The following is a 60,948-nucleotide window of genomic DNA, read 5'->3' as shown; positions in this document are numbered from 1 at the left end:
CATAATATTAAGCATCAATTAGCCTACAAGACAACCACCCACATATTCCCTAGTGTGTCCTGCCTCATAATCCAATGTCATGTAGTAGACAGACAAATGCCTTTGTGCACACACAACCCAAATACTAAAGGCCATAGAAAATCTGCAACGGAGTGAAAAGGTGATAGAGAGGGCAGGCAGTAGTTTGCTCAGTGAATAATGGACTCCAGTGTGGACCAGGTAATTGGTCCACAGTTTAGGACCTCATTATAACACCATTGCATACATCACAATTCTGCTTTTCACTGAAAATGTTCCTCTATATCTTCCCAGAATGAAAAGTATTGGGGCACAGCAACTTTGCATTAAACCCCTATGATTAACATTATCTGTCTGTCGTTTTAAGGGTGAGTGCCGATTACCATTATTTTCAATACTTCAAAACACATTCTGTAATGGTACGTAATCGAGGAAAACAAGTAATACCATAACACAATGATACTTTAAAGCAACACTTTTGCAAAAAGAAACCTGGCGGCTACAATAGTCTGAAAACCTCATGTTTAAAAGCAGAATAACACTTTCTTCTCACAGTTATGTGGAGGAATTACAGCACAGTATGCGACTTCAAATGTATACAATCATATCTGGCTAAAGCCAGTGCTCGTTAACATTTTGCCTTACAGTATTGAAAGAGGTTTCTTTTTTTTCTCTTTTTTTTTTTCACCAGACCACCACAGCATAGAGCAAGGCACTTATAATCAGTCCAAACCCACTTCCTTGAGCTAGAGGATTTCTTTATGAAATTTTCAGCCATGGTAAACAAGAAAAAAAATATACAAAACCTCCTGCGCGTTCGCATTTCTGTTTGCTAAACGGTAGCGCAGGAGGACAAACGTTGCATCTGCTCAAAGCAATAACGAAAAGTTAAGTGCTCTGTCTCAGAGATGAAAGAAATTAGAAAGAACCATGCACCATCCAGTGACTCTCACCTTGCTTGTTATAAATGGAGGGGCCTTAAAATGACACCAGTACAACATACAAAAACGATAAAAGAAAATAAGTGCAACTTTTCTGTCTTTTCTTTTTTCATCAACAAAACCGAACGGTGGGACAGAGCAAAGGCACTGTGAAGTTGAGTCTCTTGCGCGATCGTGGAGGGCTTGGGGGGGGGGGGGGCGATGAAGGGGCGGGGGGGTCATCCTCACTCTCCCTCCTCCTTGATGCGCTGCTGCTTGTTGCGGCGGGAGTCCATGTCGAAGGAGAAGTCGCTCCAGTCGTCGCGCGGGGGGAAGGAGATGGTCTGGCGGAGCGTGAAGCGCACGGCGTCGATGACGCGCTCGCCCCGCGCCTCCGAGGAGCCCACGCTCACCGTGGACGAGCCGCTGGTGGCCCGCAGGATGTGCGGCGGGGGCGAGAACTCCATGGTCTGCCGGTGCTCCAGGATCCCCTTCCAGATGACGGCCTGGAACTCGCTGGGGATCTTCAGCCTGGACAGGTCCTGCAGACACCACACAGCATGTTAAGTCCCCCGGTCTCTGAGGCCCGCTAGCTCGCGGCGGCGGCTGCTCTTCCTAATGACACTGCGGATTTGTGTGAGCTAGGCAGGGCCTCACCTCCATGTTATAATTCTCAATCTGGTAGATATTGGTCAGGCCTTGAGCTGTGAAGTAATCCAGGCAGGCTGAGCAGCCCAGCCTCAACAGGAAACTACAAAGAACAACAACACGCACATGTCACAAAAGGCCCTCTCCTACAGCCGAACTGCATCACAACAAACAGATCACTTTGCTGAACAATAAAATAAAAACGAGTCAGAAAAACAATTCCCCTCTTAATATTTTTTATAATAGCTCTTTATTTGTTTTTTTTTTGCTTGGTCCTGTACATCCAATTTCCCTAGGGTTCTAACTCAAACACTTGCAAATGACTTTATCCAAAGAATTCAAGCTCAAACTGGCACGTTTCGTGAGAAACTGAAACCGCTCGATACCTAGTTATTATTTACAGATTAATACACCCCTCGCGGGCCTTTGCGAAGCTTGTCGTGCTGGGGGGTGGGGGAATGTACAGAGGCGTCTGGAAAGGCGTACCTGGAGATACTGCTGTCCATAGGGTAGGGTGGCGGGGGCGTGCAGTGGGAGGAGGGCACCATGGGTAACTGTGTCTGCAGGGCGTGGGTGGGGCTGAGCGTGCTCATATCGCCACCCATGGGGATGTGGGTGCCCATCATCGGAGTCACTGCGAAGACACACCCCAGCCGTCAGCACTGTGGGAAACGGGTTCTTATGTGCACAAACCATATAGGGGATGGTGGGGGGGCAGGGGACTCATTGATGCAATGTGCAAGAATGTACAGTTTAATGCAAAACAGTTGTATTGTTCTTGTTTGACAATGTCATTTTAGTATGTGCTAGAGCATATTAAGGCCTTGATTTCAACTAAAGGTTCTGTATCTTTTATATACATACGGGAATGTACCAGTGTCTGCTAGCATGAGGGAGAGAATTTTGTAGATACTTTTATTTTTTTAATTTAAAGTGTTAACCCTTAAAGGTGTAAGACCACAAATCCATGATTAGAATGTTCCTAACTGAACATTCTAATGCTGATCTAGCAATCACTACTGTTAATTGAATGCAATGGATTTCTAGAACACTGACACAGGATTTTGAAAAAACTTTCCAAAAAAGACAACTCTTCAAAGTGTTAAATATTTAGCTTTATATAATAAAACAATGAATAAGGCCTGCAGTGCATAATGAAGGAACTCATTTACACAGATAGAGTGCCATTTATACACGTTGCAGGTTCCAAGGTCGACTACAGTACCCCCTGCATGCCCAGACAGGCAGTCTGTCATGTGATAGCCCCCCGAGGGGGGTTCGGTGGGTGGCGGGGGAGGGTGTCGGGCTCGCGGGGTGGGGGGGGGGGGGCACACTTACTGTCAGTCAGGCCTCCAGACATGCTGGAGGGGGTGAGGGAGTTGCGCTGCTGGGGGTTGATGAGCTGGCTCACTGAGGGGAGTTTGTTCACCTTACTGTGGGGGGGGGAGCTGGAGCCGAAGCCCGGCTGAGAGGACATGGGACTCCTGGGGCACGGAAAAGCACACATGCCGTTACTCTGATCGTCCCAGACATCCCATCTTTAACAACACAGAGCCCTGGGGTTAGTGGGAGAAAGACGTCCGCTGAGATCATCAGCACACCTCAAGAGCCACGGTAGCCATTTTGGGCCGAGACAAATCACGTTCTATTCACACGGTCAGCAAATGGTATGTTATTATGACTCTTTCCATTACTTAGGTAAAATAAAATAGATTGCGGTCAGGTCAATTCTCACAAAGGAGGCATTTTTTTGTTTTTAATACAGAATGCAACATTACCATCTGATATACAAAAGGTTGTATAACTAGCTGTCCTTGAGGTACCTTTAGAAGAAACTAGCTGAAATGTATTCCACAGTTTTTTTAATACGATCGTTTTAATTTTTGGACCTCAATAGATTTATCTGAAATGTGCCAAGGAAAGCCAGAAGTAGTATGCTTCCCTTTTTCACAAATTGAATCTGTATTCTTTATCGAACGAAGGCATGTAAGCCAATATATTCTTAACCATTGGATCTTGTACAAACGTGTGAACAAAATTTCATTTGGGTCATTTTCGAATCTTGAGCAACTAATGTCTTTACTTTTAAACAATTGTGTTTAGGCGTTAAAATTTATCACAGGTTAATGCACTTAGTATATGCATACTGAATATAAAAACACGAAGTGATTTACTTGCACCTTCAGCTCAAAGACAGATGCATTTTCTGTTACTTTGAAGAACCCACATTAAAGGTTTTTCTTCAACAATGAACCTAGAAAATAGCATGATAAAACACCATTGCCTCCAGCTTTCCTATTTTAAACAGTTACAGTGGCTCTTGAATGCATACAGTACAAATGTCTATAAATATATTTTATATATAAATGTATTTAAACAGTTTTTCAGTGCTTCTGAGAATTGGAACTACTGATTTATTAAATATTTCAAAAGTGCAATACATTTATGAAATCCAAGCATGCAAAAATCTTTCACATACATTATTCAAAATGTGGAAAAGTTTTGTTAAGCTCAACTGGAATTGCAGCCATTTTAATTTTGCCATCTAAGACACACACGTAAGTGTGGCCGCGCCCTCATAAAAACCAGAACTGCTGCAGTTACCAGATGGGTGCTTTGCCAAAACTTCCACAAAAGCATTTACATTTCAAAGAGAAAAGGAGCCAAAATGGCTGTAAGTTCTGTGTGTTTATCACTGACAGAAAAACACTGAGTCAATGTTTGTCTTTTATTAATTTATTTGTTATGTTTGAAATATATAATTTATATTTATGTGTAGATTATTTAGAAATGTTATCTTAATTCTCTATATGTTTTATTTTGCTGTGGTTCCTTGTTAACAAATGAACAGGCATATCTTAGAGACAAACAAAAAGAGGAAAGGGATGAAATGAAAGGACCCACAGAAGGAAAGAAAGAAAAGAAGGAAACGGCGGAAAACATATTTATTGAGAAATGACTGATAAAGGTGCAGGAGTCATTTGATCACAACAGTCTGTTTCAAACAGAATAAACACAAAAGCAAGTTCTTAATATATTCTGACCATCACTGTACATATCTCATTTTCTTTAAATCTTAAAAAGGTAAAATAAAGGTTTTTCTTAAGAAACTGCACAGATACTCAGAAACAATCAAAAAACAAACAGAAACTGTCCTGCAGTGATTTTTCTTTTATAAAACATGACCAGCATTATTAAGGCTATAATATTATATATTTATAATACCCCCCCCCCCCCCCCCACCCCCCACAACCCCTTGCACCTCCCAACACAAGAAAGCACCCAATAACCCCAATAACAACTGGGGTAATCTGAGTCCAGCTCCAAAAAACAAAGCAAAAAAAAAAAACACTGCAATAAAACCTGAAACTAAAAGCAAGCATTTGTAGAAGCTCATCAACGGCTAAAAATTAAACAGAAAGTACTAACGCTTGGTTCCTGACCAGCTAGGGGTACTCAGTGTTTGCAAAGACTTTCCTCCTCGTTTGAGGAAAGTGAAGAGGTCAACTGAGAGGCCTTCACTGTATATGTGCAATGAAGTTTGTGCAATACAAACAGGTCTCACTATCCAACCACACTGTTCCTTTTCTGAGATACTAAACACTGAAGCAAAAACCTAACTCATGCATTAACGAGGGGATATTTTTTTTAAAACGGCTCTTCTGAACCAAAAGAAAATTGTAAATTGCAGAATTCACTTTGTCCTTTTGGCTTGCCACTGAAATTTTGACACTCGCTTATGTAGAAAATACCTTTTCTTTTCATTAAACATGCAAAGAAGAAAACAAGAACCTAAATTGATTTTAGAATACAAACGGGTACAGCTAAAAAAATTAATTGGCCTGAAACAACGATTGGCCTGGTGGCACTCGCTAAAATTTGAGTTGAACTTCGGCACTGAAGCCAGAAGTGTAAAGATTCTAGAAATAAAATGCAGCACCTTCGGTGCGACAGAACACGATCCATTGATTTACGCCCTACGTCTACTGCAATATCCCTGTTGAGAAAACAAGAGCGTGATGCAACAAGAAGCACTTCTTGAAACAACAGACACCCAGGAGAGACGTGGAGGAGGTGAGGCGGTGGGGGGAAAGGGGGGGGGGGATTTGGAAGGGGGGGGGGGGTGTAGTGCCCGGCCTCGGACTAAACCTCTGACACGCGCAGAATGTGACTAGAGGAGGAATGTGTGGCGGGCTCTCAGGTGGAACCAGAGTGCTTCTTCTGGTCACTTATTGGCTCCAGAAGCTCAGTGCGGAGGCGGGCTTTAAGCAGACTGTAGAGAGGAACCAGAGAGAGAAGAGAGGGAGAAATAAGGCCACAGGTCTGGAGGAGAGGAAGAGGAGAAAGAGGAGGAGGAGGAGGAGAAGGGGGGCTGTGCTTTTATGACCGTGGGTCCTTGCTGGAATGGCAGGGCTGGAATGGGGACCTGCTCTCTGCAGAGGGTGACCAAGACTAGACCAGGCCCTGCTGCATTTTAAATCAGGCAACATGTATCAGACCTATAAACTCTATTCTGACCCACTTAAGTCAAATATCAATATTACTGTAGTCAGGTAAATGCTTTGTGCTTTCTTACGTTTCCAAACAAATCTGAAAAGAACCTTACCATTGTTTAAGTGAACAGAGACTGTTTTTTTAAATATTGCCATATTAACAGTATTAATGTATTGCCATTATTATAATATCATTAACATGGAAATGACATTACTATGTTGTCAAGTATGTTTTGTAATCTTGTGTCTTCTGGCTGTCTTTTCCACAGCGACTATAGGTGTGTTGCAGTTACTTTAATCGCCAGAAGGTGGCACTAGTTGACAACACTGGGGTTGTTTGTTCAGTGCATCCAACTCAGATGACACGGTAAAGTGGGATTAAAGGAAACAATTATTCCGGTCTTAAAACTCCTACGGAAAAATACAATAAAACAAAATAAAAAGACTGACACGCTTTTATCCTAGGTAATGAGGGCTTTTATTTCACGAAATGAAAGGAGCACCTTCCCGGAAGCAAGAGTTACAGGGACCGTGGTCATGAAGAGAGGAGGAAGGGAAGCACGTTATAAAACAAGGGACAGCGATGGAAAGGGATTCCGAGGACATGCAAGTAGAGAGAGACAAACCCGGCACCAGCCAGACGGGTTCTTTTCTCACACCAGAAGAGTCAAGTCAACAGCTACACACACCAGACTTAGGTAATCCAGATACTAGATCCAGAACTAGCCGCTAAAGTTTTTTTTTTGGAGTTCTTTTTTTTTTTTTTTTGAATTCTGTTGTGCTGAATGGCTTTGCAAAAGTCATCGAAATACAATGACCAAACTTCCCCTTCCGAAATCAGAGATGCGTCGCCCCTTCTTTCTCTTTATTACAGTGTGAAATAGGATGTGGCTTTCGGGACAAAAGAAGCGTGGGGCAGGCTCCTGGAAATAATAGCCACCCGACCCGTTCTCACCCCGTCATCTGCACAAGCCTAGACACTGATGCAATGAAAGCAGGCTTTACGCTACGGCTGAGTAACAAAAAGCCAAGATAACCAGCTACTCCTACAAGCTCCCTGAAGCAGCCATTTTCATAATGCCTTCCACTGCAGACAGCGGAGGGGGGGGGGGGGGGGGGGGGGGGGGGGGGGAACGTTAATTATGAAGCGGTGGAAGAAGGAAAAAAGAAGTTGGAAAGCTTCTCTGACCGTGACCTCCCCAGCAAATGCGCACATTACCTCACTGCCAAGGCGTCTGTCAGTTTCCTTAATGAGGAACGATAACAAAAGCAGTAATTATCAAAGGGGCGTCGAGAGCCCCAGGTTCAAAGCTATAATTTGCAGCTATCTGGTTCCTTTTTTTAAATTTTCATTCAGCCTGCCCTGTGTGAGAGGTGTAGCGGGTCTCGAGCGTCTGGAAAAGTGAGAAGTGGCTTGTGTCGGACGACTGAGGACCGGGGAGTATTGTGTCATCGGAGTTGTTGTGTAAATCTGTTCTCCTCTGAGCAGCCAGGAGCTCCACCTGTCTGACTGAAAATAAAACTTTGTCTGTCTGCGTCAAGCAGCTTGCCAACTCCAAAAGGAGAGTACACACTATCCCGAAATAGGCAAGGTTCATCCTTCCCCCCCCCCCCCCCCCCCCCCCGTGTAAATCGATTGAGCAAACGCGTTATTATTGTTGGCTGAATTCATGCTCCTGTCAAAAAGCTTGGCTGCCCACAGTGTGATCAATTTCCACAGCCGTGCAGCAGCCAATCACAGCACTCCAACCCAGACCGTTTCCATGCTAGCTCAAAGGAAAAAACAAAAAAAACATGCTTGTGCTCGGGGTGTGTTACTGAGCTCTTAAAACACCAACTCAAAACTACTGTCAAGTCATGCTCATGCTCCAAACTAAATTTTTCCATCCGTTCTTAATGCGCTGAAACCATTCCACTCAACAAGTGACACACTCCGTTAAGATATGAAGCCAAACAACAGCTCTCTTATTTTTCAAGTGGGGAAAAGTCCCCACGGGGTAAAAAAACCTTCTTCACAAGCAAGCTGAAGCAACGCATTCTTAAAAATGTTACCGTGTTAAACGAGGCGGTCAAAAGGACAGACGAGCGAGGGGACAGGTTTAGAAAAGCAAACAAAGCAAAACAAGGAATCACAGCAAACGGGCTGAGGGTGGACCTTGCCAATGTCTCCTTTTCGAAATTTTTCGTCCTGACTGCGAGACGGACGGGCGAAGCGCGAAGGCTTTCTGGCGGTGAGATACTCACTGTTTCTGGACCAGATTCTGTTGCTGCTGTCTGTATGACTCGATAGTGTGCTGGGGCAGAAACTGCATGAGCTCCAGTGACTCTTTAATTTTCACCAAAATCTCATAGATTTCACGGCCTTTAATCTGTGGGGGGGGGAGAGACAAGAGGCGAGGATAAGTGGTGCGGGAAAGAAAGTGAAAAAAAGAGAGAAAAAAAACGACATGAGCGCAAATGACTGAATAACGCCGACGTGGCGGGCGGGGGCGAGATGAACTCACAGGCAGACAAAACACTTCCTCGTCCGTGGATCTTCTCTTCTTGATGGAGGACATCTGGATGCCGTGCGACGCCTGGCGGAAAGCTACGGGCGGGAAAGAGGCACGCGGTCAGTACCTGCCCCCGGCCCGGAGCGCGACACAGGCCAGCTCTGATTGGAGGAACAGCGGAAGCGGGGGATGGGGGGATGGGGCATTGCACCAGCTCTACACCAGCTTTACACCAGCTCTGCAATCACCCTTCACCAGCTCTACACCAGCATTACACGTGCTCTACACCCGCATTGCACCAGCTCTACACCTGCTTAATACCTGCTCTGCAATCGCCCTGCACCAGCTCTACACCCACCCTGCACCAGCTCTACACCCACCCTGTACCAGCTCTACCCCCGCATTGCACCAGGTCTACACCCACCCTGCACCAGCTCTACACCCACCCTGCACCAGCTCTACACCCACTCTACACCAGCTCTACACCCACTCTACACCAGCTCTACACCCACTCTACACCAGCTCTACACCCGCCCTGCACCAGCTCTACACCCACTCTACACCAGCTCTACACCCACTCTACACCAGCTCTACACCCACTCTACACCAACTCTACACCCGCCCTGCACCAGCCAGCCCCAGCAGCTACTTACGGCGCTTCGTACCCTCACTGCTCTTTGTCCCCTCGGTCACGTGCTGCTTGCGGATGCTGTCCTCGTCCGCCTTCCGGTCCCTTCCGGGGCAGGCGCAGATCCGGGCCTCGAAGCAGCGGCGTCCCAGGACCTGACCGCTGGGGGCCACAGGGGAGAGAGACGGCCTCAGTGTTAGACAGGGGGGCTCTTTCTCCGCTCAACTCGCCCAAACCCCCGACGCCAAAAAAACGGGCCGGCTCGGCCGGGCTCTTACTCTCTGCTCTCCAGCGTGACGATGATGAGGATGGGGCGCCGGTTCATGCCCCCGACGCAGCTGGAGTTGCACATGAAGTTGTACAGGATGGTGGTGAACTCGGTGCCAACCTGCCAAGGGGAAAACACAACTGTGACGCCACCGAAGACAGAAAGATGAAATGCTGACAAGTGTGCTGGTCAAACCAATTGCTGAGGGAAGCTTTAAGACTGACTGTTGGCCAGAGCAGAAGCACATATAATTACACTTTGTGAATATGTCAAATATGGCGTTCAGGGGCGGGTTATTACCACTAAATTTAAAACATGAAATACCTTCAAGCTCATGACCACTCGTTTAAAAACACGAAACGCCATCGAGCTCCGTTGCGGCCGTCAGGGACGGCAGCTGGTTGGGCGGTTTGAGTGACTGGGGCATGTGTGTGTGTTTGTGGGCTCGTGTGTGTCGCGTGATCCCCGCCGGCCTGGAACACATGGCGCTGTTGAAATGGAGCGATGACCTTGCCATGACATGAGGGTCATGTGACGGGGGGGGGGGGGTTTACCTGGGGCGGCTCGTATGGCACCAGCACGCTCTGGCGTCCCGTTATCGAGTCCTCCATGTACTGGGCGTGGCTGTTCCCCTCCACCCGAATCAGGTGGCTGGGTGGAGCCGTCTGACCTGTAGACGGAAAACGATATTTACAAACAAGCACTTTCACTTTTTCACATTTTAAAGAGTTTAAAACCTGGAATATGAGTTTACATTCTCCGTATTCTAAAATAGTATTGCCACTGAATTTAAACTCAATATACTTTCAAATAGACAAAAAAATGAACAATTACTGTGCTCGTAATATGTCAAGGACACCAAATCTCGAAATCTTTGTTGGTCTGGTGATTGCAGACTAGACGTGCGCAAAGGGCGGCTCACCGTCGTTGAACTCTCGACTCAGCTCGTGGTTGGGGCAGCGCTTGACCACCTCGGTCACGTGCTCGGCCTTTTTGTACACGGGCATGGCCCGGATGACGGCGCCTTGGGGCGGGTTGGTCAGGACCTTGATTTGAATGGGACACGTCTTGGCGATCTGGCAATATAACTTCTTCAACTCCGTGGAATACTGGAGGGGAGAAAGAAAGCGAAGGTCATGCCGCTTTAAGTAAACAAACTACACGGTGTAACGCTATACGCCGTATGACAAAGTACAATGCAAATCCGCACTGCTGTCAAGCGCTGACTCTTCGCAAGAGCTTGCGGCTGATTGGTTTGTTTTCACACCTTGTCAGATGAAGGCTTGCGCTGTGCCGTACGTCTATGTAGAGATTAACCAGTCCGCCCTGAGAGCTCTGTGTGTCAGTGTGCTGTTTGGGATGACATGTCCCCAGGGCGGTGCTGTTACTCTGGAATGTTCCGTGAGGGGTTGAGGATAGTCAGGCAGCTTGACCCACAGGTAAAGTATGACGAGACCGCTTGAGATTATTATCTGATTTTTGCTTGTTTCACCTCATCTAATATGAACCTCTGAACAGATGTGCATTGTGCGGAATCTGGTTTTTGTAATCACAGAAAATAGCAGCTTCTATCATAGCTGAGGAGTGTAGGTGCTAAATTTAAACAAACTTGCTCATTAGATCAGCCCAGTTCAGTATGGTTGCCTGATTTCTGCATACATTCAACCAGCATTCCAAATGAGTGGAATGACATTAGAGATTTTTATAGCTTCATAGCAAGCTACTATGTTGGCTTCCTATCAATAATACACAATAATTTTTACTAATCTTTTCTGCCACGACATAACAAATAACAGGCAAATTACTGAAATGCGGTTATCAAAAATCCTAAAAAACTGGTGAATGGCAGATGTTCTACTGGGGAACACTGATGACCTATCAGTCTACAATGTAGAGGGTGACTCAAAAGCACTCCTGCAACACCTGCAGCTCGTCCGTAGCATTCCTGTTCCCACCTGGAGCTGAAGGAGTTAAACCTTGTCCTGTGATTAGGGGTTCCACAAAAAAAAAAAAACATTGTCTGAAAGGCTCTGTGGACAGGGCGGGGGGTGGGGGTGGATGGGACACACCCAAAGCTGCTGACGTCTGCTGGCAGCCCCCCCACCTCCTCCCCTCCCCCCTCCCCCTGACCCTCCCTCACTTCCGCAGTGCGCCGTAAATCACCTCACCCAAGCCCGAGGTCCTGCATTCCCCACAGGTGCTCTGCTAGCCTCACTTCCATCATCAAAGCCGTGATTCAAAGCCGCGATTAAACCGCAAGCAGCTAGCACGCACTTAGCGACCGAGCGCTAACATTGGCTACCTGGTCAATTTAAAACGGGAGGGACTCAAGATCTCTCGACGCTTAGGTCTTTGCAGGGTGTGGACACGCAGGACGACGGGTCCGCTCGCCCCCCCGAGCGTTCCGCGTGTTACGCTCCGGTCGCTGTGTCACTGACCGCAGGGATCGGCGTCTCGTCACACGCCGCGGTCTGGTCACACAGGACGCCGCTGTCTGAGGCCTGGAACGCTACGGTCGTGCGTAGCTCAGGCGCGCTGCGCTGACGTACCCCCCCAGCCGGGCTCGTCTACGCTATTACAGCTAATGGGCGTGCTTTGCGCGCTGGCTCTGCGTTGATTACAGCCTTCAGCGAGCATTACATCCAAACAGGATTACGGACGATGACGGCAGCTCCGCCGGCCTCGGCTTAAATGCGATTTTTCTGGGAGTGCGATTTCGCTCCATCGCTCGGTGTTCACGCTCCCCTGCTCCTTTAAGAATGAAGTCCTCCTCTTTAAGTGAGCTCAGAGGTGGGGGGGGGTGGGGGGTGGGGGGGGGGGAGTTAAGAAAACTTTCCTTTCAGGTTCGTTTCGAAAAGAAAAAAAAGAAGAAGAGAAAAAAAAGTGTTCTCACGTGGCTGGGGGCTGTTTTTGTAGAACAATGGTACATTAAATTCCGTTTCTACTGGCTTTTGATATGAAGTGTTCCAATGAAAGGGGCCCATCCCAGCACCTGTCTGCGATGAGTTATAATGTTACACAAGGTTGGCAGTGATACTTCCACCAGGGCAGCCCCCCAACACCAACCCTCTGCTTTCCTCTAAACCAACACACGCACGGCCGCCAAAAATTCCTTTACCGGAACAGCTACCCAGTTCACCTAAAGGCCTTTACATTGATTAAAACCCTTCACGAGATTTAAAGGGCCACAAAACACCACCACTGGAGACAGAAAGTAAGAATGATATAAAATAAAATAACACAGAATGTAAAAGTATGCACAAGACGAAAATTATAATTGCTCTAAAATTTTTCAGAAGCCAGAAAATAAAATAGTCCAGCAACAGAAGAGGCTAGTCGAACTTAACAGTGGTGCAACCCTCTAGGGTAAATGCTTCCTCAATCATAGTCGCCTCCTTCTACCTTTCTTTAGACTGCAGGTGGAGATCTCCCCTGCCCAGTGTCCAAACAGAGTGCCCTCTAATTAGAGGAGGAGTCTCCAGAGTCTCAGTGCTAAGGGGAGAGAGCTCTGCGTTCTCCTCCCTGTCCTAAGGGGAAGGTGTGGGAACTGCACACAAGCCGTGGTCATTAAAGGTAGAGGAGCAGCTCCCCATCTCCCTCGCAGCCTTATTTCTGGTCTGATTTCCTTCACACCCCAACCCGTAGGCAGAGGCGCTAATAAGAAGTCTAGCGCTGTGACCTTTCGAGGCGTCCCCGATTTCACCATCGGGGGGCGCCGTCCGCGGCGTGATTTACCGTACGGAAAGGCGGGGACGATTTACGGGTCCCTTTCGCGAAATGAAAGGGGGGTGGGGGGTGTGGGAAACGTCTCATATGGAAAGGAAAGATGAATAATGAAAAATCGCCCCCGAGCTCTCAGAGCCTCGCACCCCAGAGAGCCGTCGTCAATCAGTCAGGGGAGAAAGGGGAAGGAGGGGGGGAAGAGGGAGGCTCAGGCAGGCCGGCGCTCACCTGACCCAAAAAACTATATGTAGAATCCCATATACCTTCATGATTTTCCTTAAAGATTATCTCTCCACCTATTATTCTCTCAACCTAAAGTTTCACGCCTAGATGCCTAGATTCCAGTCTTTGCTCACTGATTTAGCACACACACACACTCAAACACACACACACACACACAACATACACACACACGCACACACACACACCTCTACCTGCAACAGCACACACACACACACACACACACACACACACACACACACACACACACACACACACACCTCTCTACCTGCAACAGCACACACACACACACACACACCGCTCTACCTGCAACAGCACCATCCCAGCCCTGGAGCCACAAACTTTGAACAGGCAAATATGCATTCAGGCTCCTGTGTTTGCTCAGAAGCAGGAGCTGGCACTGACAGAGCCACAAGTCAAAGGCTAACAGTGGAGTGAGGAATAAAGCAGGTTGACAGATGGGATTTGGTGGCTATTAAGGGTGTGTCTTAGGGTCTAAGGTGTAATTACCAGGTATTCATCGGTCACAATGTCAATTATATGGTCAGGGAGTAAAAAGCATTCAGAAGTGAATATTTAAACACTTTCCTCTACAATTCAATGATTTGTTTGACCAATAATACCGATAATGGTGTATTGGTTTGGCTAGGTTAGCAATATGCCAATAATCCTTTGGCCATCAAATGTCTTATTGATAAAAATAAAGGAACAGTTGGAATTTTCACAGATTCAGTGTTCAGCTCGACATTCAGTGTTGAATAGGGACATTAGAAATCCCCTCAGTGTGAGCTGGAAACGAAGATCCACCCTGACGCTCAATCAAACAGATCTGGTTTAAGATTTTTCAGGGATTGAACAGTAGAGCAGAACTAACCAGAGAATGAACCAATGGGTGCTGCAATGGAATCATATGAAGTCATCCTAATCACTCTCTTTTCAAAGAGGGTTATGCGTTTTCTGGCACAGGTTATTGCACACAAGTTTCCGTTCTTTCGGGATTTGCAGTTCCTTCTCTTCTAAATCGCTCGTTTCTCGTAAGAGGAAAACCGCGTCGCGTCCTCGAGCGTTGAGCCTGACTGACGAACGTAGCGTCCGGGCGCCAATTCGCCTGCAGGTACGCGCATTCGATCGCCCGACGCTCGCGTCAACACGCTGGACGCGCTTCCCGGGCAACGCGGGCCGAGGCGGGCCCCCCCGTTTCCAGACAGCCGCTGCGGGCGCGCGGGGCCGGGCAAGTCCCGACAGCGGCCGGGCTTCAACCGAGCGCGCTCGGCGCCTCCGGTCTTGTCTCACTCATACCTCGCAAGTAGTGTCATGTCTACGGCTTCTCCCGAACCTGTTTAATCTGACAAAAATGCGTGCGTGTTTTTTTTTCTTTTTCTTTCTTTTTTTTCTTTTTTTCTTTCGGCTAGAAATCACACCTGCCCCTTGTCATGCGAAGAAAAAAGAAAAAAAAAAAGGCTGACTCCGTTCAATCGTTTGAAAAGACGAGCCCTGCTTTGCGCGTTTAAAGGATTTTTATTTATGTGCGTGTTTGCAAAGTCGGGTCTGTGAAGGACGACGACAATGAAAAAAACATTAAAAACACAGGAAAGTGGAAAATTAAATGTGGGGTAAAAAAAATATCTGATTCACTGCAGAAGCAGAACATGTGTGCTGGGCTTCTTTGGTTTTCAACACAAATTGAAGAGAACTATGGTTACTGGTAGGGTGTAGGCGGAGGTGACTACAGAGGTGCTGCTGCGACTTGAAGAGGAAGGTGGAGGCATGAATGACAGCTTCCTGTCATCTGGCTGTGCCAAACAGATGAGCTCAGAGATGAGCTCAGCTCTCATAACCAGCCAATAGGCTGTTAGCGAAATTCCACAGAAAAGCACTTCGAGTCAATCCGATGCCACATCCAAAAGTAAAAATTTACGCTTCGGGTGCGTTTTTCCAGTAACTGGAAAGAGAAACCAGATCAATTGAGTCATTGGGCATGGCAGTGGCAAATTATTTAAACATAAAACGATTAGTTTGCCATAAAACTCATCTTAAAAATATTTGCTCACCGTACAAAAATGCATGCTGACATATTGTTGGAGCTGGGGATGTTTAAATGGATAGGGCTTCTTTTTTTTTTTTTTTCAGGCAATGTTTTATGCCCTATCATTAAAATATCAAGTTCAGGAATGTGATCTCTCGCTGAGGGGACTCCACTCCAGGGGAGATGGGCTTTTGTGTAATTACAGCGGATTTCCCCTCACTTCTTGAAGGGTCGCCCTCAGCCGTGCCAAATCGTTTCCTGTTTAACAGTCTTCCTCTGTTTATTTCCCTGCAAGTATCGCATGCCCGACATCTTCGGGGCACTATTCTACTCGCGAAGATATTTATTTCATCAAATTAATATTTAAAAAAAGTAAGGTTGCGGAAGACGCGTTTTCCAAAGGGCTCATACTTGATGAGGAAGCCGACCGATTCTAACGCACGATTAGCATGTGCGGCGCATTCAGGATCCGAGAAGGCTGCTCAGAGTTCAAGTCTGGAGTGGCCCGTCTGTCTTGAACCAAGACGGATGACTTCCCTTTGAATCAGTCAAATCTTCCCTTTCTTGTATTCAAAGTGCCAAACGCGCTGCGTGGCACAGGTAATCTGGGCTCGTTTGAAAAGAGCTCTCTAGGCATAATAAGCCTGTTTGAAACCGGGCTTTTTTTCAAAAGCATTACCCAGAGAAGCGCTTCCCTATCGCTAAATCTTTTCAGCTTCGAGATTTCTTCCCTCGGCCGTTTCTCACAGTCTCGCGGCGTTCGTGGGGGCCGCCTGGCTGCGGAATGACAAGTCGGGACAGGCTCCTCGACGAAAACAAGTCTCGGCCCCATCTCGTGCGGCACGGGATGGGCCTGCAGATGTTTCCGGGCAAGCCGCGTCTTGTCGCCGCGCGGAGAGAACGCTCGTCTCCTCGCGCAGGTACCCGCCCTGTTAGCCCGCGGCGCTATGCGAGCTCAATGCGCTGATCACTACCCAGATCACCCTGGGAGCAGTGGGGGTCAGGGCAGAGAACACAGTATGTACACAGGCATTATCCATAGGCCCCCCGACCCATTATAGTAATCCCCTTCCAATCCTGAACTCCCATGGATAGTCTAAACAGAGTCGTTTTCAAACACTAACGTGGTAGGAGGTAAACTGAAGCAAACAACCAATACTTCTACTTCACGTGTGTATTACAGGTCATGTGGAAGTTAGCCTTTCCTTCATCAATCGCACTCTGTTGACACAGCCAACCGAGGTCCTTTCAGAGCCCGTCAGTGACACAAGCAATCAGCCATTTGCAAATAATACTTGTCGAAGGTTAAAGAAAAGTTTACGATTTTTCAACGGCTGTTCCTCTTGCTCTTCGCCGTACAAGCGAGTACCCGAGTGCGAGGAAAAACTAATTCGATGGCCGTCCCGGTCGCGGGGGGTTGAAGGCCACTGGAACTTTTCCAGGCGTGTCGCACCCTTCCAGACAGGAGAAGGTTAAGGTGTGGGCACGGATTAGGGTTGTCTTCTGAGAGGCCGGCCATCACACAAAGCGGGGGATAGCACGCTAATTCCCGCTGGTGATCCCACGGGCCTTCGCCGGGCGCAGGAAGAGAGCCGTCGGGCGGGGGGGGGGGGGGGGGCCTTTCACGGAGCTGGGGAGAACGGATTCGGAGCGGGCCTCCACCCGCAGGCGTATGCGCTGCATGGCAATTACGCTAACGGGATTACGGGCGCAGGCACGCCGTGCTTTTTGGACCACAGGGAAGTTAACAGAGGGAGGAAAGGTGTGGTTTTGTAAAGTGCGAGAGTTTGAATTTTAACAGGCTTAAAGATGGACTCAGCCTTGTGGTCATGTTAGCGACCTTTCCCAACCTTCAAATTCAAGCGTAAGACTAAAGTGCAAAATTGTTACGTGAAACTATTAGGTTCTAATGGATACAAGAATTATGTACACAAAAGTAAGGCAACAATTTAACTGAAATTAAAGGATGGCTTGGGCAAGGGCCCCAAAATCGTAAAGAGGAAATCAATTGGGTCCAATCACAGCTTTAATCAATCCTTGAGTTTTCCACTGTCAACATCAGTCGGCCAAATACTACGGTGTAAGATTTTAGCAACTATCATTAGCATTGTGTGGGGGTAATTCTGTTCATTACCATTTAGCGGTGTATAGAAGAATTTTTGTCCATTGTTATTAGCATTATTCACAGAGATGCTTGTCCATTATCATTAGCACAGTGCAGCCTGATTCATGAAGACAAACTCAACCGCTGTTTTTAAACACAAAAGTGCTCCTCCCTTCGAAGCCACTCAACCACATCAAAACCCAGTTGGCAGTTGCAATCATCTCAGAATCAAACACTATGAAAAGCACAATCACAAACCTGACCAGTGATTTCATACATGTGCAGACAGCTCAGGCATAGGCCTGTATTTATACCCAGAATGCATGTGTAGATTTATTTTTAGTCAAACCCTAAGAACGCACAGTATCTTGAAGAACAGACGAAACGCACAGCTCTGGCGTCTACGCGCGCTTTATGTGCGGAACTGGTTTTGTCCCGGGATTCGCCCTGAGCGCGACAGGATGACAGAGGCTTTGGGGCGTGCCGATCACACCCCGCGCGGCTCCCTTGAAAACAATCGCCGGTCTGACACTTGTTTTTTTGGAGGTGAAAATGAACGGATGAGAAAAGGGAGTGTGGGAATTGGGTAAATGCCACTATCCCACACTGCGCGCCACCCGCGGGTGCGAGGTCGCCCCAAAACTTCCTCTCCTCTGACCTTCTGATGAAAGGCAGTCAGATTAACCGTTGAGATGTGTGCAATAGGCCCTAACAGAGCAGTCCTTACGGCGAAATACGAGGACGGTTAATGACTCACCCGATAATAAAGGTTAAATAAAACTGATTAAATTGCGATTGTGATGGGCTATTTAACACCTTAATCCTCGTCCCTGTCTTTTTCCCCGCGATATTATAAGCATGATATGCTATGACAGTACTTCCCAAAGCGGGGGGTGCACCCCCTATGTGGGGTGCAGTTAGACAATGGGGGGGGGCTGTTGAAAAAAAAGAAAGTCCATTAAAAACCATTAATGGACCATTAAAGTCCATTAAAAAAAATAAAAAATGGCATCCAAGTGGAGCCAAAGTTGTCATGCGGGCCTAAAAAATTTCCTACTCCCAAAGGGGAGTTTGACTGAAAATGTTTGGGAAGCACTGTGCTATGACAATGGGGACCTGCCAAAAACCCAAAAAAAAAAGTAGAGATCATTTAGCTCTGATTGCTACAAAAATCATCTGCAGCAGGGCCCATTCTGACGAAGAACCCGCCAAAGGGGCGACGTCTCCACCTGCAGGCCGAAACCGCCAAGTTGGGTTAGTGGCGTCGGCCACAAGGGCGCGCTCCACCTCTGAAGCGCTGCGCTCCCGTCGTACGGGCGGCGCACGGCGCACAGAAGCCGCGGGAATGAGCAGCGCGAGGGCGTGGCCGTGACGCAAGAGAACGGCGGAGCAATGCCGCCCGGGCAGCCGGTTCTGTGGCTTTTCCTGCGCTGCTCTACGTCGCCACCTGTCCGCAAAACGCCACAATGCACCGCGGCGACCGCTCTACGAGGCTCTCCAGAGCCATCGGCAGTTTTAAGAAGGAAAAAAAAAAAGGGTCAGCGTTCGGCCAACGTTTTTTTGGGGTTTCGGAACATTCCGGGACATAAGGAAAATTGGGGTAAATGTCCCTGCTGCTTCCATTTGCCCAGTTTCCTGGGTGTTCTTCGAACGCTGTCTTTACGTCACGAGGTTCACTGCAGAAAAGGCCGGGGATGTTATTTGCAGCTTTGTTCTTTGAATTGTGGACAGTCGTTAGTGTTAATTTCACACAGGATGTTTGCAGTGCTAAATGAATCTGTCCCTTTAATACTTTCTTTTGGAACTTTCGTAAAATAGATTTTACACAGTGTTGTTTCATGAATTTCATCTTTCAAAATCATCACATTGCCTGTAAGTTTGTACGCAACATGCCTGAAACGTTACTTTTTCTGTTCAGCAAAACTGACAAAAAGTGGTTTTGGAACATTGAAATGTTCTCAGACTGTTTGGGGAACGTTCTCATCATAACGTTACCCCGCAACCAAAATGGGAACGTAACTGCAGTGCTCCCCAACATTCTGGAAACGTTCCGCGTGAGCTGGGGCGGCGAGCGGAGCGGGCCAGAGCAATGCGGCCCTTCGGAACCCCTCCCTCGCTCCCCGGGGGGGCGTGACAAGGCGCTCCCCAGCCTTCGAGGAACGCGCCCGTAACGAGCCCGCAGGACCGCCGCGGGGGAGGACGCTGGGCTACCCGAGACATCGCTGCTGACATGATCTCAGGGGGCGCTTGTCAGCCAGGCGTAGTTCCATAAAGACCGGTGAAGGCTTCCATAAAGATCACAAACTGGCCCGGGAGCGCAGATCTGCCTGATAAAACCTCCACGCCCCCCACCAGACAGAGCTAATCTCCTGCATCTGTATCGCATCGCAGTTTCTGGGAAGAAGGGGCCCTCGCAAAGAGATCCGGCTGGCTGACATATAAATACGTATATTTTCAAAATGAGAGAGGTCTATTACATGAAACACATACAGGTACCGTGCTCCCATGCGGTGAGGTGGCTTCTGCTTGACAAACAATGCGGTGGAAAATCACACTGTATGGTGGTTGGCTGGGTGGGTGAATGGGCGGGGTCTTACCGTCCATGTTGCAGACTTGGCAGTGCTGGACTGTTGGAAGGACACGTCGAAGGTGTGCGGCCCGGCGTAATCGGTGTTGGAGGGGATGGCGGGCGACGGGGAGAGGGCGTCGAAGGTGGAGCTGGGCTGAGCGTAGGGCGACGGGGCCGTCACGCTGTTCTGGGCGTGGTCGTTGTTGTAGGGGCTCGTGGAGGAGGAGCCGCCATTTTGTATCTGCTGGTCCATGCTGTTGAGGAGCCCCAGGTTTGTGTACTGAGACTGCGGGAAGAGAACAAAGACAACAGGGCCCTTTCAGCTACGGCTCAGGAGACGAGGGTGCCGCATTTCAAGCTGTTTGGCGAAAGCCTTTTTCATAAAACCATAAGAGACGCTGGCGGTGAATGAATAAAAGTAAATTATGGATTCCGGAATCTTAAAAGGATTCCTCGCTGTCTCGCAGGTGACACGGTGGCATTTGGCGAATGCGAAGAAGAAATGCAAAACAGCCACAAAGTCTTAAAGCTGGCATCACTCTTGGCTAGCATCAAACAATGCAAACCCAGAGTGTTGCTGTTCGGTATTACTCTCCAGAACAAACTATTTGTGGCTGCTAGCCACAAGAAAAAACAGGACCCTGTGTCTTGACTTCATGAACAAGTCCTTGTTTGTGTGAGATCATCTGTAACTAATATAGCTGCCCCTAGGATGCTGCATTTTTTAAACAAAGCCTTGCACAAGATGATAAATTGCACAATATATTTATATCACCTTAAAACAGCACCAAGAAAAGGTGATGGAGCCCCAGTCTTAGTGTGCAAGACCAAACTCAGAATGTTTCAGATAGGGGCATCTGAAAACACCGCATATTAGCAGATTAGGTTTTCAAAGTCATGGCCCAGACCCATATGTCACATGACACCAACCACTAGACCATGACAGAATGACCTGGTATCACATGCGTGTTTATACAGAAGGATAAAAAGTATGGTTGCTAAAAAAGATACATTTAAAATTGTTTCTGCTAAAATGTCTGCTAAATAACTAGAAATGTACATAGGTATTATATAGCATACAAATACCAACTCTAATACAGTAACTAGTCACTGGTAACAGCAGAAGGCATAAGGTTTAACCATGAAATAAACTGATATTGAGAAGCAGGGTTCAGATTTTGGTACCTGTGAAAGATGAAGGAACAATAAGAAGTATTTAGGTTAAGAGGAGTAGCACCACAGTAAAACTGCACGTGTTCTCACCGGATGCAACAATCTTAGGAACCGTAGCTTATGCCAGGGAAGAAAAAAAAACATGAATACATATCTCAGAGATAAAGAGGAATGAGGGCAAACATTGATGAGCAAAATAAAAGGAGAAATGTCGTGTGGTAGCACAATGTCGTGGTATCACAAACCAGCTAAATACACTGCATGTGCAACTTCTCTCTTATTATAGCATAGATGTGACACCTCAGCATTTCTAAGGCTCATTTAAATTAATTTAGAAATGTAAGTTGATAACCCATACATTTTACATGAAAAATGTAATTTTGTTTTTCATGGAACATAAATTTTAACATAACTATCATGTGTTCACATGCATGGTTAGCTCATTGATACAATTTTCCCATGCAATCACAGCCACTTTTAATTAATAAACTATCAAATAGCAGAAGATCGTCACCAAACACCCTTTGGTCCACTTCCATTACAGTCTGCAATGCCCAACCTGTCAAAAAAATCTCTGAGCCTAAAGAGATTTATTAATTGAACTCATTGTGTGATTTAATTACACTAGGGAAACCAGTTTTTTCCTCAAACCAATGTAGACGTTTATCACAGAACATTTCTCCCTAGCTATCTTTATACACTAAATGCATACCTCCACATTAGAAATTTTAATAGATAAAAACAATATTTCGCTAAAGACGACATGTTTCATTTTAGCTTAAGAAACGAGCCACAGCGTAGACGTCAACAAAGCGATGACGCAGTAGCGTTAGCGCTCATCGCGTGACATAAGCGGCCTCAGCCCTTCAGTGCTTCAGACAGGGTTTATGTCATCCCCTCTGACTGACCGCCTCCCGGGGCTACTCTGTAAGAAGTGGGGAGGCGGCTCCTTACCGCTCTTTTTAATCGGACGCCGTTGCCGTGAATCACCGGCCGCACGAGCGCACGAGCGGGTCCGCGACAAAAATAAAACCAGGTCGAGCGGGCTTAGCCAAGAAGCTTCCCCGAGAGAACCGTAGCGTGACCTCAGCCCACTTAAGGTTTACTCACCCGGCCTCACGGGCATCGACCGCAGGTCTCGGCGTGCCATTTTAGTGAAGGGAAAAGCCGAGGCAACGTAATATTTTGGTCTGAGGTTGAAACCCATTAGTTACCGTCCACCTGGTCTGGAGTCCGATTCAGCCATGCTCTAGAAAAGTGGAGCTAAAATGGCTGCCACTTGAGAAGAGTGGATACAGGCCTGGACCCCGGCCAGGCCCTGTCCTGCCCGCTCTGGTGACCATGCGCTCCATTCCGTTCCATTTATACCCGCGCATTCCTGGACTAGGTGCCGTGTCTCTGCGGCTCTCCGGGCGGCCATTAATCTCTTTAGGCCCCCTTTTTTTTGTATTTCAGGCACGACGGGGCTCAGCTGTCCGGCTCACACCCTCTGGCAGGTGCTGTCCGAGCCAGGTGACGCGCTTTAGGCAAGAAAACGCACGCGCGTACGCATTCACACGGGCCCGCGAGCACATCCAAAAACGCACATGTACATGTGTACACGCATACACACTCGCTCGCTCGCTCGCTCAGTCACGCGTGACGAGGGGCCGTCCCCACGGGGTCCCCAGCGGTTTCGCGGACGGGGGTCAGCGCACGCGTGTGCGGCACGGGCCGCCGCGGCCCCCGCGAGACAATGGCGTCCGGGCTTTTAGCGGGCCGCCCGTGAAACAATGGGCCGGGGAGGGGGGTAGGGGGTGAGGAGGGGGGGGCGTAAGCGGATGCGAGACGGCCGCACAAAGGGCCCGGCGGCGTTAGCTGACCCCCCCACGCCTCCGGCGGGGTGAAGCTTCCTCAGACACGCGCTGCTCCACAATGGAGCAATTAGAGGATAATGGAGCCCTTCAGACTGAGAGAGGCGGCAGAGCAGAGCCGACTCTGACTGCGGGGGCCATCCCCTGCCTGTTTGGGCCGGGGGCTTCTGAGTAAGATCCTCAGATTAGATCGGTCAGGCGTGTAAACGAGGCTCCCCTAATGTCTGCGTAATGGGCGAGTGGGAGACTCAGGTTTTTTCAGCAAAGTGTGAAAGTGTGAAAAAAAAGTGTGAATCTCAGGCACAACCTAAGAGAAGCGCTACTTTTTATAGGTCAACTCTGGTCTAAAATAAGTTCTTCTTCAGTTAAGCACAGTGGCACTGTGGGTAAGGAACCGGGCTTGGATTCAGTTGGAATAGCACGCCGTAACCTTGAGCTTCGCTGGAAAAGCAGCAGTATCAAATTGTAGCACGTCGAAATTGAGCGCTGCCAGTCGCCCTGAGGCTAGGGTGTCTGCAAAGTAAATCAATGATCATTTTACTCATAAAAAAACAAGGCGGGAAAAGGCCATCGGAGGGAGGGTGGGAGAGGTGAGCTGACTGAGCACTTTTCCCTAAACAACGCCGCAAAACCCGACTGCCCTTCCAAAATGGTGGTGGAATGACCGCGGGCCCCAAATTCAATTAGAAGAGTAGTGACGCAGCGTTTCTCTGTCGGTCAGACCGTTCCTACACCTGGTGGCTCGGAGCGACTGATGTCAGAGCTTGTGGGCTGTGGCGCAAGCAAAGCAGCTGCGCGGTGATGCTCCCCAGCCAATTAAAAGTGGCGTAACATCTCACCTGACGCACGCGGTTTCTGCGGAAATTGTGACAGGCTACGATAATTAGACGAAACAGATATTTACCAGCGGTGGTACAAAGCACGCTTCGGTCAAAACCTTTTTGCGAGAAAAAAAAAAAACATAATGTGCGTATGTTTTGAAACCAAAAATGTGAATATTCCCCCAAAAAAACGTTACAATTATTCACTTGATTTTTTTGTTTTCCAGCATGGGATGGCATTGCCTTTGTAATCTCTTCTTTCCTTCATCTGATCAGCACAACACATTTGCAAATGAATGGGCAGCAACAAAAAGACTACTCGTTTTACTACACTCGGATTACCAAACACTCTCTGCTTTCAATGACTATTTTCAATATTACAGGCAAGAGGAAAAGCCAAGATGGACATCATTTCCCAGTTATGGCCATTTTACATCACACCAAAACCATGTGGTCCTATCAGCGAAAAGCAATCTCAATTTTTGAAAATCTCAAAGTTTTTTTTACGTTTTTTTTTTTTTACATTTCAGTAACTGGCATTGGGCTATCAAACCTTAAAAGGCCTGGCGAGGGGACCGAGGCCCTTTTTCCTTCTCTTTCTTCATATCTTATTCCACTGTGATACACCAACAGTTTAATAACCACTTCAGGCCCTCTTAAAAATACCTTCCGTTTATAGCTGCCTCCGAGCACAGGCCCCCGAGATGTCAGGCTGCTAAGCAGAATTGCAGTAAATCAGTGGCCTTGACATCCGCGACAGCCTCTAATATAGCTGCCGAAAGGTTACGCAGTCTGTTCAAGACATTCAAACATTTCTTTGTCTAAAGTCCAGGCAGTAGTCGCACACAAAGTTTCACACACTGGGAAGCAAGGGGGGAAAAAAATGGTAACCTTCAAAGTGATCCCCTGTTGATTCCCTAACTATAATCTCCAAGATGCCAACACCATTGCAGAGATTTTCAAAATAACAATCCGTGGCCCCCATTAAAGGTCAGTATTAATGACCAGTATTTTCATTGGCTGCAGTTTTATTTGGACTTTGTCATGCATCGACGCACTAAAAACGGATTAATGGCAAATCCTGAAAGTAATTCATAAAATCCTGAACCCCCAGCTACAATAAAATCCCTTGAAAATGTGGCATGTAACTACGTCGCAGAAAGGAGTGAGAACAATTCCCACTTGTAACCAGCGACCATATTAGCTCTGGTAGCTATGGCATTTGGGATCCCTTTAAAAGCAGCACAGGTGAATTGCCATCCTGCTCTGCACATACCCCAGCGATTAGGAGCTACAGCCTTCTATCTACCTAAACTTCAAGAGCAAGGAGATGAGCTCCTTTTACAACCGATTCCGTGTGACGACTGTAAGGATTAGGAAAGTGTTCTTCGTAGTGCTGTTAGCTCGTCGACAATGGATTTCATGTCTTCTGTTGACAGATGACTCGTTATGCTGTTACCTGTTTAATTTAGGAGATTATTACAGAGGGCTACCGGAATATTCCACATTGGGAAGGGGCGCAGCACCTGAAACAGATTTTGCCGTCCCATTTGTCCTTTTCCGACTGGATGAAAGAAAATTCTAATTTTTGCAAGTACAAGTATCACAAACGTTGTAGGCCCCATATATAAGTACATATTCAAGCTGGGTTTCTGTTGACAATATCAACAGCAGAAAAAACGCAAAAAAAACAAACAAAAGGATTCCTTACAACAGATTCAACAACAAAAATTTTTTTAAGAATGATATTTCCCTGCATTAATGTTATGTGAAGAATTTGCTGGCTCCAGGATGGCAATGATTTAGAACTATAAAACAGTAACGCAGCTTCTTAAAAACACAAAGTAGCCAGGGCACTTAAAAAGCCACAGAAACAGCAGGAGGCCTGGCCCGAGGGTTAAAATAGCTGTCGTTGCTGGGTCTCCCGTGACCTGGCCGCCCTGGTCGGAGAGCGGTAAGTGCGTAGCTTTGAGTATGGTGAGTGACCGCGGGGGGGGACCGGGGTCTCTCAGCGCCTCAGACCAGTTAGGAAAACCAGAGCGAGTGATTATATCTGCATCAACACATCATTAAGGCAATTACAGCCGGGGGGCAGGGCAACGGTGCCTAGGAGGCCCCGTCACAATAGCACAGATGGGTCCCGCGGGACCTGCGCGTGTAAAATCCTTCACTCCAGCGGGCGACACAGGTGAGTGCAGATGCCTTAAGAGCAACCCAATACACCTGCATTCTACCTTTTTCCTAAAAGAACGCCACAATGCCCGGAATTCAACTACCCCCCCCCAACATAAACATTGTAAATTCACTCAGCAGTGTCTATTCCAAGAAGTTATTTAGTTACAAACACATGTTATTTAGTTAAAGCTTTTCTTGTCCTGCGCTGCCTAATATTATAAAATAAATAGGCTCTCCCCAACCCTTTCTACCATTATTCGAAGCGACAGCGTTATTCATCAAAACCGTCGCCCTGCAGTTACCGCGCTTCGGCCTTAAAAGCACAGGAAGGGGAAGCTCAAGTAGGGGGGCTCATTTTCCCCTCTGCTCCAGTGGCTCGAGCCGGCAGAGTCTGTTGACAAAGGAGGTTACGTGAGCCCAGGGTGTTTTGAACTCGGGAGACGACGCAGCCACCTGCTAACAGAGAATGCCGGACCGCGGAGAACAAACGGCCGGGGCTGTTTTGATCCTGCAGCCGTGGCGAGGGACAGAGCCTCGCGCCTAACCACCTGTCTCATTCACTGTCTCGAGCGTCCAGTGAACTTAATGCTCACTCAGCACTGTTAGCCTAGCCAAAGTAAGAAAACGCATGCAGGTAAGGTCAATATTATTTTACAAGCTTGTCATATCTCACTTCAAAAACAGGAAAAGGAAATGGACTTTGCATTTATTTGAATGCAGTATTTATGCATTAAATCACGATATCGTGCGGCATGTTGCTTATAATGACCTTTAAACAATTTCACTTTGTTTAACAAAATTTAAGTCATGCCCATTCATTCAGTTTTTGTTTCCCTCCCCAATTAGCGAGACCCTCCACCTCCAGAGTGTGTTTGCAGAAATCACACGCCCTCTCACGACGGCTAAATCCACACACAGTGCACTCAACATTTAGCGTACAATTGCTATTGTGGTGGGCAGGGCTCAAAGCAGTAATTAAGTATGCAAGAACAATGCAGACTTCTCAGAGCGGTGCCAATTCACATGAAGGCCGGCCAAAACCCTGAGCTCCAGCCATTGTGAAAAGCAGAGGATGAACCCACAGATTTAGATAAAGTGAGATGTTTAACGGCTGCTAGCCGTTCCAAGTAAACAACACAGCCCTCAGAGTGAAGTTAGAAAAGAAAAAAAAAAGGAAAAAGGCCATTATTTCCACCGTAATTTACCACACCTCAAGGAGCTGTATCCCGGGGATAAAGGTCATTCAGGCTGAAGAGACTTCTAATTAGAATGCATACCATGCACCTGCAATTTAAACACCTAAGTGCCTCAAAGCCATGACTCCACTACCTCACACACAATTGTCTCTTGTAGATATGCACTGATTTTAGTACAAGATGTACTTTCATATGCCCTAATGGTACTCCGTGGGTTATTTGTAAATCACTCAAATATCGAACAATCGAAAATGATTAGCCTTCAAATAATTCCACAGCCAGCATGACTTTTGACACTGTTTTTGGCTTAGCATGTTAGAGAAGGTTATCTCCGTCTCTATAGTATTTTTTAACACTAAAAATAAAAAATAAATACTGGACCATCATTTAAACTCCCAATAATTTAATGAAACAAACAGAATTTAAAGAAACAAACAGACTGCTGGCTTTCCTAACAAGCCAACATTCAAAATCCATTTGCAAATGTTTCTAACATTTTGAACAAAACAGCATGTAACAAATGTTTGTCACGGGCACTGCGAAATACTCAAAAGTTTCACCTGGAATCAACCTAGTATGCTTCTTTTACGTCTCAAAAGAAAGGTTTCGATATTGGCAAGTAAACATATTGCACTAGCCACTGAGGGTAAATACAGTAAATTACCTGTAAACATAGTTCAATGAAACCACATCAACAGCCCACACCTTGGGCTTTCTAAATCAAGGCTAGCCAAATAAAACCCATTTCTCGAATCGGGCAGCAAGTCAATTAATAAATCCGCATTTTCTTCCAATCTGAGTTGACAGCCGGGAGCATCAAATCACATTAAGGAGTAAATAATTCAATCTTTTTGTCCCATCAATGTACAATATCCAAATCAGTTTGCCCTTCCCTACATCTTGCTCATGATGCATTTAGAATTTTGAATAGAGTGTACATAATTACATACACTGGCGTACACGCAAAATAATACATTCTCAGCGTAATTCTGCATCAAAGCAACAAGTGATTTTTCAGAAACTCTTAACAGCGCATTGTAGTCCACAGCCATGTCTGAACACCTTTGTAACCTTGCAAATGAGGTATACGAGTCTTATCTCTGACTAGTCAGGTGGGTCCAGTGGTGCTGGACTGCATCAGGTCCTAAATGTGCATTTTTGACAGCGGCTCACCCTGAGATCGCCTTTGCCCGAGCTGCTGACAGAACCTGGGCAAGGCGACCGTTTTATAAACAGTCGACCTGACTCCCAAAACACGCCTGATGTTTACATTCCCCACATTTCTCCAGTCTGACAATGATATATACCACGGACTCAAAAACCAAACAAAACAGGGACTGCCGTCCACACGCATCCGGCGTTGTTTTGTCTGCGTGCGTTAAAAGTGTCTGACTAAACCAAACTGACGTGAGCACGAGTGGAGAAAAGTATTTGTCCCATAGTGAATCCTACCCCTCTCTCCAATTCAAAGCTGCAAAAGAGACATCTTACAGTGTCAACTGCGTAGACACCGTGTGCAAGTTGTTTCGCTGTTGTCCACAGCTTTTAAAGAAGAAAACACCCGACCACTACAAGCAGCAACTAAGGCTCCAGCTGCCATACCAGCTCATATAATGTGTATCCACACAGAGTCTTTCCCGTTCAGCTTCACCGGTGTGCCCCACAAGGCCAGCCTTGCTAGGGCCGAATCCCGGCTGGCTCCCCCACCGGGGCCCGGGTCTCCTTACCTCATTGTACTGGGCCGAGGCTGGAGTTTCCAGGTACAACATGCTGGCGCTGAGGTTGAGCAGTGCGGCTGCCGTCTGTTCCTCTGGCTCCAGGGTTCTCTACCTCTTTTTTACCCCCAATCTAGAGAGTTGCGATGGTCTATGGACGTGAACGGGACAGGCAGAGTCTATAGGATTCTAGGGGGTTGCCATATATACCAGGGAGCTGAGGGGAGGGGTTTGTCAAGCTACCTGTCCAATACCTGAGTCCACACCCATCTCTTAAGCAGTTAGCAGTGTCTTTGAGGCTTGCCCTAGAGGTGCAGCACTCAGTCTTCTGGTTTTCTGAGGGTATTTTTTTAAATGATGGTAAAAATTTATGAACATTAGCAGGATGGAGTATCAGTAACGTCAACCAACCATGTTAAAAAAACTGCAGAGTAGTGCCCATTGGATAATTTTTTTACGGGAGTTTGTTTTTTCTTTGTTTTTTTCGGATGAGTTTTTGGAAAACTCTGAAAACAAAATGAAGTACAATTAATTGCATTTTACTGGGCCCCGGGGATCTAAAATATGCATTTCAATATGCACAAAAGGGAAAATAATATTTACTCAATGAAATGCATTTACACGCTGAATGCGGATAAAAATTAAAAAGGCGTCTGGACCATTACTGACTCTAAATACACAATGGAGACCATATAGCCAAAAAGAAATTTAATACTGCTGCCACAAGTATCTCTTTAATAAAATTATTATCTTATTTCACTGACAGCTAGAGATGTGAAACTTCATTTGAGGATAGGAACTTGTGATAAAAGACAAGTGACAAGAAGATGGACCGTTTCGGTGCCTTGGACACAGTCCTGGGTAACTGCATCTTTCCTAGACAGTGCAACATCCGACACAAAGCAAGCCTGCCGGCATGGAAGGGCGCTCCAAAACAAACAATGCAACAGCAAGGCATTCAGATGCATTGAGAGGGCTGGGACTGTGTGAGCCCCAATTAATTTACATGAGAATAACTCCCTCCCTGCTCCCACGCAAGCCAATTGCTCTGGCATCATTGTCGTCCCCAGACGTAGCCTGATCTTAACAGCAGAGCTCATGTATACCGGTTGTATCTATCAGTGATGAGTGGTGTTGGTCTGTTTTGGAAACACGCAGGTTGTTTCAAATAGCAGGACTCTTGCTTTTCTCGTGTCACTGGGACATGACTGCCGGTACTGAATGCAGCACTTTGAGAACAGATCAGATTCTGCTCCGTTGGCAGGCAGAAAAAGCTTTTACGGTGTAAGATCACAAATGTGTGATCAGAATGTTCTTAAGTGAACATTCTAATGCTGATGTAACAATCACTACTGGTAATTGAAAGCAACAGAATTTGAAGAATTAAAATTTAAAAAGTAAAAACATTTGAAAAAACCAACTCTTCAAATTAGGTTAATGGCCACTTGCAAAAAATAATGTGCATTACATCACAGCATGATTTAAATTAAATTTAGCGAAATAACAGTATTGCTTAACTGACTGTGAAACCTGTTCCTAGTCCTATTTTAAATTTAGTAGGCTATATATACCTAAAAGCACCATGGGTAACAAAAATGTAACCGCCCCAATGTCTAACAATGTCACACACATTGCTCAGGTGTCTACCTGATTGGTGAGCCACAACACACTATTGACACAATTCACCTGTCTTTGCAGATGGTCCCATTTGCAAAGGCATTAGCCACCTCCAAGTCACCACACAGCTTAAAGAATACGTACAGCCCTTCACTGCTCTATCTAGTGCCCCTTTCACACACAAAACCCCGGGGGCTGATATGGGACATTGAATCTGGGTTGAAACCACGTTTGACACATTCACACCGCACTACTGAGGGCGGCCGTAAGACTTGAAGCACCAATTCAGGAAATTTGGCCCAGTAAAACAGGACAAGATCAAGGGTTGGTCAGCTAACCATGCTACATAGAGTAACCCTTGTTCCCCCCCCTTTCGTACCGAGCCGCCACGTCGAATCCGAGTTAAATCCCAGGTCGTGAACAGGGTCGCAGACCTGGGGCAGATAACGCAGGTTGACCCTTTCGCACCAAAGGCAAACACGGGTTTTATCCAGTTCCTTGCGTCGGTGTGAAAGGGGTATAGCACCACCTGCGCAACTATGTAGAACACTGTTCTCTAGTATGCATTTATCCGTTAAAGCAGTCAGTCACTCAAGGCATTCCCAGTATGTCACCATGGGCTCTTTCCCACTTGTCTAGTTTCAGGATGCCTGTTGTGCCCATCTCATGCCACTTCATATGTCATCTAACAGTGCAGCCCCATTTTTAAATGCAAGCATTTCCAGGAATTCAAGTGGTTGCCAGGTCTCCAGTATCGCACTTAAAATTGAGGGGACCGTAAATGCTGCTTAGTAAAAGGAGTTAGATTAGTAATCAAAGCTTATAATTAAATTTAAATTATATACAATAAAACAGGATATAATGTTGGTTTATTTCAATCACAGAGAATCGGAATCTCCTGTAGACTGATAATTAATTCCAACTTTTGTTCTTTGTCCAATAAAATGTGCTGAAGTGCAACCAGACCATAGCCAAAATGCCTTCAATTTTTACCTGGGTTTGTTTAACCCCTTTGTGCAGTATGCTAAATCTGGCCAATCCTCATCCATTAAGGTTGTGCTCTATTTAAGGCTTTACAACTCTAGTCACAGAGACTTCTGAGCATCAGAGAGAGAAAATGGCTTAAATGAAGCAAGACACCTGCACAAACTTATCTTTATTTCTACTTAAATTATATTCATAATTTAAGTAGAAATAAAGAGCCACAAACGCAATTTTCTTGATTGTTGTTGTCCTTCGATTTAAAATGAAATACTGAGAGATCACGTATACTGTACATAACGGGTAAAACCATGTCCATGTCCTGGATCATAAACTCCTTGACCACAAGTGCACAAAATCTGAGGGTGAAATGCAGAACTACTAACGATCTATGAAGGAAAAGGTCAGCAGTGTAGACTGGTGTCCCTTAGTGCCTCCAAATGTATCCAAAATGTCTAAATTGTGCACTGCTGTAAATTACAACATAATCATATATTATGCTACAAATCAACTGTTTTGACTCATGAAACTCACTTTTGCATAATGTCCTAGTAGGAATTATTATATTTTCATCAGTTTTGGGATCTAAAATATGGGTCCAAAAAACTATCCAAAACCTCTCCAAATATGAACAAAAATGTAATCTTTTGTTGCATGTGGAAGGGACGACATTTTACAAATGTTACTATGATCACTCCAAGGGACATTTTACGTTCATCTAGCACACGTCAGCACACAGTAAATTTGAATGAGTATTTTCCATGCCCTAAAGATTGAGATTCAAAGAAATTCCAGACTTCCTGAGGAATTGGTTCATTGCTAAAATCACATGCATGCAGTGCAATAATACGAAGAGTACCATTATTTGTCAGCCACTGAATCCTTAACCTCTCCCCATTATTAAAAGGGGTGAGGTCTTTAACTGGGCAGTGGTCTCCCCCCCCCCCCCCCCCCCCGACCTGTGAACCCCAGAGACTGGGACCACACGCCACCTTCTCCAGTGACAGGTCCTTTGGGGCTGCTCTGACCACACCCGGCTCACCTGCCTCAGGCAGGTCCGTCTGCAGACGCCAGGGAGTCCCACAGAAACCAGCACTGGGTCATTGTAGGTATACTGCATTCATTTATCTAGGCCCAAATGGCTGTACACCGCAAGCACATCACGGCAAAGTGTCGTGTATTATGACAGACCCGAGTGCAAAGCAACACAGACGACAGAGAGAAGGCTGAAGAGGGTGAGACGGTAAAGGGGCAGGGGTGGTGACTGCAGTGGGGGTGGTGGAGGTCGGCCGGGGGGTGGGGGTAATTCTCTAACTGCAGGTCCTGAAGGGATTACTCCTGCCCTCAGGCCAGGAGGGTTGAAGAGATGTCACTAAATCTGGATATCCCCAAGTCGGGAGTCACCACCTCCGCCTGCCCGCCACACCCAGCCCAGCTTCGGGGCTATTATCCATCAACAGACAAGGGCTCATGGCAAGTCTGCAACAACAGGCTTCCATCAGGCCATTTGACTATTTTTATGGTACATTTTATTATTTTACAGGGTTCTAGTTTATTAAGTGTTCACATTCGAAAATCACACCAGTACCAATGTGCAGAAGTAGACGACACACTTCCTTGACCCAAAGAAAGTAATTCATTCAATCAATCAATAACTAATACAAAAGCCAGGGATGGGGGTCCATTCAATTTCAGACCAGCCGCTGCATGAAATTAATTGAAATTCAGCTCATTTTTCTGAACAGGGTAAACTGAAATAGAATTGCAACACTGCTGAAAACATACAGGCATTTGAACACGTACACTTCAATCTACAGTACGAGTCCACTGTATCTCAATGCTTCAAATGTGCACAGGAAATGCCCTGTGGCTCAACTTTTCTCACCTCCAAAAAATAAATATGCTTAATGTACTCCACATAACTGAAAACTTCCCTACAAATATGTGCATGGCTCAGTCTTCAAAGGCGCCGAATAATCCAGTTGACTGAAGTCATCTGTATTCTCCAGTCAGGGACAGAATGGCACTGATGCAGGGCGCGTGACTGAGAGGGCTCTGTGCTTTGTGGTGACACTGTTTGCGGTCGGTGTGCATGCACAGTACGGCTGTGTTCTGTTGGACTCAAGCCCAAAAGGAGTGTTTCTGATGTGATTTCTGTTCACACTTGGGAATGGCGTGAGGACTGAAGATCCGTCATAACTCATTTATTGACCCTTTTCTGTAACTTGGGCGCCTGCAGCGATGACCTGCTATAGCGCCAATAGCCCCCGAGGCAAGATGTTTATGGATGTCAATAAAGGCTAAAGGTTAAGGTGCGCATAGCACATTAAGGATGGAGCCTCAGGTGACACTGGGTCACAGTACAAAGACTTGGAACCGACGCAATTCTGACCCACCCACTAATCACAAATTACGGCACGATCATTGATGTTTGATGTCTGCTTAAGACAACGATGACAAAGAGGCCCTACGGCAAATGAATAACCGATTCTTAATTAGACGGAATATAAACATTTCTGTTTGGTCGAGGCTGAATAAATAAATATGTTTCAGGGGATGGCCCAGCCAACCTGATCGTTGGCACAAAGCCAAAGGCACTAATTATGAAATGACTTTGTCATTGTACAAGGAAAGCTTGCAAATCAAGATCTACCCGTCACTTGTTTGTTCCACAAAAATAACCGTTTTGCTGGAACTGAGTACAAAAGATATCACAGACATTAGCTTAGGGAAGAAGAATAAATGATTAATTACTATTCTCATCTTTATCTTTTATTATCTTTGCAACTTATCAGTAAGTTCATTTTTATTTCCTCTGGAATAAAAATGAACTTACTGATTGTTCATATATTTTGTACATTACTATTAACAGGCTGTCATTTCAGAAAATATATTTTGTTATGTATTTTATTATATTTTGTTTGTATTTTATTTGTTTATATGTATTTTGTGTGTCCTTGAACAAAAAAAAAGACATTTTAGCACAATAACCAAGCATATATTTTCAAATAGAAAAATGTCTGTCTTTTTTCTATATTATTAAACATAATCTAGGTTAACGGTCATCATTCACACTAACTGTGGTTCACAAATAAAACGGTCGTCAGTGTTCCAAGCCCCACTTGTTGGGCAACATAATTTCACAGAGAAGCTCAGAAGAAATATTTGAATTAATATGGAACGCTTACAGTAGCATGAAAGAATCAACTTCAAAGTTCCGTTTCTTAACGGTTGAGAAGAAAAACAATTTTCAGGGGAACACACTGATGAGAAAAGATAAAGTTCCAAAAGAGTTCTGATGCTTCCATTTAGAGGAGCTAATAAATATTAAGGCTTTCTGTGACTCACACAAAGCATTCTCTCTACTGTTTGTCCCTTCCAGGCTCCTGTAGCTGAAGTCCACCAGATTAGCAGTGTATCATGTGTCAGGCTCCTTATTCTTGAGGGGCACCTGCCCTCTACAATAACAGCTTCCGTATGCACTGACAGACACAAGCAGGCTCTGGACAGCGTCTGTTTATCAACACCTGATGCGATGCTGCCCCACAGCCTTTGTGCGTTAGCTGCTACCCAATACTTTAAAAGCACTTTACAGGAAGGCTTTTCTGCAGGATGTGCACAGCGCATCAACAATGGAAAACGTCCGTCTTACTGACTGAGAAACCGGCTCATTCCAGAGGCAGGTGGGATAAAAGGAGCGACGTCTCTTCTAAGAAACGCAGCGACTAATGGGAGACCGGTGGCAACCTTTTCCCTCGTGAAAGGAGCCGAACGTTGATGATGCCATCGGACCGCCTCGGGGCAGCTGGCAGCGGCGCGACAACCCGGCCCAGAATGCTCCAAACCCACGGGACCGGGCGTCGGCCCCACAGCGGGAGGCCGCGACTGAGAAAACCCCGCCCCGCCTCCGAATGTGATCACACGCAAAGAAAAATCGGTTTGGAAAAAAACCACAAAAAAAAAAAAAACCCACACGTGACAGGAAAAAAAATCACACCTCTTCCTTTTGACAGCCCTAACAAATCAATTTGACAAGCAGGTCCGAGATTTGTAAAGAAGATAACGGCTGCACGCCGCCAGCTGCCAAAGCACGAATGGAGGTTCGCGCTTCGGCAACTGACAATAAAATAATGACTGAGGTGCAGCGACGTTGGCTCACCGCAGGCGCAATGAGAAATGGCACAGGTCAGGCGCAGCGCACTACAGCCCTTTTGCTGTTTCACTGTTGTTGTGGCACAAATCAGTGTGACTGTGACACATAAAAAGGCATAGACGTGGAACAAGTATTTCTGCTTTGACGAGTTTGCTGAAAAAGCGGTTAATACTGTAATAGAACAACAGGTCTATGCTAATCAACCACACAATGAGATGTACTTAAACAGGGATAGTGCACGTGAATCAGTTTTCATATGAAGGCAAAGGTGCCGCTGTTAAGTATTGAGATGATTCTCACCTGTAGTCCACGATCCGATTAGATCGTTAAGTGTGCTTACGAACGTTTCCAGAAACATTTCATCATTCATTCTGTTTTTCTTATCTGAATGAAAGATTAAAGTCGACATCTTTGGAAACATGTATAAAGGCTTATACAAAGAAGGGGTTTGAGTCAATTTAGGTAGTATACACCTCACATTAACAACAAATTTCTATCAGTACAGTTACAGGCCTAAATAGGCTTTTAGTCTAAATTGAATTAACTTTCCTATATAAATATCCTTCACTAGTTTTATTTTCATTTACTTTTCTAATTTTGGTTTCAATTTCAGTTTAGTTTTAGTAAATACTACGATCGGAGCAGGATTAGCAGCATCACTGCACTGAGTAAACCCTCCCAAATGCGGAACATGGACAGAAGTCTGTTCCGGGTTTTACTCAGTTCAGTCATCCAACTCAATAATCCTGCTTTGTGAAATACCCCCAAGGCTTGCTAGTGTTAGTTTAGTTATTGTTCTTGCAAAAACTCATTTATATTTTTATTCACAATAATGTTTTTTTCACACCAAGATTTTGTCTTGGTTTTAGCTTGTGAAAATAACCTTGCTGGAAACACGCAATTCATTTTATTGATAAAAGTGACAGATGATGATGACTGATAAAAATATAGACCCACAAGCGTGCAGCCATCCCAGCACTTAGCAACGATACATTTGCTGCTGTTTGATTACTTGGCTAATCGTGCCTTGAGTAGAGAGTGTGTCTTTAGGGACAGCGCAGATGTGTTTGCAGAGAGCGCTGAGTGGCTGATGTTTGCACATGACCCTTAAGTCAGCGTGCCTTTTGTGGGATTGCTAGGGTGTTTTCTTATGCTAATCAACATGAACAGGCACGCACATCACATTTATGAACAACTGGCATTCATCATCTGATAAACCTGAGATACTAACAAAACTGAAGGTCCATGCTGATTTCATAAATCCCACATTGGAACTTTTCTTAGTGAAAAAGGTAAGACGAATTTAAGAGAATTTTTGTGAATGAGTCCCAGTAAGAGTATTTCCTTTCTCTGCTCAGCTGGACTTCATCGTTACTGTTCTGCAAAATGTATGCAGTTAGGTGCAATAATGTCTATGATGCTGTATTTAGCCAGAATAAAGGCACCTAGGCATGCGTATAACATAAACATATAATCTGTTATACTTTATCACCCATACTTTTAGACTAATGCAATTGGTCAGGGCAGGTTTTTACAGGCTGATGTCATTGTATATGGCTGAATTGCATCTTTTGGTTTTGAAAACGCTTCTCCCATGGAAACCTTGACTTTTTAATTTAATGACTGTGCCATTCTATTGCATTGCTAAGAGTAAATTATTTTGCTGCTTTATTTAAAATATGGTGTAAAGTCTTTACTCATGTAATAAATTCTCATTGCCCGGTTGGAGTCAATGTATTTTATAAATATTTTTGTGGTCACGGGTCAGTTTCATGACTGTGGGCAAAACAAAATATTATGAAACAAAACTGTCAATAATAAATTTTTCCTTGTGCAAATACAGAGATGGTGTTCCTCAACTGAATATCAACAGACAAACACACCCAAACCAAAAGTAGGTCAGCTACAAATATAACAGAACAGCTTTGTATACCTAGACTAATTATGGTGTGGTAATTCACACAAGTGTGTACTATAGGCTGACATGAACCCTTCTTCTTTGCACAACTTTATAAATAAAATGTCAACCACATGGTAAGTTATTGCAGACAGTTTCAGTGAAAGTTTTTATACGCATTACGCAGTCCAGACAGCTCATTACTGCTTAATGCTAACCTGCCTTGATGACATCAGAACTAGGAGAACAATTTCACAAAATCCACAAAATAACATGAATTTTTTCGAATTACTCAGTCTCCGTTGCTGTAATTGACACAACAATGCACACCCAGCTATATTTAGCGGGCTTAAAATGGTCATTTGTATCAAAGAAAATATAGGTTAGTTACAGTGAATCTATACATTTCATTTCTAAACGCTACCATTTCGTCACAATGGACTTCGTAACACAATTCCAGACAACATAATGGTGGATTTTTTTGGGCACTTGAGTGATGTTACTTAGCAGAATAATGGCAGAGATTTTCCACCGATGCTAGGTCACCTTTCTCAAAACACTCTCAAGTCAGATAAGGGGAGGGGGAAGAGGCTCCAGTTTCTACTGACTAGTAAGCCTGTGACAGCTTTTCAACTAAACCAGCTTGGGTCATCTGCAAGCTGAGATAATATACTTTAGGCCCTGTCTGAGAGCGGACTTTAAAGCGGCAAGTAATCAGGAATAGGGGTAATGGGGGTTTTCCATCCAATTTTAGCCAGCACGAACGATCCATGTATATAGTGAAATGTATATAGAAAGGGATTCAGTCACTTATTTGTCACTACTGATCTAACAACTGCTGAACTAGACAGAAATGAAAATCAAAGCGAACCTCTTGATCTAATGGGATTTTGGCGGAGCTCTGCAACTTCTGTTTGCATTTGCTGGAGGCCAACTGGTGGGGCGGAGGAGCAAAGCCCTATTCTTTCAGGAACACAAGAGATCGTGCTTAATTGCTGAAGACGGCAATTTTCATCCACATCTCTGCCAAAAGGCTTGGTGTGTGAAAGACTCTGCAAACAACACGTTTAGCATCAAGTGAGACCTTTTGTAACTTTTCAAGCAACATGGTGCAGTTCTCGGCAAGCTGGGGGCCAAAATACACTCTAACAGCTTGTAAAAATCATAATTTAATGAGTAAATAAGATTTACCTGACATTTCTGTCTTCCAATAAAAAGAGCATGGTGGAATACATACGTCAAGCAAACACAGCAGTTGCCATGGCAGCCCTAAAATAAGTTCTGGCTAGTTCAAACCAATTGACCACAACATCAAAGTCTGCCACTACTTTTTTTTTTGCTTCCTCTGGCCTCCATAAAACTGACGGATACAGAAAGACAGACAGGGTTTGCCTACAAGCCCCACCTACACGCGAGGGCAATGGAGATGGCCAATGCAGGAGATCTGGAAGCCTGGGTATTAAAGTGAGAGTGCAGTGGAATTAGCAAGGAGTGAAAGATTCGGAGGCTCAGGGTGAAGACACTTCTTTAAGGACACGCTGGGGAGTGCACTGCATCCTGGCGAAAAGCCCCTTTCCACACCCCAGCTTGTCATCACCCATTTCACCAGGGGATGCTCAGGCACACACACAAATCCCCATTGTGTTTCCCGGGGCCAAACTAACAGATTAATGCAATGTCATACAACAGCCTGTCCGCAATAAAAACAACGCGGGTCTGAAAATTCTGACTGCTGCCATAAAAATGAGCTCAGTTTGTTATGTTTGCTTTTCAGTACTGCTGACAAAATCTTCTGCAAAATGACTAAAGTGGGCATCCGTCCTTAGTTTCAGGATGAATCATGGCAAAACTTAACTAAAGAGGTGGTTGGCTCTCTCCGATGAGCAAAACGAAAAATTGCGAGGAAGGACAGCGAGTTTTACAGACACGTATGGAAGAGTGAGACTCCGGCGCTATCGCTAACACGCGATTAGATTCCGTCAACATGTTTAAGAGGGCACAGCCACCGCCGGGCCTTTCCCAGGCAAATGAGCAGAAGCCCACACGAGACCGAGAGGACATAAATTGTTTAGAATTTTCCAAAGATGCGGAAACAAACGTGATTTATCGACGGACGCACTGCACAAACCCCGGACTGTGCGTAGCCGAGAAGCTAAATTGACTCCGTGAGAAAACAAAACCCTGGAAAGTACGTGGTTAGACATTCAGCACCTTATGAACTTATGAGGCAACAGGAAGAAGGCCTTCTACCCGGAGCGAGTTTGTTCCCTCTTTCTCAGGTAATACGTGCGTGTGGTAAAACAACCCGTCTGTCGGCCCGCGGTTTCGCTGCGCCAACTTTTGGCTCTGAGGCGCAAGCCTTCTCTCTCTCTCTCTCTCTCTCCCTTTCTCTCTCTCTCTCTCTCCCTCTCTCTCTCTCTCTCTACACTGCAGTCCATCGTGCTCACTCAGCTGATCCGCACCTTATCTGGGTGTAAAATCAGCTGTTTTGGGGGGTGGGGGGGTGGGGTATAGCGTTTCTCCCTGCCGCCGTTTCTGCCACATTCCTCCCTGTTATTCTATCCGCCGCGCTGCTCCGCCCCCCCCCCCTCGCTGCTAGGAGACGCCTACTGACAGACGAGAGCCGGGACCTCGCCGGTGGAGGCAGGTGCTGCGCTAAATTGCTGCCCCGCAGCTAGAGAAAACAAGAAAAGGTATTTCGGATTAAACATGAAACCCTCACAATACAAACACGTCCCCAAGGGCGCTGAACGGCAAGCTGTATTCTAATGAGCCGTTAGAGGGGCACGCCCCCAGCGGGGGAGGGGGGGCGAGCGATGGCCACTCCGGGGCTTTCATCAAAGGACGCTTGGGAGCGTGTAATCGGAGCCTTCTGATTGGTGCCCCCCCCTCGTCCCGCACCGAACCTGGCGAAGGTGCGCACCAGGCCCCCCCTCCCTGTCGTGGCACACACCCCGCCCAGCGAGGGCGGGAGGTGGGAGGGGGAGAGGGCTCGGGTGGGCGAAGCAGCCGGAGCATTAATCACTAGATGGCGCAGATACGGGCCACACTTTACCCCGGGCCTGAGGGTTGTGTCTTTAGTGCCGGACTGCGGGCGGGGAGGGGGGGGGGGGGAGGGGGGAGCAGCTGCATTCCTCTGCAGGGAGGGGAACGCCCACCGCCTCTTTCACCGCGGACGTGCCGCTGGGGCTGGATGGCAAAGCCCGGGGTGTCAAAAGATTTTCCATTCTTATTCGTTTTATATATATGTATATATATATATATATATAGTGTCCGCCCACCGTACTGCACGTCAAAGTTAGTGTAAAAAGATCTCTCTCTACAGCTTTTTGAAACACAGAAACACGGCGGCCATCAAATAACACATAACTAAGCTGGGTATATAATGTTTTTTTTTTCTCCACGCATTCATCAAGACAAACGCAAAAACATTAACACAGGATACAAAGTCAGATGTAGACTACTGTAAAAAAAAATGAAAATGGCAGACTTACATGAAAAAACCCCATCTTCTTTGTTGCAAAGGTGTAATTTTGGCCCAACTGCAGGCTATGTCTACTGAGGATGGTTACTGCCTCACGCTGGCCAATTCAAATTCAGCGAGTGCTACGGCTCACGGCAGAACTCAGTAAAAAGTTTGTAACAAATAAATAAACCTCCACCTGTACGTGGACACTTATTGGCGACGCTCCCCATTTTTCTTGTTTAAGAAAATCGGGGGGACTTGTACATCACCCGCCTCCACCAATGGCGGCCCAGACGGGAAACCCCGGTACGGCCAGATGCGATCGCACCGACGCGGCCGCATCGAGGGACTTACCACCGAGGGTGCGTGAGCGTTCGCCGTTTAGGAGGAAATCCCCGGCTGTGAAATTATTTCAGAAATATTAAGACTTTTTTTTTTCACGGGCCGAGCCACAGTTTTTTTTTTTTTAAAAAGAACCGTACGGGTCAGCTCTGGAGTTCACAGAGGACGAGGGGCTGCGCTGCGTCCCGCTTGCATTCGATGCGCGACGATGATGATGATGATGGTGAATGCGAAGCATCCGAGTGGGTGTGACGCGGGAGGAATGCGACAGTATTAGCCACTGGGCTTGCGGGACATGCTGTCCATTGCAACATATTTAAGAGGGCACAGCCACCGCCGGGCCTTTCCCAGGCAAATGAACAGAAGCCCACACGAGACCGAGAGGACATAAATTGTTTAGAATTTTCCAAAGATGCAAAAACAAACGTGATTTATCGACGGACGCACTGCACAGACCCCGGACTGTGCGTAGCTGAGAAGCTAAATTGACTCCGTGAGAAAACAAAACCCTGGAAAGTATGTGGTTAGACATTCAGCACCTCATGAACTTATGAGGCAACAGGATGAAGGCCTTCTACCCGGAGCGAGTTTGTTCCCTCTTCCCCAGGTAATACGTGCGTGTGGTAAAACAACCCGCAGAAAAAAAATACTGTGGAAAATTTCTCTGGAAAACGGTTGACCAAGTTATATATACATGGTACGTAGCATCTGCAAAGCAAACAACTGATAATTTCCTGAGAATGGCTCTGAGTAGTCTTTAGAAAAACATATCTGACAGATCTGTGCAAAATGTACTCATCACTACTACGGGTGGTAATACCGGTTCCAATCAATAGGATCGGACACATTGCATCACATGCATTTAGTGGCTCATATCCTCAGCGACTTACACAACGTCTAAGCATTTTTTACACAGCATACATTATTACAGCTGGATATATGCTGACGCAAATTCAGGTTAAGTACCTTGCTCAAAAAAAACAGCAGTACCGCGGCAGTCGAACCTGTGACCTCCCTAACGGCTACGCGGCGGCGGCGCTGTGCTCGGGCCGGTACTCACAGCGAAGGGGTCATCGGGCCCGCGCATGGTGATGCAGTCCATGCTGATCTGAATGGTGTTGCCCGCGGAGCCATCCGTCGGGCCGTCGGAGAAGTTGAGCTCGATGGGCTGGACGGAGTGGAAGGCGGACCTGGCGTGGGAGGAGGGGATCCACGGCGCGTTAGACATTCGAGGATTTTCCACCGCGGCGCGGGGCGACTCAAACGCGTCGCTTTCGCTCGGCCTGTCTCTCGCTCCCCTGACTTCCAAACACCTGCTATTTACACCGTCTGTCCCTGACACAAAGTAGGTCAACACTTCCTGAACGCAGCTCAGAAAAACACAGAAAAACAGGCAGAATACATCATCTTAAATTAGGTCTGAAAGGGAAATTGTTGAAGTGTTACTTCATGCTTGAGAACACATCATAGACAGTTTTTTTTTTTAATCTCATTTTTAGCTCATTTGCTCAGTTTTTAAAGTTTTTAAAAAATCCTCTTCAGGCTCACTGAGCAAGCATTCCATGTCTTATTTACAATATTTTAGCTTGCTGGAATTGTGTTATCAAAATCACATACATAATTACTAAAATACAATAAAAATATTTATTTTATAAACAGAGTTTGACAAGAGTTATATGGTCTAGTTTGTTTAAATTTTGTCAGCTTTAGGTATGTAAACTTTAAATAAGCACATTTCCCTGTTGCAATCTCTTCTAACTAAAAATAAAATAAACTGAATTGCCTCCAAGCTGGTGAGATGGATCGTTAGCTTTGTTTACACGGATACCAATAAAAATTTTACTTTTGACAAAAATGTCAAGTGGTGCGGAATAGATTCTGAAACGCTGAATCTCTCAGTCGACGGCAAAAATTTCCAACCAATAATACATTTTCACTCTTCCAGAAATGCACAATTTATTTACTGAAAGAACAGCTTGCTTCAGAAATAGCTTAAAGGAACTGACTTCAAAGAGCCTCAGTTGCTTTAGAACAAACTGAACTAGCGTATTGAGCATCCTGATATGATCTACTTTCCCAGCTCTGAAGAAGGGCATGCTGCAGGCATGGGTGTGTGGGCCATGCTCTGGTCTTCTTTACTGCAGACTGTCACGCTGACTGTAACGTCCCACGGACTTAAAAAACCCACACACAGCTGCATTCGGCCTGTCAATCGTACATTATTTAAAACACCGCTGTTCAGGCGGAATGATTATAAAGATTTTAGAACAGACACATAAAATAATGGTCACGCAAAAATAAGAAGTAAGCTGCACAGCTATTTCTGTCCAACAGAGGTGGGTAACCCGGCTTCAAAGAGTAAAAAGACTGACCATGTATTTGCTCCACCACCATGCACTAAACCAGCTGATTCTAATTAGCATAACTCTTCAGCATGATCGGAGAACTAATTATTGTAATCAGCTGGTTTAGTGCATGTTGGTGGAGCAAATACATGGTCAGTCTTTTTACTCTTTGAAGCCGGGTTACCCACCTCTGCTGTCCAATCTACATTTGATGACATTAATATGCTTACAATTCAAAATAAAGTATATATAGAATGTGGTGCTGTTGTGAGTAGCTATCCCTGAGTAACCTTGAGCTTTTTCTGTGAGCGGATTCAACACAGATAAGCTGTATGTAAGTCACAGCTGGCATCCAGTGTATACTCACTGGTCCAGCATTTCCAACAGCTGGTTGAAGACATCCTGGCTGAGGATGTCACTCGTCTGGGAAGACTGGGACTGAGACATTGAGGCAAGGAACGAGCCCTCTCTCCAGGACAGGCAGGAAGACGGGTCTCTCAATCTGAAACGACACGACAGAGAATCGCATTTACCGCCCCCGAGTCAGTCTGGCCAGTGGCTAACATATACTGTCGCCACTGTATATGATGCAGTTAGGGGTGCGTGATATGGCCAGAAAACACCATACGCATCATGTGTCAATGTGGTTAATAAAAAGCAATCATGACATCCTGCTTAATAGACAAATGTTTTTATTGTGTGAAAAATCCTTACCTGAGTAACTAGCAATAACATTTTGCTTCATAATCTCCGTAAGAAAACACTGAGACATGAGGGTATATACATGCTAATATTGACAAATTCTATTCATAGCAGTGCATTTGTTGCTCTCTGATGCCGTGAAACTGTGGTTACCGTGGAATTTTTCAAAATGGTCGCCATAAGGTCACGAACCCGATGCCGTGACATGCCTAGCATAGCGATCATAGCCAACAAAAAATATGTATTGGGGAAAATACCTTGCAGTATTAGTGCAGACAGTTCTACTTAAACATAGTGACTAAAATATCACCATTGGTAAAGATATCATTACAGCTGAAGTATTACATTACAGCTTTTCAAAGCCGCTAACACGGGTTAGCATGTTAACTATTATACCCAAAGTACCTTTACAGAACAGTTTGAAGTAAAATCTCAACAATTAGCATTAAAAGGCATATAATAGTTGAAACTACCAATGCCGATAAGAAACTGTCATATTGACCACCCCATGTGGCAATTATGGCCAATAAGGCAAAATAGACACTGTTAGGATGTCTTTCGCAAATAGTGTAAGATTGCCCCTCCCCCACGACAGCATCTCCTTCACCAAGAACATAAGTCATTAATGCATATCAATAATGATAAATAAGAAATGAACAAAATAAATAGGAATGCCAAATGAGAATATCAACGTGACCAAATATAAATGAGAAAAATGGCCCTCCTCCATTTTCCTATCACATCATATGATGCTATGTCACATCTTTCCGAGGTATGAAATGAGTAAATTCCACAACACTTTAACCGTCACAGATGAAAGCGGTGCTCTTGACCTCAGACCTATTCAAACTGGCGCAGCTGAGACTTATAGCTAATTAAACGACGGCGTACAACCTTGTGTCACGCACCAAAGACACGAGCAGGAATCCAACATCTCGGGGTATGCGTGAAATGACGACGGCCGCTTTGTTATACAGCGAGACCGCGTACGCATCACCACTGGGAGCATGGGATTGAGGGCCCCTTGTCTCGCCCTGCTGAAACGGTACACCGGTCTGTGGCATCGGGAGGTCCGCCCATTGTCTCCCGGTGGGCCACGGCACACGGCCGTCTGCGCTTGGCGGAATTCCCCCATGGTACATTCGATAGCGGCTCAGTGATTCGGAGCCCTTGGTATGCGTACAGCTGAACGGGGGTGGAGTGGGGGGGGGGGGGGGGGGAGGTGGGTGTCTGGGGGAGGGGGGGGGAGGGGGGCGCTGGAAGGGGACCGCAACCAGAAGCTGGCACTCTTCGAGCTGACGGAATTCCCCCACATTCTGCGCAGTTCGACATTAATACCTGACTCTCCAGCACAAACAATTCTAATGAAGCACGGCGAATCAGAGAGGAGCTGCAGCACGACGAGGGGCTATATCTCTGTCTGCTGCTGTCAGTGTGATGAGCCGTGGGGCAGGGGGGAGGGGTGGAAAGTTTGGTAACCAGGTAGAGGCCTTTGTGGACAGAAACCACAAAAGTTCTTTTCAAGTCACATTTCACGCGTTAGGCCCACTTGTTCTAATAGAACCATGAATCTACACTTGACTAAACCAAAGATTGCTCAGTGTACTGAGTGCACCACATGCAGAGAAGACTTGGATGCAGGCTGGCTCTTTAAATTGTTTGCGCTCAATCGTGTGAGCAAATGCATATCATGGCCAATTTCATTTCTTCTCCATAAAGTAGGACTATAATTCAGACAGAAACGGCTTTTCTTCTTTTGGAGAGTATTCAAAGGGGATGTAAGTGGTTAGCACCCTAAATATACACATTCATTCTAGTCTGCAGGATGCCTGATGTGCAGTACACATATCACAGGTTTTCAGCAGACGGGTAGCCTCGTGCTGTGGAATCCAATTCAATTAAAATCAAAATCATTATCACAAGATTATTGCTAATGCTACAAGCCTAATATATGCCCAGGTTGCGAGAATGGAGATTGATGACAATTTTTCTTAAGTCTACAGAGAAATTTTGCCTGAACATACTCTAAAAAGTGGACGCTTGGCGCTTACAGGAAAGTTTCCAGATCCATGGCGTTCAGTCTGTTTTCATGAGCCAAAGAGGTGCGGGGCACGGAAAATGCTTGAATTGCATTACAAAGACAACAATGTGCTGCCAAGCTTGTCATATAGGAGAGAGGAGTGTTTGGGTCATTCTCCGAGGCCCATATATACTGTCATTTGTCACAATGTGAGACATGTGGACACCAAAACCTGCAATTCAATTGTCACTCAGCAGCAACATACAATACCCCGGTACTTCCACTCACCACCAGCCTACGTGTCAACAAGAATAATAATCCCGTTGCCCTTTTTACTGTTGCACACATAGGCTATGGACTTCGTGGACTTCTTTTGTTTCCTAGCAAATATTTATTATACAATGACCAAGAAAGTCATACCAGAAACCCCTAAATATTCACATGTCAGTTTTCAGACCAGGTGTAATTTGACAAGCGGCCAGCTCCTCAAAGTCCACGAGTTCAGCTACAGTGAATAAATAGAAAATGAAAAGGAGCGACTAACAATGGAGCATACAATACAATGTTACTGTATCACAAAAAGAGGACAATGTGTTAAGAAACAAACAGCCTGTTTCACAAATATTGTAATTTAAATGTCGCAATGTATTAATACTGATGTGACAGCTTAATTACACAGTTTTGACTATAAGTAATAAAATAGTTTCAAACTAAAATAAGAGTTATATTAGAATATAGGCTACAAGACGCTGACAAATTAAACCAAAACTAAACTACACTAAAACAAACTACTTTGCTATTCCAAAAACTGTATCACCAATTACAGCACACCAGTATTTCATTGCTGTCACTGAAAAGTATGCCACCTGGAAACTGGTAATGATCTGTGATCAATGTGGGTGGAGTTACACTATTCCTATTGGTCCTGTCTGCAAGACAGCCTGGCCCTTCAACCATTAGCACCTTTGTTTGCATTGATAAGTGCTGCATGAAAGGATTCTAGAGATGAAGGACCTCACACCATAGCAATAACCCCCTCCTTTCACAAGCAATTAAGAAAGAAACGAGAACACCGAACGTCACTAAACAGCCCTCATTCTGTGACCAAAAGCTTTCCAGCTGGTGTGAGTGGTAGTAATGTAAATTTAAGATACTTCCCCAAAGAAAACTCGCTAATTAGTTCAAAACTGAAACAATGTCCATGCAGCTATTTTTGCTTCCAATGCACAGACAGCCAAAACAAGGAAGAGGAGGAGACAGTCCTGCTATCCCTGTAAACGCAGTGCAACTGCAAACGGAACACCTGCACTGGATATTAGTATTAATCCTCTGCTTATAATAGCCCAGCGTACTGAGAGTTCTTACTACAATTACAGGTCTGAATGGTTGGCTTCAACTGAGTTAACCCTGTGTTTTCAGTATTTATGATGCCGTTTTAATGAGAGATTATGGCAGACATGCGTTAAAGAGGTCCTATTTTCTTCAAAAGAACTATGCCCATCAAATGGCTCAGCTCCTACAGCAATCGTTCCAAAAGCAGACAGGTTCATTTCTAATTTCACTGCGCTTGAACTGCATGGCCACTGCACGTATTGCACAAAAAACAGGGGACATTTCAAGGAATAATTTCAAATAAAGTACATCATGAAGCGGAAATACATACATACACCGGCGATGAAAATGTAATCGCTCATTTAACGTTAAGTACCTAAAACAGGCGTATAGCCTACATTAGATCTCATTTGCTCACTGTCCCTTAGCACTGTGAAGGGATATTGTTTACAGTCTTAAATGCACGATTTAAATTGTATTAATGATGACACAAATCTAAACCAGTAAACTTTCAGAAAAAAACGGCGTTATCTATCTATCTATCTAGCCAGCTAAATTACAGCAACTGTTGGCTAACAGGGCCTAACGTTACACATTTTGAAATGGTATTGAAATACACCATTTTTGCGGAAATAGTGGAATGCTGGAAAAAATGCATACTAGTTTGTTTACTCTACTATTAGCCTATAACGAAAAAATGTAAGGGAGAAAACCACCAACATAATCTGATCGATCAAGCCGCAACGTTAGCAAGCTCAACCTAAATTAGGCCTATCTGAAACAGTATTATTTTATTAGATTCTTCAAAACATTGTAATTACATTAAACATATATATAAAACCATTAGAAACAGTCAACTGAAGCAAAGTGTTTGGACTTTTTTAAACAAAATACGCTCTCTAGAGGATAAATTTATCTACAGGATAATTGTCCACTTACTTGGAGCAAGCTGAATCTTGCAGAATTTCACAGGTACAATACCACGTGCTTGCGTGTTAACCTTAGTTAGCCACGTTAGCATACGACAGTTCATCTTTAAAAATATATATATACACTTATTTCAAGATCTGTGAAAAAGAGTATATCAAGCTTGGTTTTTCTTTTCTTTTTGTCACTGCGCATTAATTATACCTGTTCAGTGTATTTAGTTCCACACAGGCACATCTTTAATATAAAAAATTTAAAAAAATCTTTTATCGAGCGTGACTTTAGGCTCCCAAATAAAAGCAACTATTATCATACACATATTACACGCAAAATCTCAGATATTGCAGAAATACATGCATATGTTGCTCGGTGACAGAATATTTAGGTAGATATGTTAAGCACATTCAGTTTCAGAAACCAACTTACTGAAGGTTTGGTTTAATCATAGTAATTTATTCTCATGCATTCCACTGGGGCAACTGAGGTAAAGTACCTTGCCCAAGGGCAAAACAGCGGCATTTAACCAAGAATTAAGACCCAAAATTCACAAGAAAGGGTCTAGGGTGAGACCTGTCTGCTAGTCTCACTTGACTTCTAAATTAATAGTCACCACAAACCGGAGCGTCTGCTTGCCTGTATCATAGTGGATAAAAACAGACACCTTTGGCCTACAAGGTTCATATCTGGGGACTGCAGATCTAGTTCATCTATATGTTTTTATACCTAATGTTGTTAACATTTCAGCCTGGTGAGAACATTGGGATTATATAAGCTCTCAGCAGGTGCTGAGTGGCTACTATCCCGGGTCACACAGTACGGACATGCTTGACATGCACTGCTGGAGACCGGAGAGGCCAGTGACAGCCTGATATAGTGACATCACCACCCCAGGATGGGAAGAGGCCTGTCCAGAGAGGAAATGGGAAGCGGGAAGAAGTCGGAACCAGGCAACCGAATAACCCTCATCACTGTTGGTGGGGCTAGAAACAGGACCCTGCTGACTTGGTCCCAGCCAGGACCAACATCATCATGCCACAAAAAGGCACAGTACCCACAGCAAGAAGCATCCAGGCTTTCTAATAGGAGCCCTGTCAAGTTTGATTTACAATGGGAAAGTTACCCGGTGTTTATGATCACTTCATACCAAGAGTAGCGTTTAAAAAGTTTACATCCTATAAATTTAGTGAAGGTAGTGTTTGCACTCCTAATATTTGCTTGTAAATCAAATATAGTATTAATGTGTGTTCGTTCCTTTTTACCCAGCGCGCAGCTTGAAAATCATGTGAGGACTCTTATGAATGCAATAATTAAATGAGGAATCAGGTTTTAAAGAATGTTACAAATGATTACATTTAAAGATTTCCAAAGAAATCATTAAAATTAAAATGTTAATGATTCATTAAAATTTTTGTATTGTATGTTGATTGTTTTCACCTGGTGCGTGTAATATAACCTAGATGGTGGAAGTTCTATGTGTATGCCAAGATTAAGTTCCTGGACCGAAACAGCAGTAAAATTTGTGATTGAGATCCTGTTAATGTAAAAGGTGCTATCAAACATAGATCAACTTGAAAATGAAATGCCCAATTTGGAAAAGCTGAACCAACCTGGAAGCAAAAAAAGAATATTGACCACCATAGCAAGTAATTTAACCTTAAATGCCACTTTGTTATTGTAATAAAACAATGTTGTCTGTGTCAGCTACTGCTTCTATACATGGTTATTATATATATTTTATTTTAAAGAAACATTTTTATTGTAAAGATGAGATGTTCTACTCTATTGCTGAGTATTAATGGGGATCACATCTCTCTTAAACCTCAGAATTGTATTTACAGCACGTTATGCTCTTTTCTCTTGAGGAATATAACTGGTCATATTGATAAAGTAGAGGGTATAGATGTGGAATCTTATGAATTATAGGTTTTAGAGAAACTCCGTAGCGAAAACAAGCCCCAAGGAATTTGGTCTGCTGAGCATGGCTATTTTCCTGTTGCCAGGTGTCTGGTTACCTAGTGAGTTATTTTGTTAGCCCGAGGGGAAAGCTGTTCAGTGTCCACTTAAAGGCAGAGCGTGCTCCTCAAATGGGACCGGGCAGCGGGTCAGCCCCGAAACAGGGGCGGCCTTTGTCCCCATCCAGGTTTTCACATCCACAGATGAAAATGCAATCAAAGCAAACAGGGCAGCAATCAGGAGCCTTCTCCGATGTCACCATTAATCAGGGCTTGGAAGCATTCAAAAGAGCTCAGCCCACCCTTTTCATCACTCAGACTGTGGAAGCAGGAAACACGATGGCTCAACAACAGAAATGTCTGTAAAAGCCCTACCACAGGATTCTGCGCTGCCGTGTGTTGAAATGGTTTGAAATCGAATGACAACTTGGCAAATGCAAATAACCAAGCTGAAACTGTGAACTCATGTTCTTCCTTTTGCCCCTGCAGAAAAAAAAAATTATAGCTTGCTTGAACAGAGAGCTTATATTCCTTAATGTGATCAACAGCCAATTATGAATCTTCAAATACTTTTTATACATTAATATTGTTTGCATAATTAATCACAAAACTGATTTTCACCCACTCATGAAGCTGATTTAATTCAAAACTGAAATACAGATGCAACAAAATATCATCATTTTGTTTTTGATAAAATGGCTGCAAAAGTAAATGGAAATTTGTTTACTTAACGGCTAAGGTACTCTACTGGGGAATTTTTTAAAAATACCCCCTATATTACCTCTCGTACTGTTTATTTGTAGTATTCACTGTAACAGTAATAGTGAACTCTACCCAGGGAAGTCCACAAAGATATTGGTAAGGTTTCAGTTTCAAAAAGCAGTTGTAACGACTGCAAGTTGTTAGGTTTATTTTATTATTTATTATTTATTTTTTACATTTCTCTTTGATCCAGTCATTATATAAGTTGTATGTAAGTTAAGATTACCAGCTGCAAAAAGAGAAAGCAACAACTCACACATTATTGAGTATTCATCCATTGATTTGGGGTGTGCTGTGCAAAGACATCTTGATTCCAATTTTACTCTTGGACAGAGAAAAGTGAATAAAAAGAAATATTTGTTGCTGATCAATGCCTCTGAATTTTCCTCAAGCTTGCTCTTGCAATTTTTAACCAGTGGGTCAAAATGTAGGACATTTTGTTTTTTTTCTATATTTATTATCCTTGCTACCTTTTTTTCAAAGAGGATAATCTGTTGTGAGAGCAGGTGAATTATCCTCTAAAACAACAATGACAGAGAAACCATCAAGGTGACAGGAATCTTGTGCTTATGTTCACAGTCCACAACAATGCAGCTTCACTGAAACAGTGCATGTACCTAGTGCCAATATTTGTTTTGTGTGTGGTCTTCTTTTGCTTGAATCTCAATGTGCCTGTTTATTTAGGTATGGTAGAAGTTCATAACAATGCAAAGCTACCAAACACATGATGTCATTCTGTCAATAGCAAAGATGACACTAAGTTCAGTGCAAACATTGCATGTCAGAAGCGTCCAGTGCTGAGAGAGCTTGTTGTTTGATGTTTGTATACAAAGTTATATATTTTTCTATTTTGAAATATTTAACGTAGGTTGATGTGAGTTACTCTGACAGAGAATGGAAAAAAAATGAAGGAGTGGGCAAACAGACACATCAAAGCCAAAACACCTTTTAGCCATTCCCTCTTTTACGGCTGAGTATTGGGTCACTGCACAGACCAGAACATCTCAGCAACACCTGAGGTCAACTGAAATGAGTTTTACATCTCAGAGTGATTACTCATAATGGGCAGAGTAACAGTCTAGAGTCATTCTCCCTTATTCTTAAGAAAGAATAGAACTTAGAAGTGAATTTCATACTCATTACAGTGTTTTCTGAAATAATAAATTATGTTTATGTTCATTTTGCACTACAAATGATCTGAAAAAAAGATCCAGTTTGACATTGAGTAAGTAACAAAAACTCAAGTTTCTTTTCAGTAAGAGTGATAAAGTTTGATTTAAGTCCACCAGGGTCATACATATAGGGCACCAATTAATCTAAAGTACTGTACTGGACCAAACAGAAAGATGGTCAACATGCACATTACAAGGGCCAGATGCTACTCTCATAAATTGCAGTGTTGCACTGGTGCACTGAATATACAGCAACATTCTTTCAGCTTCAGCTGTAGTGATCGCATGCCTCATACTGCACTTGGGGTGGATTGATTGCGTGGCACAACTGCGTGTCTAAAAACATTTTTACAAGTGAATAAATGTGTTTTAGCGCATGATGGATTTCAAAGAATGCATTTTTAAACGAGTTTCATGATAAGCTGTCTTGCTAAGAAACGATTGTAATCAATAGAAGGAAGGTAGTGAGCTTTAATCACATACCTTAATGTTTAAATAATGTATTTTTTCATACATGTAACATCTGATATTATTTGCAGAAAAATATCAAAATAAAAATTAAAGTGAAAGAAAATTATGCTGAGAAATAGTCCTAAAAAGTTTATTATAAATATAAATATAACTATAGCTTTAACAATGATTATGTAATTTATTTAATGATGCTGAAAATTTGTATTTCCAGTGTATTAAGAAAGTACACAAATTCATTGAAATATTATGCTTTATATGCTAAGGACCAATAAAAAAATTGTGAAGAATGATATTGACCCCATTATGTATTACAACAATGAATAAATACAGATAATTAAACAACTATGCGGGGGAAAAAAAACAGTTAATTTCAACATTAATAAAACAATGCCCTGATTATTAAAAGATTATATATATGGCTCCCATTGACCTCTTTCCATTGATAGTCATGTTGGGTCTTTCTTTACTGGGATCCATTATGAGCATTGGCTTAAAAGAATAATTTTTTCCTCTGGCACTTTAAACACCTGAGAGATTATGCTAACCCAAAAAAGGTAGCTGAGCGATTACTAAAAGATTGATGAAAGAAACCAAGTGCTTATGCTACACAAATACAAAGGCATTGTCTTCCAAGCTTTATATCTTTTCCAAGATGTTTTTAAGAGGTTATTTTCACAACAACATAACCATAAACAGATTTCTGTCATTTTACAGATTTGTTTATGTAGAATATGTTCTAATTTGGTTTTATTGTATCATAATCCAATCTTTTATTCATTGGCTTTAAGATGTGTCAAGCTTTAACATTATAAATTAAAGATGGAGGAACATACAATGCAATATTACTGACAAGCACACTGTTCTATTAATACTGAATCTATCTAAAGGCCAAACCTCCACTCTTCTCAATGGCCGAGTGTACAGTAGGGAAGAGAAGCCGCCCGGCGGGTGGAGGTTTCGAGTGTCTGTCCGCCACTTTAAACCTGACTCTCCCATACGCTCGCATTGTTGCCATAAGCACGCCACACCTATAAATATCAGACATAAGCAACAGCTGTACCTCCAGACACAGCTGTTTCGAAGCCTGTCACACCTACAGACACCAACTACAGTCTAAATAAAAACATTTTTCCCCTCAAAGAGTCCAACTGAAGAGTTACCTGTGCTTTTGTGCATGCACATTCTCATTTGCCCTTCTGGTTTCCGGCAAAATGTCCAATGGTAAATCGACAGGACATAGACACAATGGTGAAGCACAGTGTCTTGTCCCAGAGAATCCCCTGAGAGTGGATGGCTTTTGTTGAGTCAATCATCTGCTTTGAAACCAAACACTTTGTAACAGACAAGCCTGTATGCCAACAAAGGTCTTGCACAATAGACCATTTCCTCAAAGTAAGGGTTAACAAGTGGTTAGTAGACGCCAAAGGGCTATTTTTACATGGAGAAACAATTTGTACTAGCAACATCTTACTTACCGCTGAAAGGTGTGTTCTGGGAAGTACTGTAAGGCTGCATAAGGAGAATTCATACTGCACAGCAATTCTGTCGGCTGAGATCTTCCAAACTGACAATGGACAATAAAAGTACATGTATTAATATGTATTTACATGTAGAACTGAGAAATAAATAGAATAGAAATAAATAAATAATACAGAGAGAAAAGGATAGATTAAAGTGCTGTGAGGTCAAGTGCACAGGCGTGAATAAAGTGGTGTAGATGTTTTGATTTTTGGTATGCTGTCGCCCCCGTGCAAGCAAATAGGCGGGGCTCATTCCAGCAGTTTGACCAATCCCAAGGAGCAGCTGGGATGAGTATCACACAGTATCACTGAGTTGCTAGGATATGGACATTGAGCAACTTAACCCCCCTCCCCCCCCACCCCGCCTCCCCCCACCCCCCCACCCCCCCCAACCGAGAACCCATCCCTTGCCATTCCCCAAACGCGGTCTCCACAGTTTCCCCTCCCTCGACTGTCCGGAGAAGCTCACGCTGGGTCGTTTGTTCTCTCGCTTCTGAAATTTCCCCCCGGATCCCCAAAGACTCCGCTAGGCCGCCGATTGCATCACATTGCCAACTGCAGCTGCTTCGGCTTCTCAGGCTCCAGGAAGCTCACTGGCAAAAGTGCAGTGACAAACGCTGCCTGCCGTCCTCAGCTGCGGATTTAGCCAAGGCCCAGCGGTTATGCTGCAGACGGAGCGTCCGGACTTTGCCTTTAGCGGGGGCTTCCTTTCGCGTTCTCAACCCAGAGCATGAGCTGACCCACCTTGATCATCACTAGCAGGGAAGGAGGCTTCCTTTGGTACTGTTCCCAAACGTCTTCATGACGATTTTCAGAAATTCTGCAGGAAGGTTCTGTCAGGCTTTCCCAAGAAAGTATCTCCTACCCTCCAAAAGATGAGTCTGTTCACTTGACCTGCGGTTAGAATTTCTCCCAGGGGACTGTGGCCAAAGAAAAGCTCAGCATGCACAATCAGTAGTAAGTAGTCTATGAACAGATCAGATAGATGTATAAATAGACCAGCCTCCCTGAGCAAACCTCGATGCTGTAAAAAAAGAAAAAAAACCCCACATACCCGCCAATGACAGGCATACACACACGCACTCCACACAAAGCCCTGCTTCCGGCCTAACCAAATCCACACACACACCCTATGCACAACTATCTGCTTTTCTCCCCCACCCAAATAGTACGTGATGTAAAGTTATAGCCGTTTTGCGGTTTTCGCAAATGAATGGTCCATGAATCAGATACCTAAAATAAAGCAAGGGTCAGCGAAGGGGGAAGGACAATAAATAGACTTGTGTATCCAGGGAACACGACCCCACGAGCTGGACATTTGTACCTTTAATACAGAGACCATCTACTCACCTACCCACAATGCACCTGGGAGATGATGATGTCCGCAAAGATGCCAGCTCAGTGAGCTCAGGCTCAGACATACAGTTTTTTTATTTTTTGAAGGAGTATTGAAGTAGAGATGAGAGTGACACTTGGAAAAAAAATCCCCCTCCCCCCCCCTCTCAGACGGACCACTTCTTCCCTTTCTCCACATGCCAAGACAGCAGAAAGTTATTTTAAACTGATACCCTCTGCCCACACCCAGACAGATAGTTACTAACATCTGCAAATTGTACAACCTCGACTAAAAGTGCCACTCCTGGACTAGGTCCAACTAAAACAGCACGCTGTGCTGTGCTCTGAGCTGACTGACACAGGATTGAGTCTCCTCTACATCCTCTGTACATGCTCCACTACCTACACCCCTCTTTTCACTTGTGGTGCCAGAGCTACTTTTCAGAAGTCTCATTTTCAAAAAACATGTCAGAAGGGAAGAAGAGGCATTTTTTTAGATGGGGGCGGAGTTCTCATATGTATTTCAGGGGGGGAGAGTCATCTGTGCGCAAGCATTAGAAGAGTTTACATAGCTAAATGTGTAATAGTACAGTAAACATAATTGACATTATGTGAAAAGTCTAACATAGTGGTTGACAAAGAAATCCTGCTATATACATATAAATATACAGGGGATAAATGCAACCTGTCCCTAACTGCATAGTTGTTCTCTATCTAGCTTTCTTTAGTGTTTTATTTATTTCTTTAGTGGGTTGTGTTATGTAGGTTAAGTGAGAAAGAAAAGTAAATTTTTAAGGCCATTACAGGGCTTGGGCAAACTATCATGTGAGATAAGGGTTTTACTGGTTTATTACCAAGATCATTCCAACCATAACTGATTTTAGAACAGGCTTTCTTTCTCTCTTTTTGACATTTTAACTCTGCTCAATAGAAAGTCATGTGGCAGACCTACATGAAGAAGATCATAGGTCACAGATCGTATTGTGCTACTATAAATTCCAAGTAACCACATTCAGCAAAGTTTGCTTAACATATTTAATCTAAATGAGGCGAAAGCCTTTTAAAATGATTAGCTTTTATTTGCGATTCCGTTTTTATTGACAGTGCCGCACTTCCACTACACACTAGCCTGTGCTCTCTTTCATGATCGTTAAGAAAAATGCTTAGCAAGGACAAATGGCAATTACTGCAATGACCTCCGCAACTGATTAAATTTGATATAGCCTGTGACACATGAAACCCTTACATCATTAATTGCTCTACCATGGCCTCATTGGAAACAGGACACAAACGCCAGTTACTTCACTCGAAATCTATGGCCGTGTTTACGCCTTCACAGCTACGTCAGCGGTTAGCCGTGCCCATCTGCAAGCGCGCATCTCTAACGCTTATTACTGAAGCTCTGGCTTCAATCAGAGGCCACCGTTGGCCGCGCTCCGCGTTAATCTTCCATTAATCTGCATTTGTATCGGCATCTGACTGTCACTTGCAAATAGAAGCGATGACTCCGACTCGAGTAACCTTACCCTCCCTCCCCCCGACTTAATTCGCCTTTATTCCCCAGTCCTCCTGAGGGTATTGCAGCCGCTGGCTGGGGCGGCCTATTAATGTCCAGAGTTTACTTATGGAATGCCATTCAGCAAATGGCGGGGCAGCTGATGAGGTAGATCCTGACGTAGGGCTGTCCATAGCAGGCTTCATCAGCAGAGTGGATCACATACAGTATGTCCAGCCGTCCCCCTGTGGCGCTTGTTGTGTGGCAGAACTTGTGTGCGTGCTCCAGTTGGTGACTAACGCGGGGGAAATCCGGATGAGTCAATCCCCCCAGTGTCTGCTACCGTAGCTGAAAAGGCCACAACCCCGAAGGGCCGGTAAAGAAACTGCCCAGCAACCTGTTATTGTTTCAATCGCCTCTTGGTTTTGTCCATGTATGACTACTTTTAAGACCAAGCAAATGAGGAAGGCATTAAACACTTAACCAGTGCGCAAGCCATTGCCATATCAAGCAAGAGGGTGCAGAACATAGACAATAGTAAACTGACAGCATGGTGGTGGTACTCATGGTTCGATTCCTGGGTAGGACCCTTGAGCAAGGTACTTGACCTACATTGCTTCAGTATATATCCAGCTGTATAAATGGATGCACTGTAAATGCTATGTAAGAGTTGTGTAAGTCGCTCTGGATAAGAGCTGTCTGCTAAATGCCTCTAACGTAATGCAACATATACAGGGGCAGCTATCTATGCTATTATTCCAAGAAGTATGCTTTTACATTCTTTGAATCACTATTGCTTGATTAAAGCTTATTTGCAAATATAAATATACACATACACACACACACACTTCCAAAAGGATTTTTGTTCTCTGAGAAATTCCATTATATCAGTGTAAAGTATATATTTATCCCATAGGGCTTATATATGTGTTGTGTCTATATATATATATATATATATATACCCAGAATATATGGGTGTATAGGCATATACAGTGCCTACTCAATATCTTAAATAAAGCTTAAAAAATATTACTTGACCACGTCAATAGTTTGCTTTTAAACAAATTTTAAATCGAGTCTATGTTCATAACAGCTTGCCAATAACACAAGAGCTTTAAGGCAAATGATAAAGGAAAGAGGCGGTGCAAGATAACCCAATATGCAAATACAAACCGAGTGTGTGGACTTTCCCACAATATACTAACCGACTTTAGAGTTCAACTAGCTCTCAATAATGTATTCAAACATTTATTTCGTTTTTAAAAAAGCAACTAGAGAAAACATACACATCACCTGAACATAATAAACATATTTAGAGCTGAGAGGTGTAGGTCGAGGAAAGAGGCAATCAAAAAGGTGGTGCTTTGTCCTCATAATTACTTCAGCAGTCACTGGCATTAAAGACGCAGGCCACTGAGTCATTCTGAACCTGAATACAGCAAAGGAGAACTATTTCTTTAATACATTGTATTCGATTTCTCATTTTTATCAACTATACACACAACTATCCTTATTTCTGAAATGTTTAATGTGCAGCATAATTTCACACAATTGAGCATCAATAGTAGTTATTGGGAATTGTAAATCAGATTTACGTAGTGACATAAATCAGTTTTATTGCTATTATACTGGTTTGACAAGATGACATAATACATGTATGCCAGCCTAACTTACTTTGAAATATTGCACAGACTCAGATCAGGCTTGAGTGCCCGTATAGTTACTTGCAAGTTATAAATTGGTCACTGATTTTTCACTTGCACTTGTCATAGATAATCCTTTTAATTGAACCTAAGCATCCAAATAATAGAACTATGGCCAAACTAAATTTTTTTGAATGATTAAATATGTATTGCTCCCACTAAATTTGTTTGGACTAAATAGTTAAGGGAATGTTTAATTGTGATACTAATACAGAAAGTGCACCTGGAAAGTATACTGTGATTCAAAAGAATCCCTTCCATTTTCACTATCACTCTGTTTTTGGTTGTCACCTTCACCCATGAGAAAATTCATATTGCCAGAGGCTGCCATTGAGAAGGCCTTGTGCCAAAATGTAAATATTGTAAACCTTCCAGTCTGATGGCTTTTGGTGAGAACAACTGATTTTTCTGCTTGTTTGCTTTGTGTGTGTGTGTGTGTGTGTGCGCGCGCGTGCACGCGCATGTGATAGGTGTGGAATAGGATTAAAGTTACATATTATTTCAAAATATGGCTCAGCACTCCCACAATAATGAATCATGTCATCCAAGTCCAACATAAAGCAATGAATATATGATTACACAATAGCATTATTCCAACTGTTGCACCATTGCATCTTCTTAATATGCAATATTAAATAAATAAATCTCTTACATGTTAATTGTAAATTTGGCATGATTTATCTGAAATACCTCTTCCCCTATTATTTACATGTTTAGAATATGCTGTGATTTGAATAAGATATTGTTTAGGTTGATTTTATTGGCTTTAAAAAAAATTAAAAAATTCCATAGCCTTTGTCAAATTAGCAAAACATCCACAATGCATTTAGGGTTGTGACATCTCACAATAGTTTTCTAGTATTACGCAATTTAATTTCCAAGACATTTGCAGAGATAAAAAGAAAAATAAATTAAGGCACAGAAAACAATAGGTCATGGTACTTTTCTGGTTCAAACTTGTTATTCTGGCTTTTTCTGTTTTCTTTCTTTAGGGCATAAAATCCCTTCATACGAGTACAGAAATGCTCAGTAAACGAGCACCAAGTCATGAAAGTTTGCTGGCAACTAGCATTCCCATAGTGATCTGAGAACACAAACAGCAGCTCAACCGCAAAGCTTCCCTTGCTTATGAACCGGTTTAGAAGGAGGGTTTTGTCTTTGAACGCAAAAAAATGCCAACTCCTAGTTTGCCTTTTAAGCTTTGAGTTTCATTTTCAAAATGGTAACATCCATATGAAAGGACACTTTTAACACACATGGAAGGAGCTGGAATCATTTTTATTGTCAATGATAGATATTGAAAATACTGAAATACTGAAAATACAAAATAAGAATATTGCCTATATGTGTCCACAAGCATACATGGGAAACCATTTTAATGTTATATTAATACAGCTTTAGCAAGAATTCATGTGACTTCCTGATTGCTGTTAAAGGTTTGGTTGTTGTGGTGAATTCGCTGTGAGATTGTAATGAATACATAGCTTGTGTTTCTTGTTATGAAAATACACAAAACAGGTTCTGCCCTCAAAGAAGGAAGAAAAGAAAGAAAATGTTATTTTGTTCCACTCTTGTTTTGGACAATTTGGACAGTCCCATATTACGTAGGGGACATTTTTGTTCTGACTTCTTTTTCATGTCGAAACTGAAATTTTGGCATATATATTTCAAGAACAACGTCACTTTGTCACAAC

General features: G+C 44.2%; 1 protein-coding gene across 6 annotated transcripts; it reads right to left on the bottom strand.

Moving 5' to 3' along the window:
* Positions 1-1,154: 1,154 nt before the first annotated feature.
* On the bottom strand, positions 1,155-55,502 carry tp63 (tumor protein p63). 6 transcript variants are annotated; one of them, XM_035411943.1, is made up of 15 exons: positions 55,466-55,502; positions 54,677-54,765; positions 44,231-44,365; positions 42,579-42,708; positions 20,158-20,415; positions 10,390-10,576; positions 10,022-10,137; positions 9,478-9,587; positions 9,237-9,361; positions 8,584-8,666; positions 8,324-8,448; positions 2,925-3,070; positions 2,073-2,220; positions 1,596-1,689; positions 1,155-1,480 (listed from the first exon to the last, which is right to left on the bottom strand). In XM_035411943.1, the coding sequence occupies exons 1-15, from the start codon at positions 55,472-55,474 to the stop codon at positions 1,184-1,186; spliced, it is 2,052 nt and encodes a 683-aa protein (XP_035267834.1). In that variant the 5' UTR covers positions 55,475-55,502; the 3' UTR covers positions 1,155-1,183. The 6 variants fall into 6 exon arrangements, with proteins under 6 accessions (XP_035267834.1, XP_035267835.1, XP_035267836.1 ...); XM_035411944.1 differs by lacking the exons at positions 54,677-54,765; positions 55,466-55,502 and adding an exon at positions 48,857-48,964 and having other exon boundaries at positions 2,925-3,124; positions 9,225-9,361; XM_035411945.1 differs by lacking the exons at positions 42,579-42,708; positions 44,231-44,365; positions 54,677-54,765; positions 55,466-55,502 and adding an exon at positions 29,075-29,226 and having other exon boundaries at positions 2,925-3,124; positions 9,225-9,361.
* Positions 55,503-60,948: the final 5,446 nt, after the last annotated feature.

This window comes from Anguilla anguilla, chromosome 4, assembly GCF_013347855.1.
Source record: "Anguilla anguilla isolate fAngAng1 chromosome 4, fAngAng1.pri, whole genome shotgun sequence".
In the NCBI taxonomy this organism is placed as follows: domain Eukaryota; kingdom Metazoa; phylum Chordata; class Actinopteri; order Anguilliformes; family Anguillidae; genus Anguilla; species Anguilla anguilla.
The sequence above is the reverse complement of the archived record's forward strand: the minus strand, read 5'-3'. Positions and strand labels throughout refer to the sequence as shown.

What these genes read in the sequence shown, in the direction of transcription:
- tp63 (XM_035411943.1), bottom strand. An exon ending in GGCCCGATGACCCCTTCGCT is followed by an intron (nt 20,416 to 42,578) that starts GTGAGTACCGGC and finishes CTCTTCCCGCAG; the next exon opens with TCTCAGTACACAAACCTGGG. An exon ending in GGGGACAAAGAGCAGTGAGG is followed by an intron (nt 8,667 to 9,236) that starts GTACGAAGCGCC and finishes TCCCGCCCGTAG; the next exon opens with CTTTCCGCCAGGCGTCGCAC.